This window comes from Haematobia irritans, chromosome 2, assembly GCF_050003625.1.
Source record: "Haematobia irritans isolate KBUSLIRL chromosome 2, ASM5000362v1, whole genome shotgun sequence".
Taxonomy (NCBI): domain Eukaryota; kingdom Metazoa; phylum Arthropoda; class Insecta; order Diptera; family Muscidae; genus Haematobia; species Haematobia irritans.
Genome location: NC_134398.1, coordinates 43437676 through 43509764, shown reverse-complemented (window position 1 = coordinate 43509764; position 72089 = coordinate 43437676). Strand labels below are relative to the sequence as shown.

The window sequence follows — 72089 nt, the reverse complement described above, 5'->3', positions numbered from 1 at the left end:
TTGTAAATGGGCCATAACGGACCTCGTTTACGTATAGGCCCCATATAAACCGACCCCCAGATTTGGCTTGCGGAGCCCTTAAACATATTTCATCCGATCTGGCTGAAATTTAGTACGTAGTGTTAGTATATGGTCTCTAACAACCATAAAAAAAGTTGTCTATATCGGTAATTATATATAGCCCCCATATAAACCGATCCCCAGATTTTACCTCCGGAACCTCTTGGAGGAGCAAAATTCATCCGATCCGGCTCAAATTTAGTACATGGTGTTGCTATATAGTCTCTAACAACTATGCAAAAATTGGATCACATCGGTTCATAATTATGTATAGCCCCCATATAAACCGATCCCCAGATTTGATTTGCGGGGCCTCTAAGAGAAGCAAATTTCATCCGATCCGGTTGAAATTTGGTAAGTGATGTTAGCATATGGTCTCTAACAACAATGCCATAATTGGTTATTATCGGTTCATAATTATATATAGCCCCCATATAAAAGGACCCCTAAAGTTGGCTTGCGGAGCCTCTAAAAGAAGTCAAAGTTCATCCGATCCGGTTGAAATTTGGTACGTGACGTTAGCATATGGTCTCTAACAACCATGACAGAATTGCTTCATATAGCCCTTATATAAACTGATTCCCAGATTTGACCCTCGGAGCCTCTTGGAGGAGCAAAATTCATCCGATCCGGTTGAAATTTGGTACATTTCGCTAGTATATGGCCGATAACAACCATGCCAAAATTGGTCCGTATGGATCTATATTACTTATTGCGCCCAAATAAACCGATCCCCAATCACAGAAAAATCACGGTTGCCACTCGAGCCAAAAATAATCTACCAAAATTTTATTGCCATAGAAAATTTTGTAAAAATTTTATTTCTATAGAAAATGTTGTCAACATTTTATTTCTTTAGGAAATTTTGTCAAAGTATAATTTCTTTAGAAAATTTTATCAAAATTTTATTTCTATATACAGACAATTTTGTCAACATTTTATATCTTTAGGAAATTTTGTCAAAATTTTATATTTCTATAGAAAATTTTGTCAAAATTTTATTACTATAGAAAATGTTGTCAAAATTTTATAACTATAGAAAATTTTGTCAAAATTTTATTTCTATAGAAAATTTTGTCATAATTTTATTTCTATAGAAAATTTTGTCAAAATTGTATTACTATTGAAAATTTTGTCAATATTTTATTACTACAGAAAATTTTAGCAAGATTTTATTTCTATAGAAAATTTTGTCAAAATTTTATTTCTATAGAAAATTTTGTCAAAATTTTATTTCTATAGTAAATTTTGTCAACATTTCATGTCTTAAGGAAATTTTGTCAAAATATAATTTCAATAGAAAAATTTGTCAAAAATTTCTTTCTATAGAAATTTTTGTCAGAATTTTATTTCTATAGAAATTTTTGTCAGAAATTTATTTCGGTAGAAACTTTCGTCAAAATGTTATTTCTATAGAAAATTTATGAAGCATTTCATAGTTGGAGGGGAAAATTTTGCAAAATTTTTCAAAACATCAAGAATTCTACCAATGTAACAAACAGTAAAAAATCTGTCATTTTTGGTAGACTCGTGTTCATAATTGTATATAGCCCCATAAAAAGCGTATAGGGGTCGCTTTTTATAGGGGCTATATACAATCATGAACACGATTCTACCAAAAAAGGCAGATTTTCTGCCATTCTGGCTCTTAAATTACCGCACAAAAGGTCATATCGGTTCGTAATTACTGCTTCCCTATATATACCGGTCAAGAACTGAATATATACGTATTTAATCCCGCATGGACTAACTTACAATTTAGAAGATGATGTTAAGAAGTTTTAAGATGCCTTGCCATCGGCCGCAACCCATGTAATTCAATTAAGGATGACCGTCTTTTGTAGAAGTTTCTACGCAATCCATGGTGGAGGGTACGTTATATTCGACTTGGCCGAACTTACGGCCGTATGTACTTGTTTTTGCTATATTCTATCTGTATTTGTGACACTAGATTCGCAGGTCCTTTCTCTTCTGAATGTCGCTACTTTCAGACCCTATTTGCAAATGTTCTTTCGAATCTTCCTCTTCACCTATTCCTTAGAATATTTTATTTTTTTATTTAATACTTAGCACTTAAAGAAATTTTATGACAGAAAGTCATAAATCATACCCCGCTAAAAAGTTTTGTTCCTACATCAAAATATTCCTATGATAAGGTATATAACTTTGTTCTTACGAACTGAAGGATACAGATTCGAATAAAAATGCTACGTATACCCTTCCAATTATTTCTTATCAAGTTTATCAGTTTACCACATATAAGGCATTAGTAAAATATTTCTCAACAAAAAAGGATAAATAAAACTATAAACGAATTAAGGTGAATTAAATTTCAAAATGAAATGTCCATTTCATCCTAGTGTGTGTATGTGTGTGTTTGTGTGTGGTCTCTGATCTGGTGTCCCATGACCTAACTACCTTTTCCTTCATGCATTTCATCCTTCATACCTTTCATCTAATGGTAATCTTTAAAGATGCTCTTAAATGACTTGAAAGTCATTAATAATTTAATTTCCTTAAATCAGACTTTAGACAAGTCAATAAGATTTTCAGATCTTACAGGATGGGAAAAATAGGATTGTGAGAAGCCATTAATTAGGGTTACGTCTTAGAAGGGATTTAAGGGCATTTTGAAAATAGTTAATACACATACATACACACACTCTCTTGTTTAGATGGGGGAAGGAAACAAGCACTAAGTAGGAATCCTACTATTGCCTCTCTATACCACATCATATCAAGAGTGATTCACTTTGATGTCAGCCACTAGAATACAAATGTCTCTCTCTCTCTCTCTCTCTCTCTGAGAAATACCTATCCATTGCCATTGATGATGGTTGTTAAACTTAACGCCGAGACAAATGCAATGTTACGCCTTTGTATCTTCTTCATCTAACTCTGTCACCTGCAAGATTTCAGTGAAACTCTTCAATGAAAATCAATTGGAGGTTGGTTTTTTTCATAACATCAAACTGTGGAAAAATATAAGTAAGAACGAGAAGACTCTTACTTTTGTTCTTCTTGTTCGTTAAAGTAACTTAAAGAAGATAAAAATATAAAAAATAAAGGGGGGGGGGGTGGTAAGTTTTGTAGAAATCAAAGGTAGTTTACCCTTCGCAATAGTATTACATCATTTGGATTTATGGCATAAAAATTTAAAGCAATTACAAAAATAGAAATACTATAATTTTCTGCTGAATTTGTTGAACGAAAACATGACAGAACAAGTAAGGAAGTAGAAAGTTAGGCAACTTCGAAAAAGCGCATTTTCGATTTATCGATCGATAGACAAATATAAGAGGTATAGGAAAATTTGAGTCAATTTTGAAAGTTTTCAACATTGCAGTGGCGATTTTACAAGGAAAATGCAGGTATTTTGGATATATTAAATATATATACGATATATAATTCGAACCGATTTTGACCAAATTGCAAAATTTCAAGTACCTTAAAAAGTGAATTCTAAGTCAGATTATAATTTGTCATTACAATAAAGATTTTAATAAATAAATATATGACTAAAGCCAATTTAATTCATGGAATTATTACGTTTTGAGAAAGTTTTTTTTTTTTGACGATAATAATTTTTTGCGTACGTTCTTTAAATGAACTAATAAAGGGGAAAAATTATAAACAAATGAAGCATAAATAATACAGTTTTCTAAAAATAACATGGAAAGTCTAAAGTAGGTCGGGGCCGACTATAATATATCATGCACCACTTTTCCGATCGACATTTTCGATACCATCTCAAATTCTTCCAATTTGTTGGGTACTATATGTAACTAATTCCCATATAAATATATTTATACCTGACCCGATCTGGTGATTTTACAAGGAAAATGTGGGTACTTTCACAATTTTTTGCCAAACCGGAAAAACATGTATATGGGAGCTATATCTAAATCTGAACTGGTTTCAACTAAATTTGGCATACATAGTAAGAATGTTAATTATACACAGAACAAAATTTCCGTAGTTAAACTAACGCTAAATTTAACTTATTTTTATTGGAAAAAAATTATGTGCTTGTAGTTGAATTTGATTATTTTTATCGAAATTTTCCACAACTTAATGAAATCTTACTTTTTTATACCCTCCACCATAGGATGGGGGTATATTAACTTTGTCATTCCGTTTGTAATACATCGAAATATTGCTCTAAGACTCCATAAAGTATATATATTCTGGGTCGTGGTGAAATTCTGAGTCGATCTAAGCATGTCCGTCCGTCCGTCCGTCTGTTGAAATCACGCTAACTTCCGAACGAAACAAGCTATCGACTTGAAACTTCGCACAAGTAGTTGTTATTGATGTAGGTCGGATGGTATTGCAAATGGGCCATATCGGTCCACTTTAACGTATAGCCCCCATATAAACGGACCCCCAAATTTGGTGCTGCTTGATTGCTCTAAGAGCAGCAAGTTTCATCCTCTCTCTAACAATCATGCAAAAATTGGCCCACATCGGTTCATAATTATATATAGCCCCCATATAAACCGATCCCCCGATTTGGCTTGCGGAGCCTCTAAGAGAACAAATTTCATCCGATCCGGCTGAAATTTGGTACATGGTGTTAGTGTATGGCTTCTAACAACCATGCAAAAATTGGTCCACATCGGTCCACGTTTACGTATAGCCCCCATATAAACGGACCACCAAATTTGGCTTGCGATTGCTCTAAGAGAAGCAAGCATGATGTTAGTATATGGTCTCTAACAACCATGCAAAAATTGACCCACATCGGTCCATAATTATATATAGCCCCCATATAAACCGATCCCCCGATTTGGCTTGCGGAACCTCTAAGAGAACAAATTTCATCCGATCCGGCTGAAATTTGGTAGATGGTGTTGGTATATGTTCTCTAATGACCATGCAAAAATTGGTCCACATCGGCCCATAGTTATATATAGCCCCCATATAAACCGATCCCCTGATTTGAACTCCGGAGCCTCTTAGAGGAGCAAAAGTCATCCGATCCGATTGAAATTTGATACGTGGTGTTAGTATATTGTCTCTAACAACCATGCCAAAATTGGTCCATATCGGTCCATAATTATATATCGCCCCCATATAAACCGATCCCCAGATTTGACCTCCGGAGCCCCTTGGAAGAGCAAAATTCATCCGATTCGATTGAAATTTGGTACGTGATGTTAGTATATGGTATCGAACAGCCATGCAGAAATTGGTTCATATCAGTTCATAATTATATATAGCCCCCATATAAATCGATCCCCAGATTTGTCCTCCGGAGCCTCTTGGAGGAGCAAAATTCATCCGATCCGGATGAAATTTGGAACATGGTGTTAGAATGTGGTATCCAACAGCCATGCAGAAATTGGTCCATATCGGTCCATAATTATATATCGCCCCCATATAAACCGATCCCCAGATTTGACCTCAGGAGCCCCTTGGAAGATTGAAATTTGGTACGTGATGTTAGTATATGGTATCCAACAGCCATGCAGAAATTGGTCCATATCGGTCCATAATTATATATAGCCCCAATATAAACTGTTCCCCAGATTTGATCTCCGGAGCCTCTTGGAGAACAAAATTCATCCGATCCGGTTGAAATTTGGTACGTGGTGTTAGTATAAGGCCGCTAATAACCATGCCAAAATTGGTACGTATCGGTCTATAGTTATATATAGCCGATCCCCAATCACAGAAAAATTGGTCCATATCGGTTCATAACCATGCTTGCCACTCGAGCCAAAAATAATCTACCAAAATTTTATTTTTATAGAAAACATTGTCAAAATATTATTTCTATAGAAAATTTTGTCAAAATTTTATTTCTATAGCAACTTTTTTCCAAATTTTTTTTCTATAGAATATTTTGTCAAAATTTTATTTCTATAGAAAATTTTGTCAAAATTTTATTTCTATAGAAAATTTTTTTCAAATTTTGCTTCTTAGAAAATGTTGTCAAAATTTCATTTTGTCAAAATTTTATTTCTATAGAAACTTTAAACTTAATTATATACGTATTTAATCGGCCTTTTTAGTTTAATATATACCACGTTTGGACTATGTGGTATACATTACGGTGTTAGGAAGTTTTAAGATACCTTGCCATCGGCAAGGGTTACCGCAACCCAAGTAATTCGATTGTGGATGGCAGTGTTTAGAAGAAGTTTCTACGCAATCCATGGTGGAGGGTACAAAAGCTTCGGCCTGGCCGAACTTACGGCCGTATATACTTGTTTTTTACTCTTAATCATAGGGCTGTGTTCTATTAACACTGGATGCAACATTTGCATGGGCTATCCAGAACATGGTTGCACTGGTGTTCAATGCAGAACATCTCATCAGTGCAATTCGCGCCGATGTTGCCAGATTGTATTTTGATAAAGTGGCGCTTCTTCGATTCACAATAGCAATTTATTATGACTAATTTATCGAAAAACATTAAATTCAAAGTGGCACAGTGTCATAAACAATCGCAGCATTGAATATTTATTACTAATTGGAGCATTTCATTCATTAACAAGTAAGGAAAGTCTAAAGTCGGGCGGGGCCGACTATATTATACCCTGCACCACTTTGTAGATCCACATTTTCGATACTACATATATCAAATCCGTCAAATGTGTTACATATAAAAGTTTTTGTCCCAAATACATATATTTAAAGCTGACTCCATCTGAAAAAAATTTATAGTCGGCTAATGCCCTGCACTGAAAAAAATATTGACTTATATGGAAGATTATGCAACTTAAATTTTAGGACTCAAAATGTACGCAAATTCTTTAAAATAATGACATTTTAATTAAAAGAAAGTTTATAATCCCTGCTTCAAAAATTTATTTCATTAAATTCAGGACACAAATCTTGAAATTTTGCGTCCTTCTGTTGAAGTTGTAGATCTTTGAAGTAAGGCAAATGTTTCTTAAAATAAAAAAAAACATTTTTCATATAAAGAAGTCGTCTTTAACTCGACTGACATATTGAATTTTTAAATTTAAGATAAAAACGCTTCAAATATAGGCTAAGACTTATTTTAAGTATTTGCATCTTTGGTTTAAAGTTTTTTTAGCATTAAGAAAATAGTTTTTACTTTGATAATTTGGATTTTGAAACTGGAATTTGTTTGTACATGGATACCTTTATTAATATATCGCAAACAGAGAAAAAAATCGATGAATGAGATCTGTATCCAATTTTAATTGTATTGATCCTAAATTTAAAGCCAGGGAGGTCCGTAAAAAATGTTTTTATTTTAAAGAAGCCGCATCTTTGGCTCGGAATCAATACCAAAATCCTTAAAGGAAGGTCAAAATCTTTGGATCCAAGTAAACTTTATTTTTGAGTGTGGGATGGAACACTATGTTATGGTGATTTCGTTTGGGAAAAAAGTGTTGCATACAAATGGTACAACATTTTATAGTGTTACCACAGTGTTGCCGAAACCCCTTGCAATGACAACACCGTTTGCATGTGAAAACGAACAAACAAGGTGCAACACTGATATAAAATCAAAACAAAAGAAATTTGGCGGAAATATTTCGATTATTATTAACAACTATTATTGGAATCTCGACTAACACGCAAATTTTTCTTGAACTAAGGGAAATTGTTAAAACTTTTGATTATTATTGATGATATTTTTTTAATGATCTTACTTCTACTTCAGAGTACAAATTACATCCTCCGTTGGTCATCTCGTCCAAGCAATGATGTTGTAACTTCTTCCTCGTCGTCAGAAGAACTACTCTCCAATAGCGCATCTTCAATGGTATTGGCAAAAAAAAAAAACGCATGTGCTTTTTTACATTTTGCTATTATATTAAAAATATTTAATATCGAATTTTGTTGTCGCGGCACTAAATAATTGATATGCTTCTTCTTGGTTGAAGAAATTGAAAAGCAACCACAATACACGCGTCACGCGCTTTCTTTTGTATTTGCAACAACGCTATTATTTAGGTCGAAGAATAAAAGCGTCTTCAACATCTGATTGAAAGTGTAACCCTCTGCACCGTAGACCATCTACGGTGTAAAATGGGTTACACTTTTGCTCTTGCGATGGGTAACACTCCGTCAATCGAACGTGCATATTTTGGGTAGGCTGCACCGAATTTTCCAATCGAACAAAAATTTTCGATTTATGGTGTAAATATAAAGGGTGATTTGTTAAGAGCTTGATAACTTTTTTTTAAAAAAAAACGCATAAAATTTGCAAAATCTCATCGGTTCTTTATTTGAAACGTTAGATTGGTCCATGACATTTACTTTTTGAAGATAATTTCATTTAAATGTTGACCGCGGCTGCGTCTTAGGTGGTCCATTCGGAAAGTCCAATTTTGGGCAACTTTTTCGAGCATTTCGGCCGGAATAGCCCGAATTTCTTCGGAAATGTTGTCTTCCAAAGCTGGAATAGTTGCTGGCTTATTTCTGTAGACTTTAGACTTGACGTAGCCCCACAAAAAATAGTCTAAAGGCGTCAAATCGCATGATCTTGGTGGCCAACTTACCGGTCCATTTCTTGAGATGAATTGTTCTCCGAAGTTTTCCCTCAAAATGGCCATAGAATCGCGAGCTGTGTGGCATGTAGCGCCATCTTGTTGAAACCACATGTCAACCAAGTTCAGTTCTTCCATTTTTGGCAACAAAAAGTTTGTTAGCATCGAACGATAGCGATCGCCATTCACCGTAACGTTGCGTCCAACAGCATCTTTGAAAAAATACGGTCCAATGATTCCACCAGCGTACAAACCACACCAAACAGTGCATTTTTCGGGATGCATGGGCAGTTCTTGAACGGCTTCTGGTTGCTCTTCACTCCAAATGCGGCAATTTTGCTTATTTACGTAGCCATTCAACCAGAAATGAGCCTCATCGCTGAACAAAATTTGTCGATAAAAAAGCGGATTTTCTGCCAACTTTTCTAGGGCCCATTCACTGAAAATTCGACGTTGTGGCTCGTTAGTAAGTCTATTCATGATGAAATGTCAAAGCATACTGAGCATCTTTCTCTTTGACACCATGTCTGAAATCCCACGTGATCTGTCAAATACTAATGCATGAAAATCCTAACCTCAAAAGAATCACCCTTTATTAAGGTGTAAAATATGCAACATATTTTTTACCAATCGAAATCACTATTAGTAAAAAATATGGGAAACATTTAAATCTGAACCAATTTTGAGGCAACTTCGCAAAAGTGTATTTAGGATTTATCGGTCAATAAATATGTATTAGAAAAAAGGAAAGTTTGAGTCACTTTTACAAGTTTTCTACTTAGCAGTGGCGATTTTATAAGGAAATTTTTGCCCAAATCGGAAAAACATTTTTGCCCAAATTGGCGCCAAATCATGACCATTTTAACCATACAGTAGTTCATTCTTACTATTTTTGGGAATCGTATGAAAATCTTCTTTTGCTTTAGCTCATATTGAACTTATGTGTACGGTCATTGAACTTTATACTCACGTTTAGTTCATAAAATTTTTGAGACATACTTAAAAAAAAAAGATTTCATTAAGCTGTGGAAAAATTTCGATAAAAAAATCAAAATTTAACTACAAGCAAATAAATTTTTTCCAATAAAAATAAGTTAAATTTAGCGTTAGTTTAACCACGGAAATTTTTTTCTGTGCAGACATAATGTCTAGCCGAGTATTAGAGTGTTAGTTAGGTTTGTACTATTGAAGAGAAATACATTTAATCTGAACCTAAGGTGAATAGGAAATGAAATTAATAGATGTTGCATCGTCCTTTATTAGTCGAAAAGGGATCAAATTAAGAGATCATACTGAAGATTTGTATGGGGGACTCTGTGGTGACTATTATCGACAATTGTATTAATAAAATTCTTCAAAATTATATGAAGGGATGATGTACAGTGATTCAATTTGGAAAGAAGTACCATTAGAAATGATTATGGCTTGCTTGTTGGCAACGATTTCCTCGTTTCTTGTTTCCCAGTGTGTTTGATATCAATATAACAGGTGCTCTTTCAGGTTCAATGTGCATGAGATGGTTTGTGCGTTTCAGAATTTTGTTGTTTTATATGGAAAACAAAACCTGTAAAAAATTATTTGGCACGTCATCCGTCCCATTCGTTCTATAGGTCAGACATTATTCCATTTGAATACCACTTGTTCCGATCGAAGATGCATGACCTGGCTGATAAGCATTTTCGTTCTTATGAACGAGCTAAAAATTGGGTCGATTAGCGGATTGTGTTAAAAGAAAATTAGTTTTTTTCTGGGGGCCAGAAGAGGGTAAATGTAGTGGCTAGCGATTCACAAACACATTTCCACTTTGCCCTTCTAATAATAATACAAATTCCCTTTATCTTACATTAAATTAATCTTTATGGTATTCGTCGTGGAGTTGAGTTTACTCTAGCTTGAATAATAATAACACTCCATATTAAATTTTCTTACAAGTCTTCGTTTATCAGATGTATAACAGCACAAATCATTTCCAATATCTTGAATGATTTTTGCATGTAATCCAGAAAAAATATCGCAGTTTTCTATAAAACAATGACATGTTTGTCACTTAACAATTTTGCCAGTTTGTTTACAAAGATTGCGGAAAATTTGCCATTACACACTTCAATGTAACCATAACGTGCGTAATATACGGAGTACTATACACCCTGAAAATTTTACTACTTTAATTGATTGATACTTATCTGAGAGTCAAATGCACACACTAAGGCTAAACTTAGAGGAAACTCACAAAATATGTTCTTCATCCATTTTTGTATCAGCTTGTAACAAGATCAAGGAACTCTGCGACCAAGGCAGGATGCGTCTAGAGTGATCTGGTGGTTAGTCGGATAGGTGTGGCTGGAAAGATGACGCTTGTCATGTGGGTACCGAAGAGGACACGTCAGCTATCCTGCTGTCATTCACTAAAAGGTAGGAATTGCCTGATTAGCTTTGGACCAAAACTAACTGGTCTGCCGTTGAAGGGTTCTTTCCTTCGGAGCTGTGGGTGGAGGTTGAACTCCAAGAACAGAATTAATCATCCGTCACCATTTCAGCTACGGTATTCTCATGAATCCTGTACTGACCTGTCTGGTATGTTGCTCTTTTTTATAACGCTGGAACAAATCAACCTCTCGCTATACAAGGTGAAGATGAAACATTCTTGGGTAGTGGTTGACTATCCGCTAGATGATGATTTGGATGGCTACTGTGATAAAAGCCCAGGAGATACTACTTTGACAACATGTAATTTCATCTACGTACGGGAATGAATTTGGTCCAGAGATGTACTGTGGAGACATCTTGTCGCAGATCAAAATACAATGTTTAGACAGGCCGATATATTATTATTGTCTGAGGTGATCACACTGGAGCTGCATAAGTTACCAATAACCAAGCCTTATAGGTAATCCGCACCCCAAGTGCTGTCAGCAAACGACTTGAGAACCTTGTTTCTAACCAGGGGGCTTGTCACAAATTGCAGTGGCGTTGGCAGGCGACTTAAAAAGACTGTAGAATGTGACACCGAGATTCGCGGAGTAGTTTATAGTCGAAATTGTTACGCACCCCAAATTCTGTCGGCAATTGACTTAAGGACTTTGTTTCTACCGCGGAGCTTATTAAACATTGTGGTGGCGTGGGCGGCCTACTTAAAAATACTGGCGTGTGACACCGCGAATCTTGGGTTGTGCACTTCTGCAGTCCTTATATGAAAAATGTGGCTGAGGGGTCGGTGATGGATATCCTACCATCGATCGAACATGTCATCAACAATAGGCCCGATTGCCATGATTGTATAATCGTCCGCATATGATATAATCTCAATCGCCGTCAGGAGGGGATGGAATAGCCCCACCTTGAGGAACTCTCTGCTTCACTCTGCGAAGTCTTGTCTTTATATCCCTAAATTCCACGTACGACTTGCGCTGTCAGGAGGGTGTGAATTGAAGGATAGGTAGCGTTTAAACAGAACTGGAGATATCACCACACTGCGGGGAACTCTCTGTTTCAATCCGCGAAATCTTGACTTTCTATCCCTAAATTACTCGTACGACTAGCGCTCGCACGGATAAAGTTTTGTTCCTGCCATTAGGGACGTGATTTCAATGTCCTCGAAAATACCGTATCGAATGTTTTTGATTGGTCAAGAGCAACAAGAACAGGTCTGTGACACAGCTTGGGCTGCTTTCATACGCTGTGACGTACGAATTTGAACTATTTACTTTACGGGAGCCATGATGTGCAACTGGAAATTTCTCTACAAGACTAGGGAGGAGTAGAGGTTTGACTACTGGTGAGAGAAGGCATATCGGTCTGTTTAATTAACCCTTGGTCGAATCTCTGACTGGCTTCAGTGGTCGAATTAACATACCTAGTGTGGTCAAGTCCTAGGATTCCCAATTGCTGCTCATTAGCAATATTTGCACAGAAATTCCGTCGGTATCCAGCGCCTTGGATGGGTTTGCGCTTTTTATGGCATTGGTAACATCGGCTGAAATAAATTGTGATATGTCGCTGGATCGGATACCACGAATGTGATGAATGGCTCTCGTTTTCGCTCTATCACTCTCAAGATGCTCAATAAACTATCGGTTAAAAATCTTCTGGGATCTTTTCGGATCAGTAACCGTCACATTGTCAAGGTGACTGATATATTATCATCCCTTAAAACCCTCTTTAGAGCTCTTACTGTGTTCACAACATAGAGCATTTGTTGTGGACAACACTCTACGCGGTCTCAACTTTCTATCCCTAAATTCTACGAACGACTGGCGCTCGCACAGATAGGTAAGAAGCCAACTTTTGGTTCTTTTCGGTAGGAACTTGATACCTCAGAGTCATAAAAACCGTGCTGTGACAAGACTTCGACTGATTGAGTCCTCTATTTATGCGCACTGTAATGACATGTGGTCCTATGTACTTTACGGAATCCATGTTAGTGGTGGGTAGCTGGAAAAATTCTCCACAAAGCTGGCAGGAGATTTGCCTCATGAGTCTTGGCAAATGGCAAGAGCAGAGATCGGTATATACGATTCGTCCTTACTCGAGTCTAGGCCTGGTTTCAGTAGTGGAATTAACCTAACCATTTTGCAGATATCGGGTATAATGGGTGACTCCAAATTGACAAATTGAGGAGTCTAATCAAGTACTTAACTCCAAGAAGTTTCTCATAGAAATTCCTTTGGGACCCAGCATCTTCGAGGGCTTTGCACTGTTATTTGTGGTGTGTTGCTGTCTTGGAGACAACGAATCCAACGAATGACTCTCCTTTTCGCTCAAACACTATTGGGATGCTCATCAAACTGTCGGTTAGAAAAACTCTGGTATTTTTTCGAATTAGTCACAATCACGTTACCAAAGGAGTTCGAGAAGGATCTTACTGTTCGAGAGGCATCTTACTGTTGAGCACAACTTGCCTGTGTCTAGGTTATGTTGCTTTTGGTTAACTAAATAGTGCTCGTCGATTATCCTACTTCCCCGATTTTATGATCAGCACAGTTAGGTTGAAAAGAGGATGCAGGTCAGTGACAAAGGTAATGTTCCAAGGTCACGTCATTTTCAAAACACGCCGTACATGCTTCATCCTCTGAAGTTAACATTCGGCAGTTATGTACACTCAATTCTAGGGAGCCACCGTGGTGCAATGGTTAGCATGCACGCCTTGCATACACAAGGTCGTGGGTTCGATTCCTGCTACGACCGAACACCAAAAAGTTTTTCAGCGGTGGATTATCCCACCTCAGTAATGCTGGTGACATTTCTGAGGGTTTCAAAGCTTCTCTAAGTGGTTTCACTGGAATGTGGAACGCCGTTCGCACTCGGCTATAAAAAGGAGGTCCCTTGTCATTGAGCTTAACATGGAATCGGGCAGCACTCAGTGATAAGAGAGAAGTTCACCACTGTGGTATCACAATGGTGAACTCTGGGTCACCACATAGTAGTTTCACCGTCCTTCCAATAGTTACATTGGTCCACATCGCTATATGTTTTGCGTTCTCTAAGTTCACTTCATTATGTGTCCTAGATCTTATCAGATAATTTGCTTTTAAAATTGTGCTTATTGCGACAGCCATATGCCGTAATCCAAGCATTCGCTGATTATGGTTTTGCATCATATTGACTTAATTTCCCTCTGGGAACGGAAATATTGACGTTTTGTGGCCTCGTGTTATTTCCGAGCCATTTAACACATTCCATTATGGCACACAGGTCTGCATGTAGGATTGGATCTTCGATCCATCGCTGTATCAGTTATTTCCCTCTAATATCTGTTCTGGGATCCTATTTTCCCAGGACCATCTTACTAGCGTCAGAATGTCACATTCGACAGCTATGGTAACCTCATAGCTCTCCATCTCCCCCATTATTCTTTGATGGTTGGTAATGTCGGTCCTTTTTCCCAACATGTTCAATCTCATCGCAGACATTGTGGTTATGCTTTTGGTCGTCCTCGTCTGCGGAGGTTCATGGCCACAAACACAAATTGCTCATGTATTTTCCTATTTCATGGAAACGAAATGCTTGCTTAACAAAAAAGTGCCAAAGTTATAATCTCACAGAAATATCATACCACAATTTATTTCCCTTCCTCTCACCGATCTTCAATCCATCGGGGTTGCTGCTATTTTCTCTGGTATCTGTTTTGGGCTTCCATTCTACCAGGACCATGTTACTGGATTCAGAATGTCACACTCGGCAGTTTCAGCCACCTCAGTTTGTTACGGCAGCCGCCCATTTCACCCAACGTCTCCTCCATTTTCCTTTGATAGTTCGTCGTGTTTCCATCCATTCTCCAAACATCTTCAATCTCATCACAGCCATTGCAGCTACGCTTTTGATCATGCTCGTCTGTGAGGGTTCCTGACATCGAATAGCCACCTGACATCGAAATGCCACCATTTAGAATTGCATCACGTATTTCCCGTCATCTCAATCCCTACCTCCAATCCATCGGTAATACAGTTATTTCACTCTGGTATCTTGTCTGGTATACCATTTACCCAGGACCATGTTACTGGCGTGAGTATGTCACACTCGGCAGCTATAGTCGCCTAAGGTATTCGATTATGGATTGTTGCGGAAGTCGCCCATCCTACCCATTTTACCCACCGTCTCCCCTATTACCCTTTGATAGTTCGTCGAGTTTCCGTCCATTCTCCCAACATCTTCAATCCCATCGATGTTGGGAGAATGCGGCTACGATTTTGATTACGCTAGTCCGCTAGGGTTCCTGGTATCGTATTGCAACGATCCCTCACATCACCAAAAAGACTTTTATAGCGACAAACACAAATTCCTCATGTATTTCGTATTCAAGGAAACGAAATGTCTGCTTAGTAAACCCAAAAAAGTGTCAAAATTATAAACTCAGAGGAATGTTATGCCACCATTTGGAGTCGCATCAGGTATTTTCCCTCCTCTCAATTCCCATCTTCAATCCATCGGTGTTGCAGTTATTTTCCTTTGGTATCTGTTTTGGGCTCCCATTCGGTCAGGACGATCTTACCGGCGTCAGGATGTTACACTCGACAGCTATGGCCACCTCAGGTATATGATCATGGATTGTTGCGGCAGCCGCCCCATTCGCCTCATTTCTCGCACCGTCACCCATATTATCTTTTGGTGGTTTGTCATGTTTCCGTCCATTCTCTCAACATCTTCAATCCCATCGCAGCTATGGCGGCTACGCTCGTCTATGAGGGTTCCTGGTACCGAATTGCAACGATCCTTTGCATCGCCAAAAGGCGAGAAACAAAAAATCTTCATGTATGGAAATGAAATGCCTGCTTAACAACCCCAAAAAAGTGCCAAAATTATAATCTCGGAGAAATGTCATGAAGCCGCCCATCCCTCCATTCTAAATAAACATCGTCTTCCGCATTATCCTTTGATGGTTCGTCGCTTATCCATTCATTCTCCCAACATCTTCAATCCCATCGAAGCCATGGCGGCTACACTTTTAGTTATGCCCGTCTGCGAGGGTTTCTGGTATAGAATTAGAATGATCCCTTGTATCGCCAAAAGGACTGCTATAGCGACAAACACAAAATCCTCATGAAATGCCTGCTTAACAATCCCAACTCAGTGCCAAAAACTCAGAGGAATGTCATGCCACCATTTTGAGTTGCAATAGGTATTTTCCGTCCTCTCGATTTCCATCTTCAATCCATCGGTGTTGCAGTAATTTCACTCTGGTATCGTTTCTAGAGTTCCATTTTCCCAGGACCAACCTTACCAGCGTCAGAATGTCACACTCGGAAGCTGTAGCCACCTTAGCTATACGATCATGGATTGTTGCGGCAGCCGCCAATCTGGCCCATTTTACCCACGGTTTCCCCTATTATCCTTTGATGGTTCGTGGTGTTTCCTTCCATTCTCCCAACATTTTCAATATCATCGCAGCCATAGCGGCTACGCTTTTGATTATGCTCGTCATCGAGGGTTCCTGGTATTGAATTGCAAAGATCCCACGCAAATTTTTCCTGCTATTCCCAATTTCCAAAAAGTGCTAAATTTACAATCCAAGAAACATCATAGCGCCATATAGACTTCAATCAAGTCTCTTTTCTCCCAGTGCAAGCACTTCATTATGTACACATAGTAGAGGTAATATGCACAACTTTCACACGCAATTGAACAATTGCCAATTTCCTGTTTTCATCACTGGAAATCACCCATTCAACGTAGTCATCCAACCAGCCAACCAACGAACCAATCAGTAGGGCAATTGTCTACGTTACTGGGTTAAAGAGAGATAGAGGAAGATGCACTCAGCATTTGCTCCAGGAACGTTTGAATATGAAAGGATGATATTGACTTATTTTTGTCTATTGTTCCATGGGATTCCTTCTATCATACAGATATGGAAGCGACAAAACGACTAGGAAACACCCCATGACGATGCAGATGATGACGATGATGCTGGTGACTACGGAAAGGTGCATAGCAGAGACAATAACATTTCTGAGATTTCTTTCGTTTTTACTCAGGAATTGATTTTATTCATTTCATTTTTCATTATTTTGAAGGAAGTTGGGAAAACATTGACAATGTGTCACTGTATACAATGGAAAATCTTTTCGGTTTCCTTTATTGATTCATGATCGTGGCTTCGCTCTTCGCATCAACAATGTTTGCATCATTGACTGGGGATGTGGTTGCATTTCTTGGAAATTTTTAACCGGTGTAACAGGTGAGGAGAGGTGTAATTAGTCCACGTATTTCACATGAATATCCAGTAACAAGTGTAAGTAAAAGTGACAACATATTGTGTGCATTTATTAAAACATGAAAAGAAAATTCAGTAATTTTTTAACTTTTTTTGTAAGGTCAGCAAATAGGGTATACAAGGTGGCTGATATGTAATGTAAAGCTCTATATATATTTTTGTACATTCCACCATAGGATGGGGGTATATTAACTTTGTCATTCCGTTAGAAAATTTTGTCAAAATTTTATTTCTATAGAAAATTTTGTCAAAATATTATTTCTATTGAAAATTTTTTCAAAATTTTATTTCTATAGAAAATTTTGTCAAATTTTTTTTTTCTATAGAAAATTTTGTCCAAATTTTACTTCTATAGAAAATGTCGTCAAAATGTTATTCCTATATAAAATTTGTAAAAATTTTATTCCTATATAAAATTCTTCAAACTTTTATTTCTATAGAAAGTTACGCAAAATTTTATTTCCATATAATTTTCTACAAAATTATCTTCCTATTCCAAATTTTTGCATAATTTTGCCAAAATTTTATTATACCCTGCGCCACACTGTGGAACAGGGTATTATAAGTTAGTGCATATGTTTGCAACACCCAGAAGGAGACGAGATAGACACATGGTGTCTTTGGCAAAAATGCTCAGGATGGGATCTTGAGTCGATATAGCGATGTCCGTCTGTCCGTGAACATATTTTTGTAATCAGAATCTAGGTCGCAGTTTTAGTCCAATCGACTTCAAATTTGGCACAAGTATGAGTTTTGGCTCAGAATAGAAACCAATTGATTTTGGAAGAAATCGGTTCAGATTTAGATATAGCCCCAATATAGCCCAGAAGCCAGAGTTTTACACTAATTTGCTTAAAATTTTGCACAACAAGAAAAATTAGTAGTATAGTCAAGTGTGCCAAATTTTATTAAAATCGGTTCAGATTTAGATATAGCTTCCATATATATCGTTCGCCCGATTTACACTCATATGACCACAGTGGCCAATCTTTTACTCCGATTTAATTGAAATTTTGCACAGAGAGTAGAATTAGCATTGTAGCTATGCGTGCCAAATTTGGTTGAAATCGGTTCAGATTTAGATATATCACCCATATATAGCTTCCGCCCGATTTACACTCATATGACCACAGAGGCCAATTTTTAACTCCGATTTAGAAATTTTGCACAGGGAGTAGAATTAGCATTGTAGCTATGCGTGCTAAATTTGGTTGAAATCGGTTCAGATTTCGATATAGCTCCCATATATATGTTTTTCTGATTTCGACAAAAATGGTCAAAATACCAACATTTTCCTTCTAAAATCGACACTGCTTAGTCGAAATGTTGTAAAAATGACTCTAATTTTCCTAAACTTCTAATACATATATATCGAGCAATAAACCATAAATAAACTCTTTCGAAATTTCCTTAAAGTTGCTTCAGATTTAAATGTTTCCCATATTTATACCCTTCACCACTACTGTGGTACAGGGTATAATAAGTTTGTGCATTTGTATGTAACGCCAAGAAGGAGTAATCATAGACCAATCTTTTAGTATACGGATCGGCGTAGAATTAAATTCTGAGTCGATTTAGCGATGTCCGTCTGTCTGTCTGTCCGTCTGTCTGTCTGTCTGTCTGTTGATGTATTTTTGTGTGCAAAGTACAGGTCGCAGTTTTAGTCCGATTGTCCTAAAATTTGGTACAGGGTCCTGTTTCGGCTCAAAGACGATCCCTATTGATTTTGGAAAAAATCGGTTCAGATTTAGATATAGCTGCCATATATATTTTCAGCGATCTGGTCATAATTGGCGTGTATATCAACCGATATTCCTCAAATTCCGTACATCCGAATATTTTATGAGTCTCGAAAAACTTGCAAAATATCAGCTAAATCGGTTCAGATTTAGATACAGCTCCCATATATATCTTTCGTCCGATTTAGACTCATATGACCACAGAGGCCAAAGTTTACTACCGATTTTCGTGAAATTTTGCATAAAGAGTAGAATTGACATTTTACCAATGCTTGGTAAATTTGATTTAAATCGGTTAAAATTTAGATATAGCTCCCATATATATCGTTCGTCCGATTTGATCTTATATGGCCTCAAAAGCCAGAGTTTTGCCGTGATTTGGTTCAAATTTTGCACAAGGAGTACGTTTAACAGTATCGGTAAGTGTGCCAAATTTGGTTGAAATCGGTTCAGATTCAGATAGAGCTCCCATTTATATCTTTCGCCCGATATGCACTAATGTGGACCGAGCAGGCAGAGTTTTATACCGATTTGCTTGAAATTTTTTACAAACATAACACTTAGTATAGTCAAGTGTGCAAAATTTGATTGAAATCGGTTCAGATTTAGATATAGCTCCCATATATATCTTTGGCCCGATATGGACTAATATAGTCCTAAAAGCCAGAGTTTTGGCCCAATTTGGTTGAAATTTTGCACAGGATGTGGATTTAGCATTGTAGCTATGCGTGCCAAATTTGGTTGAAATCGATTCAGATTTAGATATAGCTCCTATATATATATCTTTCGCCCGATATGCACTTATATGGACCCAGAAGCCAGAGTTTTATCCCGATTAGCTTGAAATTTTGCACAAGGAGTACAATTGGTAGTATAGTCATGTGTGCCAAATTTGATTGAAATCGGTTCAGATTTAGATATAGCATCCATATATATTTTTCGCCCGATATGGGCTTATGTGGCCCCAGAAACCAGAGTTTTAGCCCAATTTGGTTGAAATTTTGCACTAGGAGTACAATTAGTAATATAGTCATGTGTGCCAAATTTGATTGAAATCGGTTCAGATTTAGATATAGCTCCCATATATTTGTTTTTTCGATTGCGACAAAAATGGTCAAAATACGAACATTTTCCTTGTTAAATCGCCACTGCTTAGTCGAAAAGTTGTAGAAATGACTCTAATTTTCCTAAATTTCTAATACATATATATCGAGCGATAAATCATAAATAAACTTTTGAGAAGTTTCCTTAAAATTGCTTTAGATTTAAATGTTTCCCATATTTTTTACTAACATTGTGTTCCACCCTAGTGCATTATCCAACTTATATTTTGAGTCTATGGATTTTGTAGAAGTCTATCAAATTCTGTCCAGATCGAGTGATATTTAAATGTATGTATTTGGGACAAACCTTTATATATAGCCCCCAACACATTTGACGGATGTGATATGGTATCGAAAATTTAGATCTACAAAGTGGTGCAGGGTATAATATAGTCGGCCCCGTCACACTTTAGACTTTCTTTACTTGTTTTTTATTAACATTGTGTTTCATTCCAGGGCGTTAGCCGATTTCAATTTAAATTCTAGAGATTTTGTAGAAGTACAAAAATTGTCTCCATTATAAGTATTTGTATCTGGAAATGCAAACCTTTATATAGCTCCCAGCAAATATGAAGTAGTTGAGATGGTAACACAAATGTTGGTCTACATGGTGGTGAAGGGTATAATATAGTCGGCTCCGCCCGACTTTAGACTTTACTTACTTGTTTTTACTAACATTGTGTTCCACCCTAGTCCATTAGCCGACTTAAATTTTGAGTCTATAGATTTTGTAGAAGTCTATCAAATTCTGTCCAGATCGAGTGATATTTAAATGTATGTATTTGGGACAAACCTTTATATATAGCCCCCAACACATTTAACGGATGTGATATGGTATCGAAAATTTAGATCTACAAAGTGTGCAGGGTATAATATAGTCGGCCCCGCCCGACTTTAGACTTTCCTCACTTGTTTTTTACTAACATTGTGTTCCACCCTAGTGCATTAGCCGACTTAAATTTTGAGTCTATAGAAGTCTATCAAATTCTGTCCAGATCGAGTGATATTTAAATGTATGTATTTGGGACAAACCTTTAACATATATAGCCCCCAACACGGATGTGATATCGAAAATTTAGATCTACAAAGTGGTGCAGGATATATTATAGTCGGCCCCGCCCGTCTTTAGACTTTCCTTATCTACAGATGCTTATGTGCTTCTAAGTGAGAATTGAATTGTCCTCATCCAAGCCCCTTCATTTTCTTCAATTTTTGTTTGGCAGTGGTTGTAATTTGGTTTTTCTTCTGCAATAGCATTACCCTTGTCTTGGGGTTTCAAGTTGACAACACTTCTCAGAACTTTTTCGAGGTCTCCCTTATGGCATGGGAATCTGGTATGATATGGTGCAGAATATGATGCGGGATATAACAATGATTTCCACTCTACTCTTAAATGTGCCAAAAGGGAATGTATTAATGTTAGGGCCGCCTTGAATGTATGTACAGTGAAACCTATCAAACATAAACCGAACTGAAAACCGGAAACCCATCAAAAAAGGAACATTTTTTGTCCATTATGAAAGGAATCTCTCATAAATGAACAGCTACGAAATAAGGACTTTGATCGACCACTTCTGAATGGTTTCACTGTGTATATGAACCAGGTTATCCATTGTATTCCAATTTTCTTCCAAAAATCATCAGCATTCATGGTATCAATAAAATACACCATAATTCATAGAAACTTCCGTGTTCTGTCTGGATTTTCAAAAATTGTGTCAAATCATTTTTGCCTATTGATATTTCCTGGAGTTCCTGGAAAACAATCAATTTTGAAACAAATTAAAAATGTCACCTGTTCGTGTAAAATTTTAAAATAATTTAAGCGAGGCAGATATTAATGATGGCCCAATTAATTGATAACAGAACCGAACCGAACCGAGGGCCATCAATGATTTACCATGGGAAATAAGAAATTCATGATGATGATAAAACGATGACATTGGAAAATTTCTGCTATTCTACTTCCTTGTAATTTCGTGGAAAATAGATTGTGTGTGTGTGCGTGTGAATGTATGCGAATGCAAAGAAAATGCTGATAAAAATTTCCTTTCGTACTTTCACTGAAAGATTCACAATATGAAAGTAATTACAGCATTGTTTCTTTTGTGGTAATTACATATGTCCATGTCATTCTTGGATAATTTATTGAATTGAATGATGACATTAAGATCAGGTGGTTTTATAGCGACCAAACACATGATGGTGGTGGGAGGAGGTTGTTATACGAACATTGTTTGTATCGAAATCTTGGTAGGAAATCATATGAAGCATTTCTTGTATGATCCATCTCGAGAATCTAGATTGGCTCATACAGTGCCACACAAAAGTATTGACACAGCACTTTATTAAATCCTAAAGCACATAGTATCTGCAAAAAAATGGTGCCTACCAAAAATATTGATTTAAGGCTCCATAAAATATATACCGATCGATACAGAATCACCTTCTGAGTTGGTGTAGCTCTTGGTGTCCATCCGTCTGACCATGTATTTGTTGTTCGCAGTATTCCGTTGGCTGTTATTAACCGATTTTTATGCAATTGGTACAATGTTTATGGAAGAATTGAGAAATATACACTGAAAAAAATATTTACGTGATATTAAAGATTACGCAATCTCAATTTTAAGATGCGCAATTTACACACTATTAAGGACAAATGTCTTTAGAATAATGATATTTTAATTAGAAGAAAGTTTATAATATTTGCTTCAAAAAATTTTTTTATACCCTCCATCACAGGATGGGGGTATATTAACTTTGTCATTCCGTTTGTAACACATTGCAATACTGCTCTAAGACCCCATAAAGTATATTTATTCTGGGTCGTGGTGAAATTCTGAGTCGATCTGAGCATGTCCGTCCGTCCGTCTGTTGAAATCACACTAACTTTCGAACGAAACAAGCTATCGACTTGAAACTTGGCACAAATAGTTGTTATTGATATAGGTCGGATGGTATTGCAAATGGGCCATATCGGTTCACTTTAACGTATAGCCCCCATATCAACGGACCCCTAAATTTGGCATGCCGATCCTCTAAGAGAAGCAAATTTCTTCCGGCTGAAATTTGGTACATGGTGTTGGTATATGGTCTCTAACAACTATGCAAAAATTGGTCCACATCGGTCAATAATTATATATAGCCCCCATATAGACCGATCCACCGATTTGGCTTGCTAAGCCTCTAAGAGAAGCAAATTTCATCCGATCCGGCTGAAATTTGGTACATGGTGTTAATATATGGCCTCAAACACCCATGCAGAAATTGGTCGAAATCGGTATATAATTATATATAGCCCCCATATAAACCGATCCCCAGATTGAACCTCCGGTGCCTTTTGGAGAAGCAAAATTCATCCGATCTGGTTGAAATTTGGTACGTGGATGTAGTATATGATATTTAACAACCATGCAAAAATCGGTCCATGTCGGCCCATAATTATATATAGCCCCCATATAAACCGATCCCCAGATTTGGCTTGCGGATCCTCTAAGAGAAGCAAATTTCATCCGATCCGCTTGAAATTTGGTACATGGTGTTAGTATATGGTCTCTAACAACCATGCAAAAATTGGTCCATGTCGGTCTATAATAATATTTAGCCACCAAATAAACCGATCCCCCGATTTGGCTTGCGAAATTGGTCCATATCGGTCCATAATCATATGTAGCCCCCATATAAACCGATCCCTAGATTTGACCTCATGAGCCTTGCTTGGAAGAGCAAAATTCACCCGATACGGTTGAAATTTGGAACGTGGTGTTAGTATATGGTCTCTAGAAACCATTCAAAAATTGGTCCATACCGATCTTAATTATATATAACCCCCATTTAAACCGATCCCCAGATTTGACCTGCGGAGCTCTTGGAGGACCAAAATTCATAGGATACGGATAAAATTTGGTACGTGGTGAAATTTGGTACATTGTGCTAGTATATGGCCGCTAACAACCATGCCAAAAGTGGTCCATAACGGTCTATAGTTATATACAGCCGATCCCCAAAAATTTTATTTGTATAAAAGTTTTGTCAAAATTTTATCACTACAGAAAACTTTATCAAGATTTTATTATACCCTTCACCACTACTGTGGTACAGGGTATAATAAGTTTGTGCATTTGTATGTAACGCCAAGAAGGAGTAATCATAGACCAACTTTTTAGTATACGGATCGGCTTAGAATTAAATTCTGAGTCGATTTAGCGATGTCCGTCTGTCTGTCTGTCTGTTGATGTATTTTTGAGTGCAAAGTACAGCTCGCAGTTTTAGCCCGATTGTCCTAAAATTTGGTATAGGGTCCTGTTTCGGCTCAAAGACGATCCCTATTGATTTTGGAAAAAATCGGTTCAGATTTAGATATAGCTGCCATATATATTTTTCACCGATCGGGTCTTAATTGGCATGTATATCAACCGATCTTCCTCAAATTCCGTACATCCGAATATTTTATGAGTCTCGAAAAACTTGCAAAATATCAGCAAAATCGGTTCAGATTTAGATATAGCTCCCATATATAGCTTTCGCCCGATTTACACTCATTTGCCCACAGAGGCCAATTTTTTGCTCCGATTTAGTTGAAATTTTGCATAGGGAGTAGAATTAGCGTTGTAACTATGCGTGCCAAATTTGCTTGAAATCGGTTCAGATTTGGATATATCTCCCATATAAAGCTTTCGCCCGATTTACACTCATATGACCACAGAGGCAAATTTTTAACTCCGATTTAGTTAAAATTTTGCACAGGGAGTAGAATTAGCATTGTAGCTATGCGTGCTAAATTTGGTTGAAATCGGTTCAGATTTAGATATAGCTCCCATATATATGTTTTTCTGATTTCAACAAAAATGGTCAAAATACCAACATTTTCCTTGTAAAATCGCCACTGCTTAGTCGAAAAGTTGTAAAAATGACTCTAATTTTCCTAAACTTCTAATACATATATATCGAGCGATAAATCATAAATAAACTTTTGAGAAGTTTCCTTAAAATTGCTTTAGATTTAAATGTTTCCCATATTTTTTACTAACATTGTGTTCCACCCTAGTGCATTATCCAACTTATATTTTGAGTCTATGGATTTTGTAGAAGTCTATCAAATTCTGTCCAGATCGAGTGATATTTAAATGTATGTATTTGGGACAAACCTTTATATATAGCCCCCAACACATTTGACGGATGTGATATGGTATCGAAAATTTAGATCTACAAAGTGGTGCAGGGTATAATATAGTCGGCCCCGTCACACTTTAGACTTTCTTTACTTGTTTTTTATTAACATTGTGTTTCATTCCAGGGCGTTAGCCGATTTCAATTTAAATTCTAGAGATTTTGTAGAAGTACAAAAATTGTCTCCATTATAAGTATTTGTATCTGGAAATGCAAACCTTTATATAGCTCCCAGCAAATATGAAGTAGTTGAGATGGTAACACAAATGTTGGTCTACATGGTGGTGAAGGGTATAATATAGTCGGCTCCGCCCGACTTTAGACTTTACTTACTTGTTTTTACTAACATTGTGTTCCACCCTAGTCCATTAGCCGACTTAAATTTTGAGTCTATAGATTTTGTAGAAGTCTATCAAATTCTGTCCAGATCGAGTGATATTTAAATGTATGTATTTGGGACAAACCTTTATATATAGCCCCCAACACATTTGACGGATGTGATATGGTATCGAAAATTTAGATCTACAAAGTGGTGCAGGGTATAATATAGTCGGCCCCGCCCGACTTTAGACTTTCCTTACTGGTTTAATAATGGGCTCAATATTAGTGGCATACTAACTCCGTAGGTGCAACATCACCTACAGCCAGTTTCGCTAGAAGTAGGGGGAAATTCCCTATATGTAGGGTTTTTCTCATATTTAGCGTCTTTTCACTCAACACAATTTGTAATAATTTTTACATTTTGGTGGCTCTAGAGGAGGAAAGTAGAAGACGGCAAGGCTTGATCTTTGAAGATTACCACAAATTACCACAAATCTACCAAACAAATATTTCTATAGAAATTTTAGTCAAAACTTTATTCCTGTTGAACAATTTGTCAACATTTTATTTCTATAGAAAATTTTGTCAAAATTGTATTTCTATAGAATTTATTTTCAAAATATTATTTCTATAAAAAAATTTTTCAAAGTTTTATTTCTATAGAATTTTTTCTCAAAATTTTATATTCTAAGTTACCCAGCAAAAACTGGGTAAGCACTAGTGATTCTTTCAGTAATACCGGTAATCAAAAAGTTACTACTTGCGGTATTACCTGGGATTTAAAAATAATAACTTACCTGTGTAGGTAAAAAGTGATTATTTCTATTAATACCGGTAATCAAAATCATATCTTCAGGTCCGGGTTCGGCTCTACAGTGGGCACCGTTAATAGTAGCGAAAAGTAGTGCCAAATTACATTTCAGAAAAAATTGCCAATAAAATATACCTTTGTTTTCTAAAGTTGTATAGTACATAATTTATATTGCAAAATAACACAATTGAATAGATCCATGCCGTGGAGCGTGGTATAGTGTGATGACTTACAAAACAACAGGGGTGAGTTCGCACTTTTTGGGTATCTTTATGGTAAAGATATTATTTTTGGAGAGCTGGTATGCTTGCGAAGAAGTACTTATTTTTCGACTGCTGGTATGCTTGCACGGAAGTACTTTCCTCCAATGTCATGCCCGTGTAAAAGTATTACTACTGATATATGTACGAGGAAGTTGTTACCAATTTGGCGCAGGCATACTTGTACTCATACCTGGTAATAGGAGTTTTTGCTGGGTATATACGTTGCATATTCATGTTTTAAGATAATAAAGTACTTAGAACCATTTTTATACCCTCCATCATAGGATGGGGGTATATTAACTTTGTCATTCCGTTTGTAACACATCGAAATATTGCTCTAAGACCCCATAAAGTATATATATTCTGGGTCGTGGTGAAATTCTGAGTCGATCTAAGCATGTCCGTCCGTCCGTCCGTCCGTCTGTTGAAATCACGCTAACTTCCGAACGAAACAAGCTATCGACTTGAAACTTGGCACAAGTAGTTGTTATCGATGTAGGTCGGATGGTATTGAAAATGGGCCATATCGGTCCACTTTTACGTATAGCCCCCATATAAAGGGACCCTCAGATTTGGCTTGTGGAGCCTCTAACAGAAGCATATTTCATCCGATCCGGCTGAAATTTGGTATATGATGTTGGTATATGGTCTCTAACAACCATGCCAAAATTGGTCCACATCGGTCCATAATTATATATAGCCCCCATATAAACCGATCCCCAGATTTGGCTTGCGAAGCCTAAAAGAGAAGCAAATTTCATCCGAACCGGCTGAAATTTGGTACATGGTGTTGGTATATGGTCTCTAACAACCATGCAAAAATTGGTCCACATCGGTCGATAATTATATATAGCCCCCATATAAACCGATCCCCACATTTGGCTTGCGGAGCCTAAAAGAGAAGCAAATTTCATCCGATCCGGCTGAAATTTGGTACATGGTGTTGGTATATGGTCTCTAACAACCATGCAAAAATTGGTTCACATCGGTCCATAATTATATATAGCCCCTATATAAACCGATCCCCAGCTTTGGCTTGCGGAGCCTCAAAGAGAAGAAAATTTCATCCGATCCGGCTGAAAATTGGTACATGATGTTGGTATATGGTCTCTAACAACCATGCAAAAATTGGTTCACATCGGTCCATAATTATATATAGCCCCCATATAAACCGATCCCCAGATTTGGCTTGCGGAGCCTCAAAGAGAAGCAAATTTCATCCGATCCGGCTGAAATTTGGTACATGATGTAGGTATATGGTATCTAACAACCATGCAAAAATTGGTCCACATCGGTCCATAATTATATATAGACCCCATATAAACCGATCTCCAGATTTATCTTGCGAAGCCTCAAAGAGGAGCAAATTGCATCCGATCCGGCTGAAATTTGGTACATAGTATTGGTATATGGTCTCTAACAACCGTGCAAAAATTGGTCCACATCGGTCCATAATTATATATGGCGCCCATATAAACCGATCCCCAGATTTGGCTTGCGAAGTCTCCAAGAGAAGCAAATTTCATCCAATCCGGTTGGAACATGGTGTTAGTATTGGTCCATATTGGTCCGTGCCAGAATTGGTCCATATCGGTCCATAATTATATATAGCCTCCATATAAAACATTCTCCAGATTTGACCTCCGGAGCCTCTTGGAGGAGCAAAATTTATCCGATCCGGTTCAAATTAGGCACGTGGTGTTAGTATATGGTCGCTAACAACCATACCAAAATTGGTCCAATCACACAAAAATTGGTCCATATCGGTTCCTAATCATGGTTGCTACTAGAGCCAAAAATAATCTACCAAAATTTTATTTCTATAGAAAATTTTGGCAAAATTTTATTTCTAGAGAAAATTTTGTTAAAATTGTATTCGGTTCATAATAAAATTTTCATCATTGTCAAAATTTTACTTCTATAGAAAATTTTTTCAAAATTTTATTTCTATAGAAAATTGTGTTCAAATTTTATTCGGTTCATAATAATGGTTGCCACTCGAGCCAAAAATAATCTACCAAGATTTTATTTCTATAGAAAATTTTGTCAAAAGTTGATTTCTATAGAAAATTTTGTTAAAATTTTATTTCTGTAGAAATTTTTGTCAAAATTTTCTTTCTATAGAAAATTTTGTCAAAAATTTTATTTCTATAGAAAATTTTGTGAAAATTTTATTTCTATAGAAAATTTTGTTAAAATTTTATTTCTGTAGAAAATTTTGTCAAAATTTTATGTCTACTTTGTCAAACTGAATTATATACGTATTGGATTGATCTTTTTTGATTTAATATATACCACGTATGGACTTACATACAATTTAGAAGATGCACTGAAAAAAAAGAATACTCGGTTCCAAAGATTTTGTCTTTACTTTAAAAAATTTGGTATTGATTTCGAGCCAAAGAAGCCGAGAATGCAAGTAAGGATACTTTTAAGACACAATTCTCTTTTAAATTTAGGTTTTGTGTACTTGCTTCTAGGAAATTTTAAATTTTCGCTTTCTCAGCTTTTTTTCTTCATATGCTATCAAAGTCCTTTAAAAACGAGTTAACGGCAACTTTATTTTACAAATTAGGACTCGACTTTCAGTAGAAATTATGCTATGTTTGAAGTAAAAAACTTCTTTAAAATAAAGTTTTGAAAAACATGTCCTATATTTGAACGATTTTTTGCTTTGTAGTCAAGATGCAAAAAGACAACAAATTTAAAGACAATTTCATTAAATTTAAAGAATTTTTCTGAATTATTAAAGTCAAGTTGACCTTAGCCTATAAATTTTTTCTTTCATGTTAAGATACCAATTCTTAAGTCAAATCACTTAATTATAAGGACAATACGACTTCATTGAGAAGTTTATCGACTTTTGGACAAGGAAAAAAACTTTATGTTAGAGAAATGCATCTTCTATGCTAAGCAAAATTTCTATTCGTATTTTAAAGACATGAAATCTTTGACCTCACGACAATGTTTTTTTCAGTGTGGTGTTAGGAGGTTTTAATATACCTTGCCATCGGCAAGCGTTACCGCAACTTAAGTAATTCGATTGTGGATGGACGTGTTTAGATGAAGTTTCTACGCAATCCATGATGGAGGGTACATAAGCTTCGGCCTGGCCGAACTTACGGCCGTATATACTTGTTGTTATGTAAAATTTGTTTAAATTTAACGAAAAATATTGTAGGGAAAATTTTTGGGGAATGTATGGGAAAGTAGGAAACTTTTTTTGTCCTTGTAGGGTAAACTGAGCATTTTCCATGGCAACACTGACTATGAGCTATAGTCAGATTGAGACAAAGCACACATAAACCTGTATCCCTTAATTTTCTTAAATATGCAATTGCGGTTTATCTCCCAGACCTATATCAATGTTACACAAATGCTTATGATTACTAATTCATTAAGGGTGGTTTAGGGTATGATATAGTCGGCCCCGCCCGACTTTCTACTTTACTTACTTGTTTTTTTATTGGGGTCTAAAATCAATTTTTTATACCCACCACCATAGGATGGGGGGTATATTAACTTTGTCATTCCGTTTGTAACACATCGAAATATTGCTCTAAGACCCCATAAAGTATATATATTCTGGGTCGTGGTGAAATTCTGAGTCGATCTGAGCATGTCCGTCCGTCCGTCCGTCCGTCCGTCTGTTGAAATCACGCTAACTTCCGAACGAAACAAGCTATCGACTTGAAACTTGGCACAAGTATTTGTTATTGATGTAGGTCGGATGGTATTGCAAATGGGCCATATCGGTCCACTTTTACGTATAGCCCCCATATAAACGGACCCCAAAATTTGGTTTGCGAGGCCTCTAAGAGAAGCAAATTTCATCCGATCCGGCTGAAATTTGGTACACGGTGTTGGTATATGGTCTCTAACAACCATGCAAAAATTGGTCCACATCGGTGCATAATTATATATAGCCCCCATATAAACCGATCCCCCGATTTGGCTTTCGAGGCCCTTAAGAGAAGCAAATTTCATCCGATCCGGCTGAAATTTAGTACATGGTGTCAGTACACGGTGTTGGTATATGGTCTCTAACAACCATGCAAAAATTGGTCCACATCGGTGCATAATTATATATAGCCCCCATATAAACCGATCCCCCGATTTGGCTTTCGAGGCCCCTAAGAGAAGCAAATTTCATCCGATCCGGCTGAAATTTAGTACATGGTGTCAGTATATGGTCTCTAACAACCATGCAAAAATTGGTCCACATCGGTTCATAATTATATATAGCCCCCATATAAACCGATCCCCCGATTTGGCTTGCGAGGCCGCTAAGAGAAGCAAATTTCATCCGATCCGGCTGAAATTTGGTACATGGTGTTAGTATATGGTCTCTAACAACCATGCAAAAATTGGTCCACATCGGTTTATAATTATATATAGCCCCCATATAAACCGATACCCCGATTTGGCTTGCGAGGCCTCTAAGAGAAGCAAATATCATCGGATCCGGCTGAAATTTGGTACATGATGTTAGTATATGGTCTCTAATAACCATGCAAAAATTGGTCCACATCGGTTCATAATTATATATAGCCCCCATATAAACCGATCACCAGATTTGACCTCCGGAACCTCTTGGAAGACCAAAATTCATCTGATTCAGTTGAAATTTGGTACGTGGTGTTAATATATGGCCTCAAACTCCCATGCAAAAATTGGTCGATATCGGTCCATAATTATATATAGGCCCCATATAAACCGATCCCCAGATTTGACCTCCGGTGCCTTTTGGAGAAGCAAAATTCATCCGATCTGGTTGAAATTTGGTACGTGGTGGTAGTATATGATATTTAACAACCATGCCAAAAGTGGTCCATATCAGTCCATAATCGTACATAGCCCCATATAAACCGATCCCGAGATTTGGTTTTGGAACCTCTTGGAGGAGCAAATTTCATCCGAGTGAGTTGAAATTTGGTACATTGTGCTAGTATGTGGTCGTTAACAATCATGCCTAACTAGGTCCATATCGGTCTATAGTTATATATGGCCCTCAGATAAATCGATCCCCAATCACACAAAAATTGGTCCATATCAAGTTCATAATTGTATATAGCCCCGATATAAGTGACCCCCATATTTCAATTTTGGCTCTCTACGTACAAAAAGCCCATATCGATTCGTAATTATTTGTAGACTTAACTATACATAATTATACCCTGCTCCACACTGTGGAACAGTTTGCAACACCCAGAAGGAGACGAGATAGACACATGGTGTCTTTGGCAAAAATGCTCAGGGTGGGCTCCTGAGTCGATATAGCGATGTCCGTCTGTCCGTCTGTCCGTGAACACATTTTTGTAATCAAAGTCTAGGTCGCAGTTTTAGTCCAATCGACTTCAAATTTGGCACAAGTATGTGTTTTGGCTCAGAATAGATCCCTATTGATTTTGGAAGAAATCGGTTCAGATTTAGATATAGCTCCGATATATATATATTTCGCCCGATATGGACTTATATGGCTCCAGAAGCCAGAGTTTTACACTAATTTACTAAAAATTTTGCACAAGAAGAACAATTAGTACTATAGTCAAGTGTGCCAAATTTTATTGAAATCGGTTCAGATTTAGATATAGCTCCCATATATATCTTTCGCCCGATATGGACTAATACGGTCCCAGAAGCCAGAGTTTTACCCCAATTTGGTTGAAATTTTGCACAGGGAGTAGAATTAGCATTGTAGCTATGCGTGCCAAATTTGGTTGAAATCGGTTAAGATTTAGATATAGCTCCCATATATAGCTTTCGCCCGATTTACACTCATATGACCACAGTGGCCAATTTTTAACTCCGTTTTAGTTGAAATTTTGCACAGGGAGTAGAATTAGCATTGTAGCTATGAGTGCCATATTTGGTTGAAATCGGTTCAGATTTAGATATATCTCCCATATATAGCTTTCGCCCGATTTACACTCATATGACCACAGAGGCCAATTTTTAACTCCGAGTTAGTTGAAATTTTGCACAGGGAGTAGAATTAGCATTGTTACTATGCGTGCCAAATTTGGTTGAAATCGGTTCAGATTTAGATATAGCTCCCATATATATGTTTTTCTGATTTCGACAAAAATGGTCAAAATACCAACATTTTCCTTGTAAAATCGCCACTGCTTAGTCGAAAAGTTCTAAAAATGACTCTAATTTTCCTAAACTTCTAGTACATATATATCGAGCGATAAATCATAAATAAACTTTTTCGAAGTTTCCTTAAAATTGCATCAGATTTAAACGTTTCCCATATTTTTTACTAACATTGTGTTCCACCCTAGTGCATTAGCCTACTTAAATTTTGAGTCTATAGATTTTGCAGAAATCTATCAAATTCTGTCCAGATCGAGTGATATTTAAATGTATGTATTTGGGACAAACCTTTATATATAGCCCCCAACACATTTGACGGATGTGATATGATATCGAAAATTTAGATCTACAAAGTGGTGCAGGGTATAATATAGTCGGCTCCGCCCGACTTTAGACTTTCCTTACTGGTTTAATAATGGGCTCAATATTAGTGGCATACTAACTCCGTAGGTGCAACATCACCTACAGCCAGTTTCGCTAGAAGTAGGGGGAAATTCCCTATATGTAGGGTTTTTCTCATATTTAGCGTCTTTTCACTCAACACAATTTGTAATAATTTTTACATTTTGGTGGCTCTAGAGGAGGAAATTAGAAGCCGGCAAGCCTTGATCTTTAACAATGTGTGGTAACAACAGTTACCACTCGTGCCAAAAAAAAAAAATTTAACAAAATTTGAAGATTACCACAATTTACCACCATATAAATTTATTTCTATAGAAATTTTTTTCAAAATATTATTTCTATAAAAAATTTTCTCAAAATTTTATTTCTATAGAATTTTTTCTCAAAAATTTATTTCTATGGAAGTTTTTCTCAAATTTTATTTCTAGAGAAAAATTTCTCACAAAAATTTGTTTATAGAAACTTTTTCCAAAATTTTATTTCTATAGACATTTAACAAAAAACAAAAATACTATTTTATTGGTACGATTCTACCAACTGTGGCAACCGTGGTGGTAATAAATATTTATATTCTAAGTTATGTACGTTGCATATTCTTGTTTTAAGATAATAGAGTACTTAGAACCATTTTCGTTTTGTAAAATTTGTTTAAATTTAACGAAAAATATTGTAGGGAAAATTGTTTGGGAATGTATGGGAAAGTAGGAAACTATTTTTGTCCTTGTAGGGTAAACTGAGCATTTTCCATGGCAACACTGACTATGAGCTATAGTCAGATTGAGACAAAGCACACATAAACCTGTATCCCTTAATTTTCTTAAATATGCAATTGCGGTTTATCTCCCAGACCTATATCAATGTTACACAAATGCTTATGATTACTAATTCATTAAGGGTGGTTTAGGGTATGATATAGTCGGCCCCGCCCGACTTTCTACTTTACTTACTTGTTTTTTTATTGGGGTCTAAAATCAATTTTTTTAAAGTCTTAAATCACATTTTTTGGCAGATCAAAGTTAATAGACCATGACCACTATGTGGTTTAGGCTATAAAAACTTAATAGCTTTCTATAATAATCTGTACAGATCGAATATATCCATCATAGCGTTTCAGATTAAGATGTGGTTTCCCACAAAGTTTTTTGTTACGAGAATAGATAATGTGAAAATTGTTCAATTGAAATACTTTTTTCATTAGCAAAAGACACTTTCCATAGTGCCGGTTAATGTTTTTTTTTTTTTTTTGCTAAACTACTTGTAATCCTAGGAGATAAAATGATAAAAATAGCAACATTTAAATAAACCAGATTTAATTGATGACCAATATCCCACAACAACATTTCTAAATGCCTGAGAAAAATATGAGTTCCAAGCACAAAGATATCTTCCAGCACCATGGACACGCACAGATCCATTCAATGGGATTTCAACGTAAAATCTAAAGTTAGATGATAACAATTTCCGTTGTCTACTGCACCTCCAGTCCACAGTGATGTGAAATCCTATGAACATGCGTTTGCGAAAACTTAGAAACAGCCAAGAGCTTTACGGAATCCAGAAAGGAGGAGAAAAGAAAAGCGACTTGCGTATAAAATTCCATTCAATTCAATTCCATCCAATTGAAACTTATGGGGGCAAAAAAACAGATCAATCTCTGTTGATTTCCTAGTTTAAATTAAATGATTTCTTTTCCATTTGTGGTATTTGGAAGTTGGCCTGCTCTTAATATCTTTAGCAGTGCCGGGATATTATCATCTCCTCATCATCGCTGTCGTTGCAGTCGTCGTCATTTGATTCCTCACTATCAACTTTACTTTGTACAATATTTTATCCAAAGTTTCCCTGGCTGAAGAAAAAATTCACACCACATCAAAGAAAAAGAAGAGAATGGGAGACAACACATTTTGGGGAAGGTAAGACGACTAAAATATACCTTTGTTTGTTTTTCACATTAAGTTTCATTTAATTTAATATATTATATTGATAAATAACGAATAGTATAAAAAAGTATATACGGCCGTATGTTTGGCCAGGCCGAATTTTATATACCTTCCACCATGGATTGCGTAGAAACTCCTACGAAAGACTGTCATCCACAATCGAATTACTTGAATTGTGGTAATACTTACCCAGCAAAAAAAGCGTATCCAAAAAAGTAATGAAAATGTTTTTTTGTTTTTTGGGATCCGGAAGTGGTGCACAATTGGCGCAGAAGAAATTAAATTAACATGGGCTTGTCATAGGACAGATGTCCACCATTACACCATTTTTCTGAAACGAATCTAAAATTTTTACGACAAAATTTATTAATTTCCAGCAAAAAAAGCGTCGCCAGAAAAGTAATGAAAATGTTCTTTTTGTATCCGGAAGTAGTGCAAAATTGGCGCAGAAGCGATGAATTTAACATGGACTTGTGATAGAACGGATGTCCACCATTTCAACAAACGTTGTACTGAATTTGCATCACTTCTTAAGGTGTGATGCGAATCCAGTGATTTGGATGTGAATAAAGAAATTTTCTGATATTTTGACGAATAAATAATTTTTAAAATTTTTTATGATTTCTAATGCATTATAACGCTTGTATGGAACTGGAACGACATTAAATATTTTCAAAAATTTGCAATTTTTCTAGAAAGGATTTAGCATTTTTTTCGGCAAAATTTAAATACTTTACACTATTTTATTAATTTTTAATCAAAAGAACTTCCTGTGCAGTTAAAATAAAGAACATTTTTGGAAGTGCTTTTAAAGTTGTGCTTTAAGAAGAACTTCCAATTTTTTTTCTGGGTTCTTACTACGTTTTTATTACCCTATAAAAATAAAAGAGCGAGTTGAACAAATTAAATGAAAAAAACTTCCTGTGTAGATAAAATAAATAACAACTTTGGGAGGATATTTTTGGAAGATCGTGCCTTTAAAACAACGTCTAAATGGTGTTTGCTGGGTACCGATGGCAAGGTATCTTAAAACTTCTAAGTTAGTCCATAAGGGGTATATGTTAGACAAACAAACAGATTAAATACGTATATAATTCTGTTTATCAAAATTTTCTAAAGAAATAAAATTTTAGCACAATTTTCTGTAGAAATAAAATTTTAACAAACTTTTCTATAGTAATAAAATTTTATTTGTTGTTTTAATCTTAGCTCTAAACCATTGTGTTGACTAAACTACAAGAGTAGCTTAACCAACAGAGGAAAATAATGTTTGTCAAATTTATTTGGGCAACGCCCTAGATATAGACTGCAAGATGGTTGGATGGACGCACGTTTCGGAATTACCACACGCAGAGAAGAAACATGATTGTCACAATCATATTCGAAGAGCAAAATAATATGATAGGAGCTATTTTTGCGGCGACCATGTAACATTTTCACCTGTAACCATGTTGGCTCAGTGAAAATGGTTCTAAGAAAAATAAAATTGTCCTCATCTAAAATGTTATTATATTGATAAAAAGAATTTGTTTGAATCAAAATACAATGGTCACGATCTAAAATGTTATGGTATTCGTCAAAAATGTTTTTCTTCCAGTTAAAAGAACATGGTCACAATCTAAAATGTATTGATCTTTATGAAAATACTCTTTTCGTCGTCGAAAAAAGGACGCCACTTGAGAAAAAATATAACATTAACATTTTTATTTATTTATAAATGAAATCATTGTTTATTTGTATTTATAATGTCATGCAAGCAAATATCATATATTTTTACACACTCTATTTTGGTACAATTTCAACAGTAAGTAATCATTCCATATTTACTTCGTGTCCATCAAATGAACAAACGCAGACATTGTGTAAATGCAAATAAATATAAATTATACCATATATTAAAATGCAGAACAAAAAACAGGTACATTTTTTCAATTACACTTCCTTTTTTTTGTGTTCACATAAAACCACGTGGCACTTCTGAATAAATAAATTAACAGAAAACACAGTATTTCCGTATTTTCCGTCCATTCCAAGAAACAATCCTGCTCAATATTTTTATAAAATTCTTTTTGCTGCAAAAAAATTAAAAAAGTAAATGGTCAAGAAAACTATGTACATGATCTTTATGGCCATGTAATGGTTCTAGACATGTCTATACGTAACCTTTAAAAATACTTTTTACCCTGCAAAAAAAGTAAAAAAATTGAATAGTCAGGTACATGATTTCCCTGACCATGTAATGGTCTCAAATTTGAGACCATGTAATGGTTTTCGCGACAATTACATACTCTGGATTAAATGGATGCGGCAACCATGTCCAAACATGTTTTTTCTGTGCGTGCACATTCCTCATCAGCGTCCTTGTTTGTATGAACTTATTTCGGCATAAGCCGGCTATCATAAACCATTTTTCGGAAGGTTCAAGTGTGGTTCACCAAGGGTTTAGTGAACTGCCTGAATTTATTCTGATAATTGGTTGATAGTTTTGCTGCAAGTAGAGGATGCTGATGAGGAATGTGGTAATTCCGTAACGTGCGTCCATCCAACCATCCTGCAGTCTATAGGGCTTTGCCCAAATAAATTTGACAAACATTCTTTTCCTCTGCTGGTTAAGCTCCTCTTGTAAAGGGTGATTCTTTTGAGGTTAGGATTTTCATGCATTAGTATTTGACAGATCACGTGGGATTTCAGACATGGTGTCAAAGAGAAAGATGCTCAGTATGCTTTGACATTTCATCATGAATAGACTTACTAACGAGCCACAACGTCGAATTTTCAGTGAATGGGCCCTAGAAAAGTTGGCAGAAAATCCGCTTTTTTATCCACAAATTTTGTTCAGCGATGAGGCTCATTTCTGGTTGAATGGCTACGTAAATAAGCAAAATTGCCGCATTTGGAGTGAAGAGCAACCAGAAGCCGTTCAAGAACTGCCCATGCATCCCGAAAAATGCACTGTTTGGTGTGGTTTGTACGCTGGTGGAATCATTGGACCGTATTTTTTCAAAGATGCGCAACGTTACGGTGAATGGCGATCGCTATCGTTCGATGCTAACAAACTTTTTGTTGCCAAAAATGGAAGAACTGAACTTGGTTGACATGTGGTTTCAACAAGATGGCGCTACATGCCACACAGCTCGCGATTCTATGGCCATTTTGAGGGAAAACTTCGGAGAACAATTCATCTCAAGAAATGGACCGGTAAGTTGGCCACCAAGATCATGCGATTTGACGCCTTTAGACTATTTTTTGTGGGGCTACGTCAAGTCTAAAGTCTACAGAAATAAGCCAGCAACTATTCCTGTACAATTCCGGGGATATTAGCTGGAATGGACTGTATTGATCAATTAAACTCCCGGAACCCTAACCTACGATGAAAAGTATCCGATAATTATTCCTGAACAATCGAGGCTGTGTAAACTATTAATTGATTTTACTCACAAGATTCTTTTGCACGGTGAGCATCAAAGTATGTTGCGAGCTATTCGAAGTGAGTTCTACATTATACGGCTGAAAAATGCTGTGCGTTTTTGTATTAAAAACTGTCGCACCTGCACTATATACAAACAGCGAATCCGAAATCAAATAATGGCTGCATTACCTGTCGAAAGGTGTACTTTTTCGCTGCCATTCACCAACACAGGGTTAGATTTTGCGGGGCCATTCGAACTGAAAGCGTCAAGATTACGAAATGCTAAGATACAGAAAGGATATGCTGCCGTTTTCATCTGTCTATCTACTCGAGCTGTTCATTTGGAGGTATGTTCTGATTTGTCAACTGAGGCATTCATGGCAACCTTTAATCGGTTTGTTGGGAGAAGGGGATTTCCAAACAAAGTTTTTTCTGACAACGGAACGAATTTTGTTGGAGCGAGTAGAGCTCTGACCCGAGAATACCAAGCGTTTCTGAAATCGGCTGAAAAACATTTAGTTGAACGATACAACATACATGGATTTAATTGGCATTTTATTCCTCCTCATGCCCCACATATGGGAGGCTTGTGGGAGGCTGCTGTAAAAAGCATGAAGACTCATTTGCGAAAAGTAGCGGGCAACCTGAAATACACTTATGAGGAATTCTCAACTTTACTGATTAGAATCGAAAGTGTACTCAATTCTAGACCTCTTTCTCCAATAAGTGAAAACCCTGAGGATCTTATTCCACTAACTCCTGGACATTTGTTAAGAGGAGCCGCCTTAACATCAGTGCCAGAGGAATTCTCTGATAATATGTCATTACTTAACCGTTGGCAGAGACTGAAGACCATTCAAAATCATTTCGCAAAAAGATGGAAAAATGAGTACATCACTGAATTACAACGTCGATATAAGTGGAAAACTGAGCAAAACAATTTGAAAGAGAATGATTTTGTAATAGTTAAGGATGATAATTTACCACCTACAGAATGGCGATTAGGTCGCATTACTAAGGTTTATTTCGGCTCTGATTCTAAAGTTCGTGTTGCTGAAATAAGGACCCTAAATGGGATAATAGTACGACCCTTAGCCAAACTATGTATTCTACCAGTTGCCAACTAATTCCTAATAGCTTTTTCTCCTTCACAATCTAATAACTTTACAATTTCAGTCCTTTATCAAAGTTACCCAAGTGCCGCGTCTGCCACAGCAGGCATTTTCTGAAAGATTGTGCTGTCTTCTATCGCATGGACGTTGTTGAGCGTAGAAGTGCGGTAAAAGAAAAAGGATTCTGTTTCAGATGTCTGTGTTCCTCTCATACTCGAGACTGGTGCCGATCAAGAAAAACGTGTATGGTCTGTAATTATAATCATCATACGATGTTGCACGTTGACGATCATATGAAGCGCTCTGTTGATCGTGCTCACTCGTCCCGAAAAACAACACCTCTAACAACGTCAAATGGAATCTCCACTGTTACTCGATACCGGTTTACCCATAAAATACAGTCAACCTTACAGAAAAAACCTAGTGCTACCCGAAACTCCAACAAACGATCCGATCCATTAGTACATGAGCGGCTAAGTCAGCGTACTAAGACCCACATCTTCATGCCCACCGCTCTTGCTAGGGTCTTGACATCCAATGGTCCGGAAAAAGCGAGGCTATTGTTAAATTCTGCTGGTGTTGAGACTGTAATTCTTCAATCGCTGGTAGATCGCTTACGACTTCGCACAACTGTAACAAAGGGAAAAACTTATTGTACAATCAACCTTCAATCGTATCACGATCCGGCCGCCAAAGTACAGGTCACTGGGGTTGTGAGATCCAATTTAGGTACAGCCTTGCCGCAATCAACCGCAGAGAAGAAACTACAAAAAATATACGACCACCTGACGAATTTAGCCGATCCCAATTTTTTCAAACCTAGCAATGTGGAAATATGCATAGCGAACGACCAGCTCTCTAGAATTATCCTCCCTGGACTAGTTCAAACCTCTTCAACACAGCCGATTGCCCAAAGCTCCATCTTCGGTTGGATAATATCTGGAGTATGTCGATATTAAATTGCAATCCTGCAAAGGGGGCGGGATGTTGAACTCCGTTCCCCAAATATTATTTTTCTTTGAATTACTATTAAACTATTATTCATTTAATTGAAATATCACTATTTTAAAGAATTTTGTCCTTAACTTTGGATAAATTCCGATTCCTAAAATTTAAGTTGCATTATTTTCCATATTAGGACAATATTTACTTTCAACCAAATGATGTTACCTATCAAGAGTTTAACTTATGTCATATGAACTTAAGCCAAACTATAGAAAATTATCGGATACTTTTCATCGTAGGTTAGGTGTGCATTGGTTAAACGACCATTAACCCGCAGCAGTTTTTGATCATCCAAAAACGGATTTAAAGTTAATAATTTACTTTTGGAAGAAAGCGGTTGTTTGTTTTCAAGAGCACGGTATTCACCACAGTAATATCTAAGTTGAGCAAGTTTAATAAGTTGAAATTTTACAGTTTTAATTTCAATAGCAGTGATCAAATTGTTTGTCATATCCGACCAGTTCCGTTTTTGGCATTTTCTAATAAATCGATACATGAAACAGATGACGCGGAGTGCCCGACTGAAGGACGAAAATCTTTCCAGTATATCCTCAGTTTGGGTTTCAGTCTGAAGTGCAACTATTTTTCTTTCTAGACTTGGCTCTTTGAACGACGTGGGCTTTGGCCAGAACTCTGGTGGTTGGAGTAGCCATTTCGGGCCATGCCACCAGAGTGGATTGGAATTCAATTCCGCAGCAGTACATCCCCGTGTACCAATATCGGCAGGGTTTTCATTTGTGGGTACATGCCTCCAGATGGCGTTTCCCACATTGTCCAAAATCTCAGATAACTTGTTGGCCACAAACGTTTTCCAGTGAAACGGTGGTTTACTCAACCAAGCCAAAGTGATTGTGGAATCAGACCACAAATAAATATCAGAAATGGACACCTTTAAATTTTGACAAACAGATTTTAATAATTTAGAAAGTAGTGCAGCCCCACATAGTTCAAGTCTCGGCAAACTGACAGTTTTTAATGGCGCTACTTTGCTTTTCGAAGCAAGTAAATAAGCAGTTCTACAATTTCTTGAGGATAGTGTGCAAATATAGATACAAGCGCAATATGCCTTCTCAGATGCATCACAAAATCCATGAATCTGAGTTGTCTTTTCAGGAGCGTAATGTATCCAGCGGGGAATTCTTATTGATGCAATATCAGAAAAGTTGTTGATGAATAAATTCCATTTTTCCAATGAATGTGGCCTGACTTCTTCATCCCAGTCAGTACCATCAATCCATAACTGCTGTAGAAGCATTTTTGCTACAATTACAACCGGAGCTAACCAGCCAGCTGGATCGAATATTTTCGCAACGATCGACAGTATTTTCCGTTTTGTTAGTGGAGCGGTAGGAACAGTTATATTTGCAACACTGTAGTAAAAATTGTCAGCCATAGCATTCCACCGAATGCCTAAAGTCTTCGCCTCACTAGTATCCTCGAGTTTCAGAAATTCTTCGTGAAGAAGATCCTCGGGGGGAATGTTTTGGAGTATTTGGGAGTGATTAGCTGTTATTTTCTTCAGTGGAAAACCAGCTGTGTTCAGCAAATCAATCAATTGTCGCAGATAAGATTCAGTTTCGGTCAGTGTATGTCCCCCTGAAAGTATATCGTCGACGTATATTTGATGCTTTAAAATGTTGGATGCATCGGGGTGGGAGGATTTTCCGTCCTCACTTAATAGTAAAAGTGTTCGTATTGCTAAATACGGAGCACAGTTTACCCCAAAAGTAACAGTTTTCAAACAGTAATCAGTAACTTCCTCTATTGGGGAATTTCGAAATAGGATTCTTTGAAAATTCCTGTCATCTTCGTGTACATATATTTGGCGATACATTTTCTGTATATCACCATTAAATACGTATCTGAAAAAACGCCAACGCAGTATTACGTTCATCAAATCATTTTGAAGTATGGGACCAGTATGTAAAATATCATTTAACGAAACCCCAGTAGACGTCCTCTTTGAGGCGTTAAATACAACCCTGACTTTCGTCGTGATTCTTTCAGATTTCACAACCGCGTGATGAGGTAGATAATATGAAAGATATCTTGAACCGTGGCAGATTTCCGTTGAAGTAGTGGGCTCCATGTGATCAAGTTCGAGATATTCTTTTAATACATTGCAATATTCTACAGCCAATTCAGGTGATTTCGTGAGAGTTTTCTCCATATGAAAATATTGCCCCATCGCAGTCCTTCTCGACGATCCGAGCAATACATTGTCATGTAAATCATGGCGAAATGGTAATCTAACTAAAAATTTGCCGTCAGGTTGGCGAACAGTTGTATTCTTATAAAATTCCTCGCACCAAACATCAGCTTCAGATAAATGATTAGATGATGGAACCTCTTCAAATTCCCAAAACTTTCTTATCTCTTCGTTTAAATTATTAGAATTTGTTGCAAATGCTGCAAATGAAGACACACATCGAGTTTTTGAAGGACCGCTTAGAATCCAACCGAATTCAGTCTCTTGCGCCAGAAGATTGCCAGACACATTCTTTGTCACCCCAGACTTAAGAATAAATGGAATAACATCGCTTCCTATCAACATATCAATTGGTGCAGGTTTGTAAAAGTTCGGATCAGCTAAGTCGATTTCCCTTAAAGCCGACCAATCGGAAACGCGGGTTGGACAAGACGGCATCAATTGATTCAAATTTGTAATTACCACAGCCGTCGCTCGAAGTTCAAAATCAGATTTTCGAGATCTCATCACTAAGTTGCACAGTTTTGAAGAATTCTCCAATACAGTTCCCCCTAATCCTGAAATTGTCGTGTAGCCCTTTTTCGTTGGTATTGAATATTTGTTGATAATTCTACTTGATATAAATGATTCCTGCGACCCCTGGTCAATAAAAGCTCGAATCGTGAATTTGGATCCCATATGTTCCAAATCTATCAACGCAGTTGGCAGAATAGTGCAATCCCCAGAATGAGTAAAATTTGTCTGAACAAATGAGATTGGGGTCGAATATGCCGCAGTTGAAGTGGATGGCTGATCAGCCTGTGTATCAACATGATATGTCGAAATGTGTGTTGGTTGTTCTCTTTGATCCACTTCTTGAGACAGATTGTTACCAGACTCAGGATGTAACAATGTGTGATGTGATTGTTGACATTTTTGACAATGGTGCTCACTTCTGCAATTTTGAGTGTTATGCCCATACGACAAACAATTCTCACAAATCTTGTTGACAGTTACAAATTTCCTCCTTTGTGGAATTTTCCAAGACATGAATTTAGGGCAAGTTCGTAGCGAATGATCTTTCTTACAGGCTTTGCAAGGCTTAAAATTTCGCTCAGTTTTAGCATGATAAGTCTGGGATTTCTGAGAAGCTGCCGGAGGATTTGAAGGTTTTCTCATATCCGAAATAGATTCTAACATGCTGAGTCTTTTCGTGATGAAGTCATCGAGCTGACCCCAAGATGGCATTTGCTTGTGATCAGTTAACGAATTCTCCCAAGCAGTCAAGGTGTCATCTGGAAGTCTTGAGGACATCCAGTATACCAGTATTGGATCCCACGAAATAACAGCAATATTATATGTTTTGAGAACCGACAAACAATTATTCATAGTATACTGTAAATTTCTAAGAGCCCTCCCCTTTTCAGTTGTAACCCGCTCAGTTTCAAATATTTTTCGAAGTTGTTGGTTAATGAGTATGCGCTTATTTTCGTAACGTTGTTGCAGTGCATCCCAAGCCAACATGAAATTATCATCAGTCAGAGCGAATTGTTTCACAATTTGATTCGCTTCGCCTCGCGTTTTTGCTCTCAAGTGGAACAGCTTTTGTGCAGGAGACAGTTTAGGATGTTTAATATAAATGGCAGAGAACATATCTCTAAAACTGGGCCACTTGTCATAACCCCCACTAAATAGTTCAGTATCGCAAGGGGGGACCTTTACCGAATACCCAGTGCTATCCGACAGAATGTTCTCGGATTGTGCAGCTGGTCGTAATGATTTTTCTAATTTGTGTCTCTCAATATCGATTAAGTCAAGTATCGAAGTCTTACACACTTTGTAAGACCTGCACGATTCATTAAATTTCATGTGAATCGATTCACGTTCATCCTTGGAGTGTTTTTCCTCAGTGGTCATTTCATCCTCATACACTTGAGTTAAGGTGCGCCAACGACGTTCCAGATCATCTAGATCAACCCTCAAACTCGAAAGTGTATGTTCTGAAACATCAGTTGCCGCAAAATTTGCACAGTAGGTGACCAACTGATCAGAAAAGAAAATGAACTTCTGAGACGACATTGTGATGAAGTTATAAAAAAAAATATATATATATAAGACAATCGCGACAAACTTATTATGTTAAAAACCAAAATAAAGTCAGCCAAAACTTCCAAATCCAATTAATATTTCAAACTCCAATTTCCCGTAAGTAATAAATGATTATATATATTAAACAGATGGTAAATGAACAGTCTCAATTGTTCTTGAATAATTCCCATACAACGTTATGTAAATCAGTGAACAGTTTTCAGTTCCACAAGAACAATTGAAATACAGCGTTATGTAAATCAATGAACAGTTTTCAGTTCCAGACGAACAATTTCAGTTAAATGTTATGAAAATCAGTAAACAGTTTTAGTTCCCCAGGAACAATTTTAATAATATTCTATGTTATCAGAGTTTCAGTTCCACAGGAACACTTTTAATAGAACATGATGTAATGTCCCGAATGTACAGTGACCTCACATACCAAATAAAGTAATTCAATTAAGCCTGCAGAAACTCAAATACTCCAGCTCCACATCGTAAGTCTAAATCGTGAAAGCAAGTATTTCTCCAAACCAACTGTGTATGTGGTTGTGTATACGTGAGTTCAAAAGACGAGAGAACAAATATCTCTCCACTTGTATATGTGTCCAAATGTTGGCCAATCGTGAGAAATAACGTACAATTTCACATAGGCGAAAAATGTCAAGTCCCAGCAGCTCTGTAAACTGGTCGTTAATGAAAAATGTTTCTCTTCCCCGTTAATGGAATGTTTCTCGTGTCATCTCTCAACGCCGATAGGCTACCAACAATCCAACGTATTCGTTATAATTTAAATATTATATTCACTCTAAACCTCTTCTACGAAGTTGGAATGGCTAGGTACCAGTAGAATTCCCAAATTCAATTCGGCCAATTAATAAAATATATTCAAAAAAAAATTTCGAAATCCCCAAACTATGGAATGGGTATCGAGCAGTAAAATTCTCAAATTTAACTAAACTAGTCAAACTTTAAGCAATATATTTCACAAATCGAATAGTCTTATTAGCGTAATTCTGAGTATATAGAATCAATCTCATGTTATGCCAGTTGATTCAGTACACACAAAAAAAAAGTTTACTTGGATTCAAAGATTGTGACCTTCCCTTAAGGATTTTGGTATTGATTCCGAGCCAACGATGCGGCTTCTTTAAATAAAGAAATTTTTTTAGTACCTATCTGGCATCAAATCTAGGAGCAATAAAATTAAAATTGGGTACAGATCTCATTCATCGAATTTTTATCCTCTTCTTGCGATATATTAATAAAGGTATTTATGTACAAGCAAATTTCAATTTTAAATCCAAATTATGCCAGGTATTTCAATTGAAATTTAAAAATTTAATATGTCAGTTGAGTTAAAGACAATTTCTTTAAATTGAAATGTTTTCCTTTATTTTAAGGAAAATTTGCCTTACTTCAAAGATCTAAAACTTCAGCAGAGAGACACAAAATTTCAAGATTTGTGTCCTAAATTTAATGAAAAAAAAAATTTTAAGCAAGGATTATAAACATTTCATTTAATTAAAATATCACTATTTTAAAGAATTTTGTCCTTAACTTTGGATAAATTCCGATTCCTAAAATTTAAGTTGCATTATTTTCCATATTAGGACAATATTTTTTTTTTTTTTTTTTTCAGTGTATCCAAACCTAGACCGTACAAACACTTTTCTCTCCCTTGAGCCGTTCGTCTGTGAGAACAAATATCAGCATATAACCCCGTAAGAATTATAAAACCAATTCACGATTGTCAACTCGTTTGTGAAGAATAACGTGTGAAAATTGTGTCATTGCACAAATATATTCCCACAAAATGTCGATGTAAACCTCTGCAGTTGTTCCATGCGAATGTTCTGTACATACAGTATAACAATTCCACGTGCAAAAAAAATCGCCAAAGTTCAGCGCTTAACATATGTGTGCTAATAAAGATGTTCGCATAACGTGATGTCTAATCACAATCGCTGATGAGAGTTAATACTATGCTATATGTCCCGAACAGAGATGGGAAACAATTCTCACAAACAGCACTTTCAGCAATAGGACTAATGCAAATAATTTGAAAGATTTCAACTCTCGAATAGAACCAATTGCTTGTACAATCAGCAAACTCACAATCATGTATAAATACACGGTATAGTCACTTCGCTGTTAGCCAGGTTAAATATGATCGAATATGTCCGATGAACACTGATAAAATGTTTCCTACTCCCAGCAAAGGAAGCAATAAAGGTATTCACTCCAAAAAGTAAATTTGGTATGTAAGAGATATAGTTCAATTCACCAATAATTATGTATATTCAATACATTCAAAAAATCCAATCTTTAGAACAAATATATCAATCTCAATACACTGTATTGCGGTCCTGATTTCTTGCTCCATAAACACAAAAAAAGGTCATGTAAACTTCCATTATAAACCATATGGAGTTGGCCTGATACGGCCATCACGCAATACCCAAACTGTCGTCGTAATACTCAAATGTGACGTTCGGTGAATCAATATCCAAGAGTATCTCCCTCAGACTCCGTTTCTTCTCCAAAAAAATTTGCTATGCACTAGTTAAAAGAAAGTTCAAAGGTCCAGCTAGATCTCAGTCTATACTCTCGGCACTACAGTAAACCCACCAGGAAAGATAACTTTCCATTAATTTTAGAAAATTTTGAACTTTCTTAGAAAATTTTAACTAAACCGTATTACAAGCGCTGGCATCACTCCGATATGATAAAAATAAGTAAATATTTTCCGACAATTTGAAGAAAATTTATTAGACAGTTTTTTCACTTATTAAAGAGAATTTTGTAGTTTGATTGAAAATCTTGGATTTAAAATTTGCAGGAATGCCTTTAGTGACATACGAAGTTCTTGATTTTTTGTTTTTTTTTCGATTTTGGTAAAATTTACAAATTTAAAGAAATAGTGAAACTTTATGCTTTATTTGATGTGCATTAAACGCTCGTATCAAACGTTAAAAACAAATCTCCGTGACATATGTTCTCCCCAGTGTACGGTTCTAAAGTACCCGTAGAATCGTCTCAGAGTGTCTGGACTCTCTACTTCAATTTTTGATATCATAAATGGCAACAATATAACAATGTGCAACAGACTCACCATTTGCTTACCAGTCTGCCCTTTTCCACCAGCGATATGTCTTTGGGCATGTTCCAAATGCACCGTTATAGAATATTCGACGATTCCTTCCTTACTCTTTGTCCCAAATCAAAAGGCAAGCAAATTCCACCTCAACAGGTAAACAAAACCATCCAAGTCACAAGCCAATCTCTTCCACCAAGCAATAGTATATTTCCTTTATTTATTTATAACCACCACAATTATCGAATTTTCAAAATTCCTCCAGAATATTTGCAATTTAATCTTTCCACAATATTCTCACTTCATCGACTTTTTGATTTCCTCAGATATAATAATTTTCAATTAATTAACCACATGTGTCATCCTCACGTGAACCATTCTCAACTGCAATAATGATGAATCGGCCCTTCGTATGCCTAATCTTTTCTCTATCCACAGTTACCATAAGCAAAACGAGTATGAGCAAGCTAGTACACCGACATACGAACAGCGATGCCCCATTGCACACAATATGCGGGGACAACTTTCAACCAAATGATGTTACCTATCAAGAGTTTAACTTATGTCATATGAACTTAAGCCAAACTATAGAAAATTATCATTATCTTTTCCCCAATATTATTTCTCCGTATTCTCCAAGCTTATCTCATATATAAATGTAAGCTCCAATTAGTGTACAATGCGGCCGCCAAAACTGAACATATGGTAACGTCGAAATATTGTTTCGGTTTCTCTTCTTTTCGAACAACCAAAGAGTCAAAGTGAGGACAATCTTAATCGCCGAAAACTTGCGATGGATCCCCCAAAAAGAGAGCCTTAAGAAGCAGCGCGTTTAGCTTATAATCGCATAAAATATTTAACAACGCTGTCAACTAAAACCCACACAACAATTATAAGGAGATCGTAAGAACACTCCCATAAACAAGGGGTTGTCCCATGTAGCCAAATACCTTTACCAATTCTACCCTCCTTTCCAACTCGCAATGAATCCCAGATTAGGCGAATTGCTCTCGAATATGTATGTTGTATGTATATGTGACTGTTGCTGGACTTTAACAGCAAACGAAAAGATGTTAAAGAATGTATGTTAAGAAACCAAGGCGAGCGTTTCTAAAATCCGTATGTTAAGTGTTCGGCTGTTGGCGAACATTGCAATCAAACGGAATGAGTGTTATAGACAGAATGTTTGTGGCTTAAGCTTGGATGTATATTATACGTAGAGATGAGTGTTAATAAGCAGCGAATAAATATATGTCATGAAAGTGTGACAAATGTAGCGAACAGAATGGTGACCGTAAATTATGTCGGGCACATGTGTGAGCTACAGTCAAATGGGTAATAAGAGAAGTTGCTGTTACCAATGTTAAGGTATTTTGTGGTATATATGTATGATTACGTCGTAATCCAATGTTAACGTTGAAATGTAAGTAAAAGGTGGGAACAAATGTTTCCAAAAATCAGGCAGATTGGAAACCAATATTCTTAACTCAATGTTAAGAAAATACGACGAGAGTCAAATTATTAACATAAATGTTGATCGTTCTCACGTTCACATATGTTTATGACAGAACTCAAAAGCTTGTGTGTTTTTCTTGCGTCCGTAAAAACTGCAACTCCAATGAATATCTTTGACAATTTTAAAGAGACCTGTGCTCTTCAAATTATTGTCTCCTCGTGTAGAAAATATTTCTTCGTACAACAAGATTTCTGCGGTGCTCGTAATATATGTGTAGTATAAATATATCAACAGTACAGGTATTATATACGCAATTAACGAGCTTTTTAGCGAAAATTGTTCTTTACACCTGCGTTGTGTACAGACAATTTGACTTTGTGCCTTTCAATGTCTTGGGCTAATTGCAGCTTAGAAAACAGTTCGCACTTTTTACAATAACACTACCACTTGGTTGCCAACAAATTCACTTTACTTTCTCTACTATTCACAATGTAATAAACTTCACATACCTTTTTTCCATTGTATGAATTATGAAGACTTTTCCAAAATTTAAAATTTATGCAGCGGTGGACGTGATCCAAGAAAATTTCCAGAAAATCTCAATATATTCCTTAAACGGGTCGAAAGGACCATGTACAATTCCGGGGATATTAGCTGGAATGGACTGTATTGATCAATTAAACTCCCGGAAAAGAAAATGAACAGAAAAAAAGGCAAAGATTCAGTTTCAGTGAATAATGGTAGTTTTATTCAGATAACAGCGGCTTACCAGCTTGATGGTGATACACAAAGTGAAGTTAGAAATCAAAGGTCAATTCCGACATAGTGTTTTAGAACATAAAAACAAAATTCGTAGATAAATGAATTCAATACAGAAAAGGACAAATATCTAAGTAAGTATTCAGAAAACTTCAGGGTTACCATCTTCTAAGTACAATAGTATCTAATAATTCATTAATTCATATTATAATTCACAATTCATTTTAAAGAACAATTCAATTAAATGAATAATAGTTTAATAGTAATTCAAAGAAAAATAATATTTGGGGAACGGAGTTCAACAATTCCAGCTTTGGAAGACAACATTTCCGAAGAAATTCGGGCTATTCCGGCCGAAATGCTCGAAAAAGTTGCCCAAAATTGGACTTTCCGAATGGACCACCTAAGACGCAGCCGCGGTCAACATTTAAATGAAATTATCTTCAAAAAGTAAATGTCATGGACCAATCTAACGTTTCAAATAAAGAACCGATGAGATTTTGCAAATTTTATGCGTTTTTTTTTAAAAAAAAAAGTTATCAAGCTCTTAACAAATCACCCTTTAGTTTAGTCAACACAATGGTTTTAAAACTGAGATCAAAACAACAAATATGATTGAAGTACAAACCCACAATAAAGAACAAAACACGGATGAAATAAAATTTTGACAAAATTTTCTATAGAAATAAAATTTTCACAAAATTTTCCATAGAAATAAAATTTTGACAAAATTTTCTATAAAAATAAAATTTTGACAAAATTTTCTATAGAAATATAATTTTAACACAAATTTCTATAGAAATAAAATTTTGACAAAATCTATATATATAAAATTCAATCTATGTTTGTTTATTTGTTTGTTTGTATGTACCGAGTTGGCTCCGAAACGGCTGAACCGATTTACTTGAAACTTTCAGAGATCGTAGGGGGCGTTCATGTGGTGAAAATAGGGTACCTCATTTTTTGACACATGGTCGCGGAGGGGGACCTCCCCTTTGTCCGACTTTTTGAAAATTGAACCAAAGTTGACCGATTTGCTTGAAATTTTCATTGAAGTGTTGGTATCTAGATAAAGATCCGCTACTTTATATTTCGATATTTGGTGGAGGAGGGGGATCTCCCCTTTGTTCGATTTTTTTTTAATGTACAGTGAAAAAACTAAAATTCTCTAAATTATTTGAGATTTACAGAGAACATGCGGTGAGGTTATGGAATTAATATGGGGTACCTGATGATTTCATATGTGCTCGGGGAGGGGGACCTCCCCTTGCCCTACTTTTTGAAACTTGGAACAAAATTATGCGATTTGCTTGAAATTTTCATTGAATATTGGGGTTGGCATCTAGACAAAAATTCGCTACATTATTTTTCGATATTTGGTCGGGGAGGGGGACCACCCCTTTGCCCGACTTTTTTTTAAGTACAGTGAAAACAAAACTAAATTCCCCCGACTGAAATTTTACGGAAAAAATGGCTGAGGTTATTAAATTTATATCAGGTTCCTGATTTTTTAATAAAAATAAAAGGGCATAGGGAGACATCCGCTTCTCTTAAGTACATACAGAGAAACAATTACACTTTACCGAGTTACTTGAAATTTACAGAGGACTGGGGAGAGGTTACGATATTAATAGTTGATACCTGATTTTGTGATATTTGGACGGATTTTGTTGGACGCCCCTTTAGGCTTATAATTTGCTTGATATTTTCTGGGACGTTTACAAAAGATACGCTACATTGCGATATTTGGTTGGGGAGGAGGTCCTCCTCTAAAACTGCAAAAAAAAATTAAGTTTTCTTGAAATTTACAAAAGCAGTGGGGGAAGGTTATGAACGAAGAGGCAACCTTCCTTGCCACACTTGAAGGAAAGTTTTAAGAATTTTCAGGGAAGGTTAGGGGTGCTATTCACTACGGTGTTTGTCGATATTGTATCGGGGAAAGTAACGTCCCTTTAAAATAATAGAGCAAAATTTAAACATCGCCGATCTACTTGAAATTTACAGGGAACGTGGGAGGAGGTGATTAAATTTATACATGATTTTTAAATTGGTATATGATTTTTCGATATCTGAAATAAACTTTGTCTATTTACTTCGATAGAATTTATAGGGACCATTGAGTAGTTGCGAAATTAATATAGGGTACGTGATAGTCCGATATCAAGTCGGAGTTGTGCGAAGGTGGGGAGAGGGTGCCCTTTTGTCCGTTTTTTTTTCTTAAATTGAAAGTAGAGGGTTGTCCATAAATGGGAACTCGGTACATAATTTTATGATTTTTGCACAGGCTTCTGCCAGACTTCTTTTTAGTAAAGAACTTAGATTTACATGAAATTGGTAGCCAACGTAGAGGGTACATCATTTTCCAACATTTTAGCAAATGTAAATGTGGTAAAATTTTTTACTACGTTTGCTTTTTCCGATTTATTAGATAATATAGTGCTTAATTTTCAGATTTGTTGAGGAAAAGGATACCTTTCCTTGACAAACCACACTTAAAATTCACAAGAAATATAGAAGATTGTCCAACTACTTGAATACAGAACATTATTAAAAAAAATTGGAAGAAAGGGTACACCCTCTCCCGCCGTATTTGTACCTATAAACGAAAAATCAAGTAGTCCGATTTGTTTAAAAGAATTCAAATCTTTTTGAATTTGTTTTCAGCACGAAGGACATAGTTGACTAAGTTAACGCAAAATGTTCCTCCAAATACGCTTCGGAAGGGGCAGCGAAGCGGCCGGGTTACGCTAGTTTTCTATAAAAATACAATTTTCTGTAGACATAAAATTTTGACAACCTTTTCTATAAAAATAAAATTTTTAAAAAATTTTCTCTAGAAATAAAATTTTGATAAAATTTTCTATAGTAATAGATTATATTTTTATTTTATTGTTATAGATTATTTTTGGCTCGAATGGCAACCTATATTATGAACCGATTTGGACCAATTTTGGCATGGTTGGTATCGGTCATATACTAGTGCAATGTACCAAATTTCAAAGGGATCGGATGATGTTTGCTCTTCCAATAGGCTCCGGAGGTCAAATCTGTTATATGGGGCTATATATAATTATGGACCGATATGGACTAATTTTGGCATGGTTGTCAAAGACCATATACTAACACCATGTACCAAATTTCAACGGGATCACATGAATTTTGCTCTTCCAATAACTCCGGAGATCAAATAAGGGGACTATATATAATTATGGACCGATATGGATCACTTTTAGCATGGTTGTTTGAGACCATATACCAACATCACGTACCAAATTTAAACCGGATCGGATAAAATTTGCTTCTCGAAGAGGCTCCCGAAGTCAAAGTGGTCGGATATGGCCCAATTGCAATACCATCCGACCTACATCAATAATAACTACTTATGCCAAGTTTCAAGCGAATAGCTTATTTCGTTCGGAAGTTAGCGTGATTTCAACAGACGGACGGACGTGGCTGGATCTAGTCAGAATTTCACTATGACCCAGAATAAATATACTTTATGGGGTGTTAGAGCAATATTTCGATGTGTTACAAACGAAATGACAAAGTTAATATACCCCCATCCTATGGTGCAGGGTATAAAAATCTAAAAATTCCTTGATTGTGATCTCTAATAGTTTTCCTTGATTATCATACACGTGTCAAACGAACTCTTGAACATCAGTTATTACCTGGAAACTTTAGTGCTAACTAACTTCACAACTTGTCCACACATTAAAGGTTTAACGGAAAACTTCAATCGTATCCATCACCTGTAATTGCTTGAAAGACAAATTGATGAATCTGACACTGCTAGAACTTAACCTACTATCTACGTCCGTATATTCAAAGTCAGACAGTTAAGTGTATTAACTTTGGCAAATTGATGGAAGTCAATGAATGATACAAAACCTTTCAAGATTAGAATCAATATGAACTTCTAGTCCAGGCCAATTGTTACGAATACCCAGCGTTGTATCTACCTTTAATTAAATAGTTTCAATGACAGCAATGAAGAGGAAATCATTCGATAACAATGCCTTTAAGCTGTCCAGGAAAAGTATTAAATCCATGATTTCAAAGAGTCCAAACTGAAGAAGATGGTTGCGGTGGAGGGGAAGATACTACAGGAAATATTTGGCCTCTTTTTCAATGACGCCTTCTCTTCCTTGTTTGTTTTGCCATTGTTACGATGTGAGAATTGTTTAATAATAATTATTGGAATTTTTCCCATGTAAACTTCGGATATTTGATATCCTTGGAGCGTATCGACCAATGACAATAGTAAGTGTGGTTATGCCACTCTTTAATTAGCTTCAGTTTGCAGTTTAATCAAAGTTCACACACAATGTTAAACAGACAATGGGAACCAATGAAATTTAATCAGGCCTAACCACAGCTCAGAGACTGCCATGGGAATAAGTGTTAATGGGTATTTCCATGGATGATGATGGGTATGGAGATAAAACAAATGGGAATGGTTTCTACAAAAAAGGGAAAATTGCGGAAAAATCGAATGTCATTATTGTTTTCACAAAAAAACAACAACTTTGGTTATTTGTATACCCCAATTGTGTGGAAACACCCATATCAATTGTATTTTACCCACATAAGAAAATACAAAAAATATATTCTTCACACTAAAGAATTCCCCTCCTGTATACTGTAAGATTGCTACTTGCATTGGCTCTCAATAAAAAGCAAATAAGGGCAAAAAAAAAGCAATTCAATTTACTACTGAAATACCTTCAATTAGCTTACTGTTAGTATTGTTTTTCTTTCTTTATTGTTTTTGTTGTTGCAAGTTTTGTTCTCATTATGACCAAGTCAACAAAACTTGGCCAAAACAAAATTCCAAAGCAAATGAGGTGGCTATACAGTACTAAGAGTGTACAATGCTATTTAAGAAATGATATGGGATTAACGATACTCATTTGGATTACCTTTTAAGGCCTTCGGTGAAAAGACCTCTTTCACAACAAAATTTTCTATAGAAATAATATTTTGACATAATTTTCTATAGAAATAAAATTTTGGCAAAATTTTCTATAGAAATAAAATTTTGATAAAATTTTCTAAAGAAATACAATTTTGATAAAATTTTCTAAAGAAATAAAATTTTGACATTTTTTATAAAAATAAAATTTTGATAAAATTTTTTATAGATATAAAATTTTTACAAAATTTGCTACAGAAATAAAGTTTTGACAAAATTTTCTATAGAACTAAAATATTGATAAAATTTTCTATAAAAAAATTTTGACAAAACTTTTTGTATAAAAATTATAAATTTTCTATATAAATAAAATTTTGACAAAATTTTATATAGAAATACTATTTTGACAAAATTTTATATAGAAATGCCATTTTGACAAAATTTTCTATAGAAATAACATTTTGACAAAATTTTCTATAGAAATAAAATTTTGACAAAATTTTCTAAAGAAATAAAATTTTGACAAAATGATGATTTCATATGTAGACGGAGAGGGGACAAAATTTTCTATACAAATAAAATGTTGGCAACATTTTCTATAGAACTAAAGTTTTGATAAAATTTTCTATAACAAAAAAAATTTTTTTTGACAAAACTTTTTCTATAAAAATTATAAATTTACTATAGAAATACAATTTGGACAAAGTTTTCTATATGAATAAAATTTTGACAAAATTTTCTATAGAAATACAATTTTGACAAAATTTTCTATAGAAACACAATTGTGACAAAATTTCTATAGAAATAAAATTTTGAAAAAATTTGCCATAGAAATAAAATTTTGACAAAATTTGCCATAGAAATAAAATTTTGACAAAATTTGCTATAGAAATAAAATTTTGACAAAATTTTCTATAGAAATAAAATTTTGACAAAATTTTCTATAGAAATGAAATTTTGACAAAATTTTCTATAGAACAAAAATGTTGACAAAATGCTCTCTAGAAATAACATTAGGAGAAAATTTTCTATAGAAAAACAAGTAAGGAAAGTCTAAAGTCGGGCGGGGCCGACTATATTATACCCTGCACCACTTTGTAGATCTAAATTTTCGATACCATATCACATCCGTCAAATGTGTTGTGACTATATATAAAGGTTTGTCCCAAATACATACATTTAAATATCACTAGATCTGGACAGAATTTGATAGACTTCTACAAATCTATAGACTCAAAATTTAAGTCGGCTAAATAATGCACTAGGGTGGAACACAATATTAGTAAAAAAATATGGGAAACATTTAAATCTGGAGCAATTTTAAGAAAACTTCGCAAAAGTTTATTTATGATTTATCGCTCGATATCTATGCATTAGGAGTTTAGGAAAATTAGAGTCATTTTTACAACTTTTGGACTATGCAGTGGCGATTTTACACGGAAAATGTTGGTATTTTGACCATTTTTGTCGAAATCAGAAAAACATATATATGGGAGCTATATCTAAATTTGAACCGATTTCAATCAAATTTGGCACATATGACTATATTACTAATTGTACTCCTAGTGCAAAATTTCAACTAAATCGGAGTTAAAAATTGGCCTCTGTGGTCCTATGAGTGTAAATCTGGCGAAAGCTATATATGGGAGATATATCTAAATCTGAACCGATTTCAATCATATTTGGCACACATGACTATACTACCAATTGTACTCAATCCCACGGCGGCGGGTTCTACGCACCGAATTGACCCGATGGATACCAGCCATCGGCCAGCGGCTGCCACCTCAGTGTACGTGTTGTCTCGTCCGTTTATTCGTGTTGGAGAAGGTGCATCCCGGGGAGCCTTCTCCGCCTGCTTTTGGTCCGAGCCGGGATAGAGGAAAACCCCGGACCATGGTATTGTGCCGTCTGCCGAAATCGAATTCACCATCGCTCGGTTTCGGTGAGGTGTAAACGGTGCATGGAATGGGTGCACTTCCGGAACTGCTCCGGCCTAACATCGCTGCGGGAGTATAGTCAAACTGACTTCGTGGCAGGATGCTGTGCCAATGACAGCAGCAGTGGGTCATCTGATTATGTGACCCCACCGACTTCTCCCCCACAACAATATTCTCCGCCGCAGCATCTTACACCGAATATTGTTGTACCAGTTCCGGAGAGTGCATCATTTTTGCAATTTAATTGCAACGGGCTCCGTGGTAAGATTAGTGAGATCGTAGACTTTATGAATCGGAAAAGGATAAGGGTCGCGGCGATCCAGGAAACAAAGTTGAATCCCACCTGCAGCCTACGACATTGTGATGGGTACAATGTCCTACGGAAGGATCGCACAAGAAATGGAGGTGGTGGCCTGGCTTTCATATTACACCGTTCCGTGCAGTATAGACCTATCACGCTTGTGCTAGACACTAATGACCCGTACATGGAATGTATGGGGGTAGCAGTTAAGTGTGGGGCTGCCGAGATAGAGCTATACAATGTGTACATACCGCCGGTTGGTAGCTGTGCTCCTGGTTATAGCCCAAACATTGAGTGGTTGTTGAGCGGGCATAACCGATTGGTTCTAGGAGATTTTAATGCCCACCATGAACTTTGGCATTCTCTCCTGGGTAATGACCAGAGGGGCATAGCTTTGGCAGAGCAGATAGACGACTCCACATTTTGCACGGTGAACGAAGAGGCCCCCACGAGAATTATGGGTGACTGCAGCAGTTCGCCAGATTTATCGTTAGCATCGCCTGGTCTGATAAATGACGTCTCCTGGCAACCCGTCATTTCATTGGGTTCGGACCACCTCCCCATAATTCTCACCATCAACCGACCCTCCGATTTCATAACCTCTGAACGCCGGACGTTTATTAATCAAAAGAAAGCCAACTGGGAAGGCTTCAGAGAATACACCGATCGCCGCTTCAGTGGGCTCCCGTCCCCCTCACATGTTCATGTTGCCCAGAGGGAGTTCCGGGACATCATCAACGCAGCAGCCGCTCGCTTCATACCCGCTGGTCGAATTGCCCAGGTGAGGCCCAACTTCCCAGCCGAAGCGGCGGGACTCGCAGACGAGCGTGATGAACGCCGTCGTGCTAACCCTGCTGATCCTAGAATCAGAGAACTAAATCTAGAGATTAGTAAGATAGTCGACGAGCACAAGCGGAACACTTGGTTAGAGCACCTGAAGCAATGTAACTTAGGAACGGGAACTGGTAAATTGTGGTCAACAGTTAGAGCCCTCTCGAACCCCTCCACAAGGGATGATGGGATTTCAGTCACATTTGGCGACGTGACTGTGACTGATCCGAAGAGGTGCGCCAAATACTTCAACCGACAGTTTGTCGAGCATCCCGAGAGTGATAGAGCGAAAAGGAGAGCCACCCGTCGTGTACGTGGTCTCCGAGCCGATGACACACCACAATTTACTGCAGCCGAAGTTACCAATGTCATCAACAGCGCGAAACCATCTAAGGCGCTGGGCCCTGACGGAATTTCAATGCTAATGCTGAAGCATCTGGGAATACTGGGAGTTGAGTACCTGACCAGACTCTTTGGAACCACACATTATACCCGATGTCTGGAAAATGGGAAGGGTGATTCCACTACTGAAACCGGGCAAAGATTCGAGCAAAGGTGAATCGTACAGACCGATATCCCTTCTTTCGCCAGTAGCCAAGACACTTGAGGCATTACTCCTCCCCAGCCTTGTGGAGAATTTTCCAGCTGCCCACCATCAACATGGATTCCGTAAGGTACATAGCACGACAACAGCCTTACATGCCATTTCGACACATATTAATAAGGGACTTAACCAGCCCAGGCCGTGTCACAGGACGGTCCTCGTGGCGCTTGACCTATCGAAAGCATTCGATACGGTCAACCATGCCACATTATTTGAGGACATCGAGAATACGTCCCTACAGGCAGGAGCGAAGCGTTGGGTGCTGAATTATATGTGTGGACGCCAGTCGTACGTGGAATTCAGGGACAGAAAGTCAAGACCGCGTAGAGTTAAACAGGGAGTTCCCCAAGGTGGGGTGATATCTCCGGCACTGTTTAACCTCTACATGTCCTCGATTCCACCCCCTCCTGACGGCGTCGAGATTGTATCATATGCGGATGACTGTACAATCTTGGCATCTGGGCCCAATGTTGATGACATTTGCGATCGGTTAAACGTCTACATAGCTAATCTTACCAGTTATTTCACTGCGAGAAACTTGAGGATATCCCCCACCAAATCCTCAGCCACACTATTTACTAAAGGGTGATTCTTTTGAGGTTAGGATTTTCATGCATTAGTATTTGACAGATCACGTGGGATTTCAGACATGGTGTCAAAGAGAAAGATGCTCAGTATGCTTTGACATTTCATCATGAATAGACTTACTAACGAGCAACGCTTGCAAATCATTGAATTTTATTACCAAAATCAGTGTTCGGTTCGAAATGTGTTTCGCGCTTTACGTCCGATTTATGGTCCACATAATCGACCAAGTGAGCAAACAATTAATGCGATTGTGACCAAGTTTCGCACTCAGTTTACTTTATTGGACATTAAACCAACCACACGAATGCGTACAGTGCGTACAGAAGAGAATATTGCGTCTGTTTCTGAGAGTGTTGCTGAAGACCGTGAAATGTCGATTCGTCGCCGTTCGCAGCAATTGGGTTTGTGTTATTCGACCACATGGAAGATTTTACGCAAAGATCTTGGTGTAAAACCGTATAAAATACAGCTCGTGGAAGAACTGAAGCCGAACGATCTGCCACAACGTCGAACGTCAGTGAATGGGCCCTAGAAAAGTTGGCAGAAATCCGCTTTTTTATCGACAAATTTTGTTCAGCGATGAGGCTCATTTCTGGTTGAATGGCTACGTAAATAAGCAAAATTGCCGCATTTGGAGTGAAGAGCAACCAGAAGCCGTTCAAGAACTGCCCATGCATCCCGAAAAATGCACTGTTTGGTGTGGTTTGTACGCTGGTGGAATCATTGGACCGTATTTTTTCAAAGATGCTGTTGGACGCAACGTTACGGTGAATGGCGATCGCTATCGTTCGATGCTAACAAACTTTTTGTTGCCAAAAATGGAAGAACTGAACTTGGTTGACATGTGGTTTCAACAAGATGGCGCTACATGCCACACAGCTCGCGATTCTATGGCCATTTTGAGGGAAAACTTCGGAGAACAATTCATCTCAAGAATTGGACCGGTAAGTTGGCCACCAAGATCATCCGATTTGACGCCTTTAGACTATTTTTTGTGGGGCTACGTCAAGTCTAAAGTCTACAGAAATAAGCCAGCAACTATTCCAGCTTTGGAAGACAACATTTCCGAAGAAATTCGGGCTATTCCGGCCGAAATGCTCGAAAAAGTTGCCCAAAATTGGACTTTCCGAATGGACCACCTAAGACGCAGCCGCGGTCAACATTTAAATGAAATTATCTTCAAAAAGTAAATGTCATGGACCAATCTAACGTTTCAAATAAAGAACCGATGAGATTTTGCAAATTTTATGCGTTTTTTTTAAAAAAAAAGTTATCAAGCTCTTAACAAATCACCCTTTACATGGACGGCAGAAGTGCGCAGGCAGTTGAATATCAGAGTCGATGGAGAAATAATTCCGACCACAAATTACCCCAAGATTCTTGGGGTCACATTCGACAGCCTTTTTAGGTCATCTGCCCATGCCACTGCAATTTGTAATAAGCTCCGTGGTAGAAACAAGGTCCTCAAGTCACTAGCCGGCAGTACTTGGGGTGCGGACAAAGAAACCTTGCTAACTACTTATAAGGCAATTGGCCGGTCAGTGGTAAACTATGCAGCGCCAGTGTGGACACCGCAGACCAGTGATACGCAGTGGAATAACATACAAACCTGCCAGAACGCTGCTCTTAGATCTGCGACTGGGTGTCTCCGCAGCACACCCCTGGATCACCTTTATGTGGAGACAAAGATCATCCCTGTGCGAAGACACAACTACATGTTGTCAAAGCAGTATCTCCTGGGTTGTTATCGCAGTAATCATCCAAACCACCATCTTATGGATACACAACCACCACCCAGTAAGGGTTGATATACATAATCTAGAGCGCGAGATCCAGCGCTATAAAAGAGAGCCTCTAGATCAAGCAGCGTACCAGGCAGGTTTGAACAGGATTCATGAGGATACTGTAGCTGAAGCGGTGAGAAGCTACAAGGTTAATCCTGTTCTTGGAGTCCGACCACCGCCCATAGCACCGGAGGAAAGAGACCTCCCACGGCAGACTAGGGTAGTTTTGGCCCAATTAGGATCAGGCAAGTGCAGCCGCCTCAATTCCTACTTATCGGTGATTGATAGCAGCGTAGCTGACGTTTGTCCAATTTGCAACCAAGGGCCACACGACACGCGTCATCTTTTCTCTTGCCCAGCCAAACCAACCCGACTTACCACCAGATCACTCTGGACACACCCCATCTTAGTCGCAGAGTTCCTTGATCTGCCAACAAGCTGATGTACCAAGCGTATAACAAGAAATGGATGAGATCACAATAAACTGTTACAACAACAACAACAACAACCAATTGTACTCCTTGTGCAAAATGTCAAGCAAAACGGGACAAAACTCTGGCTTCTGGGTCCATATAAGTGCATATCGGGCGAAAGATATATATGGGAGCTATATCTAAATCTGAATCGATATCAACCAAATTTGGCACGCATAGCTACAATGCTAAATCTACTCCCTGTGCAAAATTTCAACCAAATTGGGCCAAAAATCTGGCTTTTAGGACCATTTTAGTCCATATCGGGCGAAAGATATATATGGGAGCTATATCTAAATCTGAACCGATTTCAATAAAATTTTGCACACTTGACTATACGACTAAGTGTTATGTTTGTACAAAATTTCAAGCAAATCGGTATAAAACTCTGGCTGCTGGGTCCATATTAGTGCATATCGGGCGAAAGATATATATGGGAGCTATATCTAAATCTGAACCGATTTATTCCAAAATCAATAGGGTTATATTCTGCCCCAAATTAGGAACACGTGCCAAATGTGAAGGCGATCGGACTTAAATTGCGACCTAGACTTTGATCACAAAAATGTGTTCACAGACAGACGGCCGGACGGACGGACAGACGGACATGGTTATATCGACTCAGGGACCCACCCTGAGCATTATTGCCAAAGACACCATGTGTCTATCTTGTCTCCATCTGGGTGTTGCAAACATATGCACTAACTGATAATACCCTGTTCCACAGTGTGGCGCAGGGTATGAATATGGAAAACATTTAAATCTGAAACAATTTTAAGGAAACTTCGCAAAAGTTTATTTATGATTTTTATGATTTTTATGATTATACCCTTCACCACTACTGTGGTACAGGGTATAATAAGTTTGTGCATTTGTATGTAACGCCAAGAAGGAAAAGTCTGACACCCATCGTTTAGTATACCGATCGTCTTAGAATTAAATTCTGAGTCGATTTAGCGATGTCCGTCTGTCTGTCTGTCTGTCTGTCTGTCCGTCTGTCTGTCTGTCTGTTGATGTATTTTTGTGTGCAAAGTACAGCTCGCAGTTTTAGTCCGATTTTCCTAAAATTTGGTATAGGGTCCTGTTTCGGCTCAAAGACGATCCCTATTGATTTTGGAAAAAATCGGTTCAGATTTAGATATAGCTGCCATATATATTTTTCACCGATCTGGTCATAATTGGCGTGTATATCAACCGATCTTCCTCAAATTCCGTACATCCGAATATTTTATGAGTCTCGAAAAGCTTGCTAAATATCAGCAAAATCGGTTCAGATTTAGATATAGCTCCCATATATAGCTTTCGCCCGATTTACACTCATTTGCCCACAGAGGCCAATTTTTTGCTCCGATTCAGTTGAAATTTTGCACAGGGAGTAGAATTAGAATTGTAGCTATGCGTGTCAAATTTGGTTGAAATCGGTTCAGATTTAGATATAGCTCCCATATATAGCTTTCGCCCGATTTACACTCAAATGACCACAGAGGCCAATTTTTTGCTCCGATTTAGTTGAAATTTTGCACAGGGAGTACAATTAGCATTGTAGCTATGCGTGCCAAATTTGGTTGAAATCGGTTCAGATTTAGATATATCTCCCATATATAGCTTTCGCCCGATTTACACTCATATGACCACAGAGGCCAATTTTTTGCTCCGATTTAGTTGAAATTTTGCACAGGGAGTAGAATAGGCATTGTAGCTATGCGTGCCAAATTTGGTTGAAATCGGTTCAGATTTAGATATATCTCCCATATATAGCTTTCGCCCGATTTACACTCATATGACCGTAGAGGCCAATTTTTAACTCCGATTTAGTTGAAATTTTGCACATTGAGTAGAATTGGCATTGTAGCTATGCGTGCTAAATTTGGTTGAAATCGGTTCAGATTTAGATATAGCTCCCATATATAGCTTTCGCCCGATTTACATTCATATGACCACAGAGGCCAATTTTTTGCTCCGATTTAGTTGAAATTTTGCACAGGGAGTAGAATTAGCATTGTAGCTATGCGTGCCAAATTTGGTTGAAATCGGTTCAGATTTAGATATAGCTCCCATATATATATTTTTCTGATTTCGACAAAAATGGTCAAAATAACAACATTTTCCTTGTAAAATCGCCACTGCTTAGTCGAAAAGTTGTAAAAATGACTCTAATTTTCCTAAACTTCTAATGCATTTATATCGAGCGATTAATCATAAATAAACTTTTGCGAAGTTTTCTTTAAACTGCTCCAGATTTAAATGTTTCCCATATTTTTTTACTAACATTGTGTTCCACCCTAGTGCATTAGCCGACTTAAATTTTGAGTCTATAGATTTTGTAGAAGTCTATCAAATTCTGTCCAGATCGAGTGATATTTAAATGTATGTATTTGGGACAAACCTTTATATATAGCCCCAACACTTTTGACGGATGTGATATGGTATCGAAAATTTAGATCTACAAAGTGGTGCAGGGTATAATATAGTCGGCCCCGCCCGACTTTAGACTTTCCTTACTGGTTTTATAAAGGGTGATTTGTTAAGAGCTTGATAACTTTTTTAAAAAAAAAAACGCATAAAATTTGCAAAATCTCATCGGTTCTTTATTTGAAACGTTAGATTGGTCCATGACATTTACTTTTTGAAGATAATTTCATTTAAATGTTGACCGCGGCTGCGTCTTAGGTGGTCCATTCGGAAAGTCCAATTTTGGGCAACTTTTTCGAGCATTTCGGCCGGAATAGCCCGAATTTCTTCGGAAATGTTGTCTTCCAAAGCTGGAATAGTTGCTGGCTTATTTCTGTAGACTTTAGACTTGACGTAGCCCCACAAAAAATAGTCTAAAGGCGTCAAATCGGATGATCTTGGTGGCCAACTTACCGGTCCATTTCTTGAGATGAATTGTTCTCCGAAGTTTTCCCTCAAAATGGCCATAGAATCGCGAGCTGTGTGGCATGTAGCGCCATCTTGTTGAAACAACATGTCAACCAAGTTCAGTTCTTCCATTTTTGGCAACAAAAAGTTTGTTAGCATCGAACGATAGCGATCGCCATTCACCGTAACGTTGCGTCCAACAGCATCTTTGAAAAAATATGGTCCAATGATTCCACCAGCGTACAAACCACACCAAACAGTGCATTTTTCGGGATGCATGGGCAGTTCTTGAACGGCTTCTGGTTGCTCTTCACTCCAAATGCGGCAATTTTGCTTATTTACGTAGCCATTCAACCAGAAATGAGCCTCATCGCTGAACAAAATTTGTCGATAAAAAAGCGGATTTTCTGCCAACTTTTCTAGGGCCCATTCACTGAAAATTCGACGTTGTGGCTCGTTAGTAAGTCTATTCATGATGAAATGTCAAAGCATACTGAGCATCTTTCTCTTTGACACCATGTCTGAAATCCCACGTGATCTGTCAAATACTAATGCATGAAAATCCTAACCTCAAAAGAATCACCCTTTATATATATATATATATATATATATATATATATATATATATATATATATATATATATATATATATATATATATATATATATATATATATATATATATATATATATATATATATATATATATATATATATATATATATATATATATATATATATATATATATATATATATATATACACATTAGAAGTTTATTAAAATTAGAGTCCTTTTTACAACTTTTCGCCTAAACAGTGGCGATTTAACAAGGAAAATGTTGGTATTTTGGCCATTTTTGTCGAAATCAGAAAAACATATATATGGTACCTATATCGAAATCTGAACCTATTTCAACCAACTTTTGCACGCACAGCTACAATGCACAATTTCAAATTTCTTCCAAAATCAATAGGGTTGTATTCTGAGCCAAAACACATACTTGTGCCAAATTTTAAGTCGACTGGACTAAAACTGCGACCTAGACTTTGATCAGAAAAATGTGTTCACAGACAGACGGACATTGCTACAGGAGCCCACCCTGAGCATTTTTGCCAAAGACACCATGTGTCTATCTCGTCCCCTTCTGGGTGTTTCAAACATATGCACTAACTTATAATACCCTGTTCCACAGTTTGGCGCAGGGTATAAAAATTGACAAAATTTCCTACAGAACTAAAATTGTGACAAAATTTCCTCTAGAATAAAATTTGGACAAAATTTTTTATAGAAATATATATATATATTTTTTTTTAATATAGAATGTTGACAATTTTTTTTTCTAGAAATTACATTTTGACAAACTTTTCAATGGAAATAAAGTTTTGACAACATTTTCTATAGAAAAAAAATTTTGACAAAATTATCTATAGAAATAAAATTTTGACAACATTTTCTATAGAAATAAATTTTTATATTTCATGTTAGCCTGATACTGAAACAGGCAGTTAACGTCCAAATGCATTATATCTAATTTTACAATTATTAATCGAGCTTTTATGGACAGATTTAGATTAAGGAACATGATTAATAGAGTCATTGAAAAGAAAACGCCAGATACAGGCGTGTCTAGATTTGTATCTGGCGTTTTCATTTCAATGACTCTATTAATCATGTTCCTTAATCTAAATCTGTCCATAAAAGCTCGATTAATAATTGTAAAAATTGGAAATAAATGTTTGACAAAATTTTTTATTGAAATAAAATTTTCACAAAATTTTTTATGGAAATAAAATTTTGACAACAACTTTTGTAGAAATATATCTTTTTCAAAATTTTCTATAGAAATAAAATTTTGACAAAATTTTCTCTAGTGACAGTAGTGCACACGAATAGCGAAGTTATATCATGACTAGGAGAACCAATAACAACACAAAATTATTTCAATCAAAGTTACAGATATCATCGCTCTAATCACCGCTTGAAATTAATGCTGCTTTGTATATATTTGGTCGTCATTAAGGCCCGCATAATTTTACCAAGTGAACTTGATTAAAATACCTTGCATCAAATACTTAGTTAGTGTAGATGTCTGTATTAATGATACTCTCCTCTATTCATGTGTCACTTCATTTACATGATCCAAATATTGATTTGTTTTTTGTCGACTATGTTTTTTTTCGATATCACACTAATAAATTGAATGCCTGATATAGATTTCACAGTATGTCCATATTCAGTCATTAAACTGAGTAAAGGACCAGACCCATCTGAAGAAGAAAACATTCGATTACAACAACATTACCAATGTCGATGGTCCGTTTCGGTCCGGTTTGGGTTTTTAAGTCAGTCAGTTGATGAATTTCAACCACTATTGCTTCCTCTCCCATAGGAGATGAACCTTTCGTGTTGAGGAAACCTTCATTTGCCTGAGATACCCATAATGGAGTATTCTCACATGCATGCGGCAAAGAAAGAAGATCCGGTGTCGATGTCACGACAAGTTCATTTACAATGTGGTTCTTTGCAAGCAAGCAAGTCGTTGGGTCATCTGTTACTGATGACGATTGCTATTTGAGGTTGGAATCAATAAGGTGGGAAATGTTTCGAGGAATCACTTATTTTGTGAATGCACTGCCAGCGTTAACGTTGAGAATTTGTAAAAAGTGGCACAAAATGGGTCATTTCAAAAATAGTGGCACACTTAAAAAACAGTAAAAAAAAGCAAAATACCAAAAATGATATTATGAAGCCGCGTTTTTATAACCACTACCATAGAATGGTAGTGGGTATATGATCGAAATATCCATATCCAACGATAGAAAATATATGTATTCTTGATCAGGGAGAAATTCTAAGATGACGACCATAATGATGGCCATCTGTCCGTCGATCTGTCTACTGTAATCACGCTGAAGAACACAGAAAAAAAATTCACATAAATTTTTCCAATTAAAGTCTTAATTGATTTTTAGAAAATATTCAATTAAAAATTTAATTGATTCAAAAAAATTTTTTAATTGAAATATAAATTAATCACAAAAATTAATACCATCAATTAATTTTCTAATTGGATGAATACATTTTTTAATTGATACTATCATTTCTGTGATTGAAGACATTTCAATCAAAAAATTAATTGGATCAATTAATTGAATCGGAATAAAATTTTTTTGTGTGCAGATATAACGATGTCCGTCTGTCAGTATTTCTGTCTATTGTAATCACACTGAAGTCGCGTTTTTATACCCACCACCATAGGATGGTGATGGAGGTATAATAAGTTTATCATCCCGTTTGAAATATATCGAAATATCGATTTCCGACTATAGAAAATGTATACATTATTGATCAGGGTGCCCACACAGAAAAAAATTTCACGAAAATTTTTCCAATTAAAATCTTAATTGAGTTTTAAAAAATATTCAATTAAAATTTAATTGATTCAACAATTTTTTTAATTGAAATAAAAATCAATCACTCAAATTAATAGTATCAAATAATTTTTTAATTGGATCAATTAATTTTTAATTGACTGTCAATTAATTTTTTAATTGATACTATCATTTCTGTTATTGAAGACATTTCAATTAAAAAATTAATTGGATCAATTAATTTCGTGATTGAATCAGAAAAAAATTCTTTGTGTGCATCTGTCTGTCTATCTTCTCGTTGTAATCACGCTATATCCTTCAATAATCAACCTATCAGGCTGTATAAAATATACAGACTCGTATTTTCTCTGCAGGCATGTAAAATTCGAAGATGGTCTATATCGATCCAGGTTTTTATATAGCCCTATAAAAATCAATCCCGCGATTTGGGGCCTTGAGCATCTAAACACCGCTATATTTTTTCCGATAAAAAATTTTATTTGCCTGAAATTCTAACTCCAGAGGTATTTTAGGCCCACATACATGTGTTCCGAATATTGCGTTGTGTATTTTTACACGCTCCACCATAGGATGGGGGTATATTAACTTTGTTATTCCATTTGTAACACATCGAAATATTGCTCTCAGACCCCATAAAGTATGTATATTCTGGGTCTGGGTGAAATTCTGAGTCGATCAAAGCATGTCCATCCGTCCGTCTGTTGAACATACGCTAACTTCCGAACGAAACAAGCTATCGACTTCAAACTTGGCACAAGTAGTTGTTATTGATGTAGGTCAGATTGTATAGCAAATGGGCCATATCGGATCACTTTTACATATAGCCCCCATATAAACGGACCACCAGATTTGGCTTACGGAGCCTCTAAGAGAAGCATATTTCATCCGATCTTGCAGAAATTTGGTACATGGTGTTAGTATATGGTATATAATGATCATGCAAAAATTGGTCCATAATTATATATAGCCCATATAAACCGATCCCCAGATTTGGCTTGCGGAGCCACAAAGAGAAACAAATTTCATCCGATCCGGCTGAAATTTGGTACAGGGTGTTGGTATATGGTCTCTAACAACCATGCAAATTTGGCTTGCGGAGCCTCTAAGAGCCAAAAATAATCTACCAAAATTTAATTGCCATAGAAAATTTTGTCAAAATAATATATTTTTCTAAAGAAAATTTTGTCAAAATTTTATTCCAATAGAAGATTTTGTCAAAAATTTTTGTATAGAAAATTTTGTCTAAATTTTATTTCTGTATCAAATTTTGTCACAAATTTCTTTCTTTAGAAATTTTTTTCAAAATTTTATTTCTATAGAAAATGTTGTCAAAATTTTATTTCTATAGAAAATTTTGTCAAAATTTTTTTACCATAGAAAATTTTGTCAAAATTTTATTTCTATGGAAGTATTTGTCAAAATTTTATTTCTATAGAAAATTTCGTCAACATTTTATGTCTTAACGAAATTTTATCAAAAATTTATTTCTATAGAAAATTTTGTCAAAATTTTATTACTATACAATATTTTGTCAAGATTTTATTTCTATAGAAAGTTTTTTCAAAAATTTCTTTCTATAGAAAATTTTGTCAAAATTTTTTCAAAATTTTATTTCTATAGAAAATTTTGTCAAAATTTTATTACCATAGAAAATTTTGTCAAACTTTTATTACTATACAACATTTTGTCAAGATTTTATTTCTATAGAAAATTTTGTCAAAAATTTCTTTCTGTAGAAAATTTTGTCAAAATTTTATTTCTATAGAAAATTTTGTCAAAATTTTATGTCTATAGAAAATGTTGTCAACATTTTATTACCATAGAAAATTTTGTCAAAAATTTATTTCTATAGAAAATTTTGTCAAAATTTTATTACCATAAAAAATTTTGTCAAAATTTTATTGCTATAGAAAATTTTGTCAAAATGTTATTACCATAGAAAATTTTACCAAATTTTATTGCTATAGAAAATTTTGTCAAAATTTTATTTCTATAGAAATTTTTGTCAAGATTTTATTTCTATAGAAAATTTTGTCTCAATTTTATTACCATAGAAAATTTTGTCAAGATTTTATTTCTACAGAAAATTTTTTCAAAAATTTCTTTCTATAGAAAATTTTGTCAAAAATTTATTCCTATAGAAAATTTTGTCAACATTTTATTACCATAGAAAATTTTGTCAAAATTTTATTACTATACAAAATTTTGTCAAGATTTTTTTTTATAGAAAATTTTGTCAAAATTTTATTACTTTACAAAATTTTGTCAAAATTTTATTTCTATACAAAATGTTGTCAAAAATTTATTTCTATAGAAAATTTTGTCAAAATTATATTTCTATAGAAACTTTTGTCAAAATGTTATTTCTATAGAAAATTTTTGAAGCATTTCATAGTTGGAGAGGAATATTTAGATCTACAGAGTGATGCAGGGTATAATATAGTCGGCCCCGCCCGACTTTAGACTTTCCTTACTTGTTACAATAGAAAATTTTGTCAAGAATTTATTTCTATAGAAAATTTTGACAAAATTTTATTACCATAAAAAATTTTGTCAAAATTTTATTGCTATAGAAAATTTTGTCAAAATGTTATTACCATAGAAAATTTTACCAAATTTTATTGATATAGAAAATTTTGTCAAAATTTTATTTCTATAGAAATTTTTGTCAAGATTTTATTTCTATAGAAAATTTTGTCTAAATTTTATTATCATAGAAAATTTTGTCAAGATTTTATTTCTACAGAAAATTTTTTCAAAAATTTCTTTCTATAGAAAATTTTGTCAAAAATTTATTCCTATAGAAATTTTTGTCAAAATTTTATTACCATAGAAAATTTTGTCAAAATTTTATTACTATACAAAATCTTGTCAAGATTTTATTTTTATAGAAAATTTTGTCAAAATTTTATTACTTTACAAAATTTTGTCAAAATTTTATTTCTATACAAAATGTTGTCAAAAATTTATTTCTATAGAAAATTTTGTCAAAATTATATTTCTATAGAAAATTTATGAAGCATTTCATAGTTGGAGAGGAATATTTTGCAAACTATTCCAAAACATCAAGAATTCTACCAGTCTACCAAACAGTACAAAATCTGCCATTTTTCTTCCGGAGCCTTTTGGAGAAGCATATTTTATCCGATTAAATTTGGTACATGGTGTTGGTATGTGGTCTCTAACAACCATGCAAAAATTGGTCCATATCGGTTCATAATTATATATAGCCCCCATATGAACCGGTCCCCAGATTTGACCTCCGAAAGCTCTTGGAGGAGCAAAATTCTTCCGATCCGGTTGAAACGTAGTACGTGGGGTTAGTATATGGTCTTTAACAACCATGGAAAAATTGGTCCACATCGGTCCATAATTATATATACCACCCATATAAACCGATCCCCAGATTTGGCTTGCGGAGCGTCAAAGAGAAACAAATTTCATCCGATCCGACTGAAATTTGGTACAGGGAGTTGGTATATGGTCTCTAACAACCATGCAAATTTGGCTTGCGGAGCCTCTAAGAGCCAAAAATAATCTACCAAAATTTAATTGCCATAGAAAATTTTGTCAAAATATTACATTTTTCTATAGAAAATTTTGTCAAAAATTTCTTCTGTCTATAGAAAATTTTGTCAAAATTGTATTTCTATAGAAAATTTTTTCAAAATTTTATTACCATAGAAAATTTTGTCAAAATTTTATTTCTATAGAAAATTTTGTCAAAAATCACTTTTGTTTTGTTTTGTTATTGTTGGTTTTGTTCTTTAAGCATTGTTGTCGTTTTTTTATTTCAGCTTAAAACCATACATTGACTAAACTACAAGAGTAGCTTAACCAACAGAGGAAAAGAATGTTTGTCAAATTTATTTGGGCAAAGCCCTATAGACTGCAAGATGGTTGGATGGACGCACGTTTCGGAATTACCACATTCCTCATCAGCATCCTCTACTTGCAGCAAAACTATCAACCAATTATCAGAATAAATTCAGGCAGTTTATTAAACCCAACAAAAACCACACTTGTAGTTTAGTCAATGTATGGTTTTAAGCTGAAATAAAAAAACGACAACAAAAATCACTTTCTATAGAAAATTTTGTCAAAAGTTTATTTATATAGAAAATTTTGCCAAAATTTTATTTCTATAGAAAATGTTGTCAAAATTTTATTGCTATAAAAAATGTTGTCAAAATTTTA

General features: G+C 36.0%; 2 protein-coding genes across 2 annotated transcripts; one reads left to right on the top strand and one right to left on the bottom strand.

The window, feature by feature from the left end:
* Positions 1 to 38676: 38676 nt before the first annotated feature.
* LOC142224543 (uncharacterized) lies at positions 38677 to 39627 on the top strand. The gene has a single exon (XM_075294325.1). It carries the CDS (start codon positions 38677 to 38679, stop codon positions 39625 to 39627), a length of 951 nt encoding a protein of 316 aa, XP_075150440.1.
* A 1186-nt stretch (positions 39628 to 40813) lies between these two features.
* LOC142224542 (uncharacterized) lies at positions 40814 to 44884 on the bottom strand. The gene has a single exon (XM_075294324.1). The coding sequence runs from the start codon at positions 44882 to 44884 to the stop codon at positions 40814 to 40816; it is 4071 nt and encodes a 1356-aa protein (XP_075150439.1).
* Positions 44885 to 72089: the final 27205 nt, after the last annotated feature.

Coding starts and splice junctions, on each gene's coding strand:
- LOC142224542 (XM_075294324.1), bottom strand. CDS start 44,884: ATGTCGTCTCAGAAGTTCATTTTCTTTTCTGATCAGTTGGTCACCTAC.
- LOC142224543 (XM_075294325.1), top strand. CDS start 38,677: ATGGCTGCATTACCTGTCGAAAGGTGTACTTTTTCGCTGCCATTCACC.